This window comes from Aegilops tauschii, chromosome 2 (assembly GCF_002575655.3).
Source record: "Aegilops tauschii subsp. strangulata cultivar AL8/78 chromosome 2, Aet v6.0, whole genome shotgun sequence".
Classification (NCBI taxonomy): Eukaryota; Viridiplantae; Streptophyta; class Magnoliopsida; order Poales; family Poaceae; genus Aegilops; species Aegilops tauschii.
Window position 1 is genome coordinate 314,834,486 of NC_053036.3, and position 72,089 is coordinate 314,906,574.

General features: G+C 45.3%; 1 protein-coding gene across 1 annotated transcript; it reads left to right on the plus strand.

Moving 5' to 3' along the window:
- The first annotated feature begins 29,143 nt into the window (after positions 1-29,143).
- On the plus strand, positions 29,144-29,584 carry LOC109785272 (uncharacterized). Its single transcript, XM_020343868.1, has one exon. It carries the CDS (start codon positions 29,144-29,146, stop codon positions 29,582-29,584), a length of 441 nt encoding a protein of 146 aa, XP_020199457.1.
- The last annotated feature ends 42,505 nt before the right edge of the window (positions 29,585-72,089 follow it).

The window sequence follows — 72,089 nt, forward strand, 5'->3', positions numbered from 1 at the left end:
CATGGCAGATGAGAGGAAGAAGCAGAAGTAGGAGGAGATAGAAGATAGAAGAGTGCGGAGTGCCATTCCCCCTTCCTTCTCCTTATAAAGGGGCGGGGTCGGGGCTCGGCCGCCCCGCTCAGCCAATCCAGCCACCGGGGGCGCAGGGAATCGGGACCGACCCGCTGCCCCAACCAGCGACAGCCCGGTTTCCCGCCTCCACAGCTCGCCACTTGCATGAAGGGCGCGTGGCGAGCGCGCAGGGTCGAAAGGACGGGTGAGGCGACCGTTCCCCGCCCCGTGATCAGGGGGCGTGGTTAAAGACTGCGACCGGGTCCATCCAGTAAATGAGCCGCACCTCCACGCCTCCCTCTTTTTACGGGGAAGGCGCGAGCTGCCTCTTTACCACGATGTGACGCATGCATGCGGAAACCGCCCCACACATGTCGCCCACGTCATGCGCACCCCTCCACGTCGCGCGTTCAACGCGGGTCGTGGGGAAGCGCAGCAGACGGAAAATTACCGCGGTAAAAACCACCCCTCCTGCCCGCGCACCATTTTGTGCCTGGCCCAACAACGTGTCGCGCTTATGTGTGGCCCAGGCCCGGGGGCCCCTGTCGGTGTAAAAAAGTAGGGGCGCACCTTTGTAGCCCTTTACCTGTGCACGGACAGTCGGAGCCGCACCCACGGCCGCACCAAGCAGAGCAGGGGAAGGAACCGGAGAGAAGCCGAAGCACAAGATGCCCAAGGCAACGCCAGGGCCAAGAACACAAAGAAGCAGGGAGGCGGAGCAGGTTCCCTCGGCAAGATCCTTGCCGGGGGCAGCCTCAGCGGCCCCGGCAAGACCCTTGCCGGGGCGGCTCGTCCTCGCCTACAGAGTGAGCACCCTTGAGCCCACGGGTTCCAACTCAACCAACCATGTTGGAACTAGGGCTCGGCAGGCACCTCCGTGGTAGCATGCAGATCTTTGTGAAGACAAGGAATATTCAAGATCAGATGAGGATTAAAAGACAACGATCCTCGCTAAGATCCTTGCCGAGGAGAGCCATAAGACCCCCAGCAAGATCCTTGCTGGGGACAACAGCACGCCACGGCAAGGCCCTTGCCGGGCCACCCGGCATGGCCCTCACCAAGGACGCCAGCAGGGCCACTTCCAGGCCCGCACCAGCCAAGTCTCCACTGCCGTTCGCATGCAGCTGCTAGCCCAACCAGCTGGGCAGGCACCTGCGTGGCAACATGCAGCTTCCAGGCCAACTCAGCGAGCGCTTGCGTGGCGGCATGCAGATCTTCATGAAGACCCTACCGCCGCGCCACCTCAGCTGCTTGCCTGCCTACATGGCGCCGCATGCATCGCTAGCCAGGGCGCGTGTCGAAGCGACGGGGAGCGGCGACGGACGGGACGGGCCTCGCCCCCGTCCCCGATAAATCTAGGGGACACATAAGCAACACATAAAATGTGTCTTGTCCTGTAATACGAGTGATAAGCTGATAGTACTGTATGCATTTCCACCTCCTGTGTGCCACTGTGGCAGCCCCTTTCGACTATAAAAGGAGGCCCATGGCGTACTGGAGGGGGATTCGGCTCTTTGGAACTACTCATCCACCGTAGCTAGTTCGAGGGCTCAAGAACACTAAATACAGCGACCAAAGCAGGACTAGGGTATTACGCATCCTCGCGGCCCAAACCTGGGTAAACGAACCTTGTGCCGACTGCTAATCCTGCTCTTCTTGCAACCCTGCGCCCCGGCAACCGTAGTAGGGATTCTTGTGATCCCATAGGTGTCATTTCCCACCGACACTCTTACAATCCACATGGCCTCTTGTACGTGGCTTCAAATGTCTTCACAAAATCTTGGGCCAGGTCACCCCAACAATAGATGCTGCCGGGGGGAGCTGATTGAGCCAGACTTTTGCTGACCCTTCAAGCATCAGTAGGAGATGCTTCATAGCCACATTGTCATTGCCGCCACCAATTTGGATAGCCACTCGATAGTCCTCCAACCAAGTATCTAGCTATGACTCGCTAGTGAATTTGCCAATTCCAGTCGCCAACCTGAAGTTGGCCGGAATATCTTCAGCGCGGATATACTTGTTGAAACACTCGGGTCCTGACGATGTGGATCGACTCAGGATATCTCTGTCAAGGTCGTCTCTCTGGGCTCGAGCCCTATCGACCAGGCTCTGAGCGAGAATCGATCCCGGATTGAACTGCGGGCCCCAGAAACCACTCGGACGGTGCGAAGGGCTTGGCCTTCGATCATCCTCGTACCATCGCCTGTCTTCATTGGCCTGGCGCCCGTATACGATGTACGGTGGAGGGGGCGTCCGAGTGCGATGATAATCGCCGGGTTGTCGAGGAGTGACATGGTCACGTATCCGGTCTCTGTACCGATCTCTGTGCAAAGAGTTCGCTACATCCCTCAGATGGGGCCAAGGTTGTCAGAATCGCGATCCTGTTATATGATTCTACGACTTTACAATCCAAATTAACCCCTATGATTCTACGATTTTAGTTCATAGAATCTACGTTTCTATGATCCTGATAGTGAAGATTCTACGATTTGCGATCCTACCATCGGAGCTCCGATCTGATTCAAAATCGCGATTCTGACAACCTTGGATGGGGCGATGGCCTATGCCTTCTAGATGCGATCGAATTGTGAGCCGAATGGACTGTCTCGGTGCGGACTGACGCACTATGGATACGATCGCCTGCGACACAGCCGCGTTCTATGACATGTCTGTCTTCAAAAGGGCTCAACTCTATCGAATCACTTCTCCGGCCGCCGAGCCAGAGGGCTGGATAGATTCGGCGATTTGGGTTGCTGCTACCAAGTTCTTCAACGGAGTGTTGAGGCCCAATAATTCTGAGATTGATCGTTCGGGAAGAACCGCTGCTGGTTCCGAGTGGAGCTTGGCTGTTGATGGGCGTAGTTGTCTAGCTCCTTATACAACCGCTCGAGACGGTCGCGCTCGGCCAGAGCGGCCAAACATGTCGACTCAATGGCCAAAGCCTTGAGAGTCGTCCTTGTGATGGGGGTGCACAGAGCTTGCTCATTCTCTGCTAGAGCTCCTCCCTCTACTCCCAAGTGAGGGGTTGTGGAATGTACTGTTCGTGGCCCGGAGAGGGGTCTGCTACTTGTGAATTGCGTTGGGATTTCCCTGAAGAGGAGAGGATGATGCTGTACAGTAGAGTTAAGTATTTTCCTCAGTTAAGAACCAAGGTTATCAATCCTGTAGGAGAACCACGCAACACCTCATTAGCAGCACCTGCACACAAACAACAAATCCTTGCAACCCAACGCGAACATGGGGTTGTCGATCCCTCGTCGGTTACGTGCAAGATTAAAGTGTGTAATAATTGATAGATAGAATGAACAAAAATACATAATAAAATAAATAAAGTAAAAGTGCATCAAGGTATTTTTTAGGATTTTTAGTATATGATAGAAGTAGACCCGGGGACCATAGTTTTCACAAGAGGCTTCTCTCTTGAAAATAGCATACGGTGGGTAAACAAATTACTGTTGGGCAATTGATAGAAAAGCAAATAATCATGGCGATATCCAAGACAATGATCATGTATATAGGAATCATGTACGAGACAAGTATGTCACATGTATTCCAATTAACAACCACTATGTTGTTTTCCAGACTCTTATGAGTTAACTCTGACATATAATCTCACAACACAATGTTCCTGACATCATGCACAACACTTGTTGTATGTTTGATTGCATTGTATGGTTGTTTATGATTGCTCTTTACTTACATTAGATTGTACGGAGAGCGAAAAGTAACTCTATCAAGATTGTGAGATCGAGGAATCGTCAATACCAGGAAAGTAGCACTTTGATCATATCACCCAGTATTTTTTGCATAGTAGTTTTGCCATGTTAAGTGTGTGAGTTTAGGATGCTAAATTTCATACAACCTAGTAGTTGAAAACTTAGGTCCGAACTTACCCTGACCTTGTAACCATCGAGTAGATGCTTAGCTACTATGACGTGGATTGGGAAATATCAATTAATTTCCACCATACCACCTTATGGTTGACTAATTAATTACAACTTAATTAATGAACCGATCTGGGTGGACTGGCTTTGATTGGGTCATCGTAGTGTAGTCTTTGGTGGGGAAGCCACCCAGGTATAAAGGGATTGTACGAGTTCAATGTTGAGTAGCTTCCGTGTGGAATCGTGATACAATATCGGCTCTGTCTTGACCTAGTAAATTGTGGGGACCCTCCTGGGTAGACCAGCAGATGTATGTGTGTAGGTTGGATTGGGTCTGCCATTCCTGAGGGGTGACTACTTCCCAAAAGTCTTGTCTTGGTCTACCTGCCTACTTATTTAGTGGCTTGAAGCTATGATCAGGAATCACTGGTAAAGTACACAAACCTCTACGAAGTATATACAAAACTAATCATGATTAGCCGTGTCCGCGGTTATGGACAACCTGAGCAACTCACCTGAGAGCTGTCAGTTTGATATCATCATCTCTTCCATCTAAAAGGCATGGGCTAAACCCCAGGGGAGTGTGGACTAACCCAGGTTCCTGGCGTGATGTCGGCAGCTTCATCTGGGAAGGTTGGGGCTACCGCGTGATACGGTAACCCACATACTCAAATTGCATTATGGGTGATCGCGTGATATGATCTGCCCAAGGCTACTATGTGATACAGTATGTCTAGCTATTAGAGTAGTCTACCACCTAAATAATAGGATAAAACTATTTTATGCAAAGAGCCTTGAACTCCACCAGCCAAAGTGCATGTACGTGAATATGATTCCATTGAACTGTGGACTTGCCAATACATTCAATGTATTTACCCTAGTGGCCGCAACGTATCATGTTGCAGGTTTACCATATCGAAGAGGAGGTACGAAGTAGGGTTACGACACTATACTCAACACTTGCCTGTTGGTGATTGGACACCACAGAACTAGAATATTATCTCCGCTGCATGTTTTTATTGTAATCTAGCTCATGAGCTAAGTAGGTTTGTATTATAAAACATTGGATCCATGATGTAATACTATGACATGTGATGTATTCTTTGTATTTTATCATCGACTATGCGTCCCAGCTATTGACACAGTAAGCGCAGAGATTCGGGGCCCTATCAGGGACCAGGTCATGACAGCACCTCACATGTCAAGTATGTCTAGTAGTGGGCTCATAAAATTGGGGTTCTACTAGATTTCCTCGAATTGGAAGGTTTCTGTCAGACACGAACATGCACGACATCAGGTTTGTATGACAAGGCTATCAAAACGGTTTTGGGCCTTGTGGCAAAGCAGGTCGGAAGCCGGGTATAAGATACCTACCCGAATGAGAGGAGTAGTATGGAGATATGATTAGGAAGGAGTTGCTTACCGGATAGGCAAGTCGTCTAGCAGTGATGCTAAAGTTTACTAGCCAGATTGCACTAGTCAGATCCAGGATCACTAAGAGTTTTCAGAGGGATGCTAATGTTAGTGGGAGTATTTATATTAAGGCTTGAATTACTCTACATAAACACATTGCTTAGTCTTTGCATAATTTCTATTGAAGATCAATGGCACCACCTGCTCAACCCAACATTGTATTGGAATCAATTTTGGAAAAAGGATAAACTGAATGGAACAAACTTTACCACATGGTATAGAAATTTGAGAACTGTTCTCAAGCACGATAAGAAGGAACATGTTCTAGAGGATCCACTTCCAAAGGAACCTATCAAGAACGGTAATGCCACAACCATGAATGCCTACCAGAAACTGATTGATGAATCAAGGGAGATTAATTGTCTCATGTTGGCTTGTATGGAGCTGGATCTGCAACAACAGTTCAAAACATTGAGGTCTATGATATGATCGAGAACCTCAAAAGCATGTTTCAAATGCAGGCTAGGACCGAAAAGTTCAACATCTAGTGATCCTTGATGGATTGTAAGCTGGAGGAAGGTGATTCACTGAGCCTGCATGTGATCAGGATGATTGGATACATGCAAGCTTTTGATCAGTTAGGTTTTCCCCTTGGAGTTGTCCACGGATACAATTCTGGGTTCTCATCCGCATAGCTATGTGATGTCATCGCAAACTATCGTATGCACGTCATGGAAAAGAAGCTCACTGAATTGCATGGGATGCTTAAGGTGGTAGAGCAGGATATAAAGAAAGGCACACATCAAGTGTTGATGGTGTAGAACTCGGCTAAGTTCAAGAAGAGTTGGTCCAAGAAAATGGCTATGGCAAAGAGCAAGGAGAAGGAAGTTGTTCTGAGCTCCGCTACTGCGCTAAAGTTTGGACTAGACTCAGGGACTATTTGCAATCATTGCAAGGAAACCGATCACTAGAAGAGGAACTATAGCTAGTGGCTTGCCGAGCATGGCCAGAAGGCCGAAAGTGCGACTTCGGGCAAAGCTACACTTGTTGCATATGTTATAGACATTTACTTAGCTGACATACATAGTAGCTCTAGGGTATTTGATACTGAATCGGTTGTTCATATTTGCAACTCGATGCATGGGTGGTACGAACTAGGTGTGTGGCACAAGAGAGGATTGACATCAAGGTCGACAACAAAGCAAGATTTGCTGCGTTGGAGGTCGGCATGATGCAAGTCTCTTCCTTATGGATTCATATTGGATTGAATAGTTTTTATTATATTCCAGCACTTAGTTGAAACATTATATCGTCCTCGTGTTTGATGAGTCAGGATTATGTTCCACGCTGTGCACCCATAGTAGAAGGGCTATTTATTTTGAATCTAGAAATGGAACAGGTCTATCATGTGAACGTCAAGAGGCATAAGCCTAATAAGATAAATCCGACATACCTATGGCATTACCGGCTTGGACACATTAGTTGAAATGGTGAAGAAGCTCCGTTATGATGGACTCCTAACTTTGTCGACTTCGAGTCGTTTGAGACATGCGAATCATGCCTCCTTGGCAAGATGACTAAGTCTCCTTTTGCAGAGAGTTGCAAGAGGGCACCCGGGCTATTGGAACTCATCCACAATGATGTATGTGGTCCGATGAGCACAACATCTAGAGGTGGCTGTCAGTACTTCGTGAGTTTTACCTACGACTTGTGTAGATATGGATATATTTATTTGATGAGGCACAAGTTGGAAACTTTTGAATAGTTCAGAGCATTCCAAAACAAGGTGGAAAATTAGCTCGGCAAGAAAATAAAGCTTCTATGATCTGATCATGGAGGTGAGTACATGAGCTAGGAGTTAGATGATAATATGAAAAGTCAAGGTATAGTACCTCAGCTCACACCTCCGGGTACGGCACAGAGAAATGGCATCTCAGAATAGAGAAATCAGACCTTGTTGGACATGGTTCAGTCGATGATGAACAAATCGGATTTACCCTGTCATTTTGAGGATACGCTCTAGAAACTACAGCTTTTACACTCAGTAGAGTACCATCTAAATCCGTAGAGAAGACACCACATGAGATGTGGATAGGGAAGAGTCCCAAGTTGTGTTTTCTAAAGATTTGGGGTTGTGAAACATTTGTCATGTGACTCATGTGGGAAAAGCCTTACACCCAAGTCGATTAAATGCATATTTGTGGGATATCTGTGGGAGATCTAGGGATATAGTTTCTACAACCGGGAAGAGAACAAAGTTTTTGTTGCTCAGAATAGGGTTTTCCTTGAAAGAGAGTATCTTAGTCGAGAAGCTAGTGGGAGGACGGTGCACCTCGAAGAAGTTCGAGAACCACTCAGGGATAACTCTGCTAGTGATGTGATCATACTAGAGTTGTTCAGGGAACCTGTTGTGGAAGCGGCGCGGGAACCATGGAGGTTGGCAATATTGTGCATAGTGCACAATGCATTCCTGCTGAAAAGCGATGAGCCAACTACATATGCGGAAGCGGTGGTGAGCCCGGATTTTGAGGAATGGTTGGAGGCCATGAGATTTGAGTTAGAGTCCATGGATCACAATCAAGTCTGGGACTTGGTTGATCTGCCTCTGGCGTTACTGCCATTGGGTGCAAATTGGTCTTTAAGAATAAAATTGATGTGGATGGAAATGTTCAGATCCACAAAGCTTGGCTAATTGCAAAAGGATATGGACAAGTTCAAGGAATTGAGTACGATGAGACTTACTTGCTTGTAGTGATGCTGAAGTCGGTTAGGATAGTACTAGCAATAGCTGCATATTTCGATTACAAGATATGGCAGATGGTGTCAAAACAACTTTCCTTCATGAAATTTAACTGAGGATATATACATGATCCAGCCTAAGGGTTTTGCCAATCCGACTAGTGTTGGTAAGGTATGCTAGCTAAAGAGATCCATTTATGGGTTGAGCAAGCATCTAGGAGTTGGAATATTTGCTTTCATGAGGTTGTTAGAGACCTCGGATTCATCAAAAGCAAAGAGGACACTTGTTTATACAAGCAGTTGAGTGGGAGCTCAATAGTGTTTTTATCCTATATGTGGATGACATACTAACTGATCGAAAAGAATGTTTCGATGGTAAACTCATTCAAGAAATCATGGAATGGCAAATTTTTGATGAAAGACCTCAGTGAAGCATTTTACATATTGGGTGTCAAAATCTATAGAGAAAAAAATCAAAGAGGTTGCTCGGGTTAAGCCAGAGCACATACACAGATAAGGTATTGAAGCGGTTCAAAATGAGTGAGGCCAAGGAAGGGTTCTTGCCAGTATCACATGGTATACGGCTAAGCCAAACTCAGAGTCCTTTGGCTTTTGACGAGCGAAGCCATGAGTTTGATTCCATATGCCTTGGCAATTAGATTCAGCATTTATGCCATGGCATGTACTCAACCTGATGTTGCATATGCTATAAGCTTAACTAGAAGATACCAGGCCAACCCGGTGAGAGTCACTAAGTGGCGGTGAAGAATATTCTAAAGTACTTGAAAAGGATTAAGGGATTGTTTCTATTTTATGGAGGTGAGGAGGAGCTCTGCGTAAAGGGTTACACTAATCCTAGCTTCCAAACCGACCGAAATGATTATTGATCATAGTCCGGATTCATCTACGTCATGAGCGGAGGAGCAGTGACTTGGACAAGTTTCAAGCAAGATACGGTGGGTGATTCCATAATAGAAGCTGAATACATTGCAACTTGTGAAGTCGGAAGGTGTTTGGATCTAGAATTTTCTAGATCATCTTGGTGTTTTCCCAGGCTCGCAAAACCGTTGGACCTTTGTTGCGATAATTCTGGTGTCATCGCATAGGCCAAGGAGCCGTGGAACCACCACAAGACCAGGCACGTATCGGAAATATCACTTGAAGATCGTAAAGAGTGGTGTTGTTAGTTTATGCAAGGTACACACAGATGGAAATATTGCAAATCTATTGACTAAGTCGCTTCCACAACCCAAGCATGAGGGGGACGTTAGAGCTATGGGCATCAGATGTATATTTGATTGACTCTAGTACAAGTCGGAGACTATTGGAAGTTTGCCCTAGAGGCAATCATGTGCAATGATATTACCGATGTATTTATGAATCAATATAGTCCTCGAACGTTATCAATGATGCACAACGAGAATTACCTGACTTTTCTATGAGATCTTACATTGTATGATACATTCTAAAAGGTCCGTGGTCGGAAAAAGCGATGTGTGGACACATTGGACTAGACCAACATGCAATACGGTGGATAGCTCGATCTCACTAGCCATGGTAGCATTGGATGCTAACCAGTATGGATCATATCGGATCCGAGGTCGGATACGAGAGACCAGATCTGAGCTTGGATAGATATCAGATTGAACAAACCCAACTATGAGACGCAGTGATAGGTCATCTGTGAGTCTGTAGTAGAACTTGTTATGTCTCCTCGAGATGGTGACCGGCCTGCTTTGAGTGTATCAAACACTACTACGTAACTGGGTAGTTATAAAGTTAGGTTTCGGGCTTGTCCAGACCCATGCTATGAGACATGGTCAAGCATGATGGGATTTGCCCCTCTGATTTGAAGAGATATACTATGGGCCCTTTATGAGATATTTCTTGGATAAGAATGGCCATGCAACGAGGATTATGAGATAATCCAAGGTGTTGGTCGGATTCACTGAAACGAGAAAGAGGTCGGGCTGCATCAAAGACGACCAGCTCGCCTTGAGCCCGACAAGCTATATCATGTGGCAAAGGGAACATAAGTGTGATATATACATTGCAGAAGTTCGCCAAACCGGTTCTTGTCTTCTTGGTGGTCATCACACTTTGCTAGAGGTCGCTACCAATCAAGTAGGTCGAATATGATCCGATCTGCGACCAAGCTAACTTGAACCTAAGGGATCGCACGATTAAGGGAAGGAACCTACGTGGTCGGTTGAGTATACTGTGGGCTTTAGGATCCATGTGGGGCCCATGTGTTGATCCCTCGACCGATGCCTATATATAGTGGAGGAGCGACACACGTATTCATTTGTTCGTTTTGGCTTTTGTCGTTAGTGCTTTGCTTGTGTTGCAACTAGCCACCTCCACTCCCCGACGACTGTGTGATCGAATATTGCAATCTGCAACATGGTGCTCCTTCCAAAACACGCGGATACCATTAGATGCAATACACTTGTGCTGCTCCGGTGAACCTGTTCATCAAATCTGGCGATCGTGGTACGAGGAGGTGATGACTCCGGAGATGCGCTAACTCAAGTCTACTTCTGCTGCATGACACTATGTGTCTAGTGGTAATGATCTGTGGTCCACCTCCCTTAGAATGTTCCTGATTGTACAATGGGTAGGAATATTTTATATTGCAGTCGATGCACCTAGCTTAGCCCGACAAAGACTTGCCTCATGTTACCATCCAACCTGCTCACCTCTTCGGGATACACTATCGAGGGATATGTCGGAATCTTCTCCATCATAGGGCGAGGTACTTACAGATAAAGTCATAAGAATGTATGGCTAGGGATGATCTTGGCAAGGTATCCCCGCAAAGGATCCTCAATCGTGTGGTATAGTGTACGTCCTACGCAAAGTCTACAACTATTTGAGTAGGTGTGCCCACGGTCATGTGTTGGCAATAAGCCATGTGTGTGTGCATGGCGTGTAGGTGCGCGTGTGTGTATCGCGTATGTGTGTCCAGGCTCAAGCCGGAGGCTGGTGTGTGGCCGCGTCCAGCTGAGCGGGAGTAGCGGGGAGCCAGGCAATCTGTTGGAGCTTGGCCGTGTAGTGTGCGTAGTGGCGAGCACTAAGGGCGCGGCCGGATGAGCAGATCATGCAGATTATGCATGCGCAATGGAGCGCATGGTGGGCGTGCGTAGTGGGCATGCGTGGGTTCATGGCCGGTGTGGCTGGCCGTTGAGTGCATGCGTGCTCCCCTATATAACCTTCCCTTGTACTGCTTATATGATTGAGCCAGCTGGAAAAGAGAAAATATTGGGGCATTCGTGCGCCCGTGGCGGCGTTCGTCGCCGGGAAAACTCTGTGCTGTCTCCTCCGGTTCATCTTCTACATCCGTCCGTGTGAGAGATAGAGGCATGTGGCAACTACAATTAGCATCAGAGTGACTAGGTTCGGGGGTGCCGTGGCGTGCGGTGGCGTCCGTGGCGAGCACGGCGCGCGCGGCGGACATGGAGGCCATGGTTGCGGCGCGCGTGCGGCACTGAGATGCAGCACGGCGGCGCACGGAGCTGCGGGCTGCCGTGGCGGCAGCGAGTGGCGCTTGACTGGGCGCAATGCGGTGGAGTGTGGCGGTAGCCGCATCGGCGGCGGGCGCGACAACGGCCGGCGAGGTGGCCGCGTTGCATGGCGTATGCGGTGACTCGTGCTGGAGGCACACCATGGCGCCAGGCGGCAGCAGCCACAGCGAGACACGTCAGGCGCGTGCGCGGGCGTATCAGGCGCGGTTCAGGCTGCGTCGTGGTCGTGGCGTGCGTGTGTGCCATAGTCCGGGCATGTTCTGACTAGTGTATGGGCACTGTCCGACTTGTGTCCAGGCTTGGTATGACTTGTGTGTGTAGCTAGTCTGTTGGCGTACGTGGGGGTGCGTGAGTGGGTTTGTTGCGGGCTTGACGCGACCGGGACATGTGCGTGCGCGTCGGGGCCGCAGACTGAGCGGGCTAGACCGAGTGCTCCGCGTGGATGGGGACGTGGGTTCGTGCCCTGGATGTGTCCATGGTATAAAGTCTCCCGTGTGCGTTGTAACTGGTGTCGATGGAGAAGGAGCTCGGCGTGTGTCGCCGAGGAAGAAGACGGAGGCTGCGTCAAGCTCGGGCCGTGTGTCGGTCTTGCCGGGCATGATGCGCTCAGTGGCGTGTGTCGCCGGAGACGTGACAGAGCGCGGTGCGACCGGCATCGGTGCGCCAAGTCGGGTCCATGGGCTGGGTCACGGTCGTGGCGACGACATCGACATGAGCTACTCCGGCAACGGCGAGGTCATGGCTTAGGGGGAGAGTGTTGCAATAAGCCATGTGTGTGTGCATGGCGTGTAGGTGCGCGTGTGTGTATCGCGTATGTGTGTCCAGGCTCAAGCCGGAGGCTGGTGTGTGGCCGCGTCCAGCTGAGCGGGAGTAGCGGGGAGCCAGGCAATCTGTTGGAGCTTGGCCGTGTAGTGTGCCTAGTGGCGCGCACTATGGGCGTGGCCGGATGAGCAGATCATGCAGATCATGCATGCGCAGTGGAGCGCATGGTGGGCGTGCGTGGGTTCATACCCGGTGTGGCTGGCCGTTGAGTGCGTGCGTGCTCCCCTATATAACCTTCCCTTGTACTGCTTATATGATTGAGCCAGCTGGAAAAGAGAAAATATTGGGGCGTTCGTGCGCCCGTGGCGGCGTTCGTCGCCGGGAAAACTCTGTGCTGTCTCCTCCGGTTCATCTTCTAGCTCCGTCCGTGTGAGAGATAGAGGCATGTGGAAACTACATCATGCACGTGCTAGGATAAGTGTAAGTGCATCTAGTGCCCCTTAGTGATTTTGGTGTATTGAAGACTTATAGGTTAAGGGACTAATGCATTTGTGAGTGTACACAAGTCAATAAGTCTATGAGGAGTTTGATATTTGCGATGAAAGTGGACCCCTAAAAATGAACGTCTTCAGCTGAATACTTTGGTTTTCTTGAAGACTTTGAAAGTGAAGAAATTGGTGTGACCGTGAAGACTTGATATTCATGCGAGGATTATGAAGCGTGAATACTTTTGTTTTCATAGTTTCATTTTCTCTTTCTTGAGTCATAGGAAACACCGTACTGTTAAAGGGGGTCGAGGTGAAACTAAGGAAAAGTTTCCAAGTGATGCTCATCTCAAAATCCTACACCTACCCAATTCTTTCGAGTGAAGCCATTGGAAATCTCATACAGTTCAGTCAATTTCTTCAGTGACAGAGACGGAGATCTTCTTGTCTCTGAGGAATTTGTCCTGACTAAGGAGTTAGGAATTCGCCAGTGCAGATTGCCTACAAGTGAGGAACATGATAGCCCTGAGGAATTTGATACTCAGATTTCCGACCGTTGCTGTGCTACGCGCCAGCTGTCCCAAAATATCTTCCCACCTAATGGTCATATAATTGAAGGGCATTTATGTCTTATCATGTTGGGCTGCTCCCTAGGCTATAAATAGCCACCCCCTACAACCACTAGTTGGTTGGCTGCTCCGAGAGAAACTGGCACTTGTCATTGAGAGCATCCCATCCTTTGAGGACTTTGAGAGAAAATCATCAAGTGAGGAAAACCCAAACCCAAACACCTATAAACCCAAAGTGATTGAGCATCATTGAAGAGACTATTCCTGTGTGGAACCGACGCTTGTTACCTTTGAGAACTGTGCATCCTCCAGACGGTTAGGCGTCATGTTCTAGAGCATCCAAGAGGAAATTGTGTATCGCCGAGTGACCGAGTCTGTTAAGGTTTGGAAGTCACCTGAAGACTTACCACAAGTGATTGGGCGAGGTCTGTGTGATCTTAGCTCAAGGAGAATACGGTGAGGACTGTGTGTGCGGGACTGTGTGTCCTCAGGTTTGAATACCTAGCCACTCCAACCAGGCGTACGACTGTCACAGCAGTTGGTACTGGTCTACCAAATCATCGTCTTCACCAAGCTACTGGTTCTATTTCCTCAACCCTTTCATTTCTTCATTCATGTGTTGAAGTACTTGATTGTTACTGCTTGAAGACTTTGACTGAAGACTTTCTCAATTTCCTCAATCTTATTTCTTCAGTCAGTTTGTCTTCAGCCTACTTATCCTGGTTATACGCTACTTGTACTCTGTGCCTGTTTTCATTTCATCATGATGACTGTGCTACTGCTCTGTTATGCTTGCATCTGAGTACTTATTCCACTGCTAAGTAGTCCGTTGCTTAGGAATTTCCTCACCTTGAAATTCCTCAGTGACGAATTTGTAAAAATCACCTATTCACCCCCCTCTAGTCGATATAACGCACTTTCAATTGGTATCAGAGCAAGGTACTCCCTTGTTCTGTGTGGTTTTGGTCTAACTACCTGGATTTTAGTTTTGTCGACTGCAGGCATGATCAAGGTCTCGGCTGGGTGTCCTACCTTCTATGGGACGGACTACCCCTACTGGAAGAATAAGATGTGAATGCATCTTGAGGCAATTGACAATGATCTCTGGTACGTCGTGGAAAATGGCGTTCCCTCCGACACTCCTACCATTAACGCTGCTGATGTGAAGAGATTCAAGCAACTTGACTCTCAAGCAAAGAATATCATTTGTGGCCATCTGAGAAAAGGGCAGTATGGCAAAGTGAGTGCTTTGGAGACAACTAAGCTTATCTGGGATAGGCTGTCCAAGGTCAACGAAGGAGTCTCAACAAAGTGTGACTCTCGAGTTGACGCTCTTCGCAATCTCTTCAACCGCTTCAAAAGACTCGACAATGAAAATGTTCAGCAAACCTTCAATCGCCTCACTGACATCTCAAATGAGCTTCAAGCAATTGGTGCCACTGACATCACCGACCATGAGGTGGTGAAGAAATTGCTGAGATCGCTTGATTCCTCATTTGACACTCTTGCACTGATGATACAAGAACGTGGAGACTACAAGTCACTTGATCCTGCCGATATCCTCAAGAGGCTAAACACTCAGGAGTTCCAACTTGCTGAGAAGAGAGATCTCTATGGACCGAGCTATGGCAGATCACGCGCACCGAAGGCCAAGGCAGTCTCTGAATCTGAAGGTGAGGATTCTGGTAGCAGCCTTGGTGATCCTGAAGAACTGAGTCAAGAGCTAGCAATGCTCGTGTGGAAATTCCAGAAGTTCTCAAGGCATGGTCGCTTTGGTAAATCCTCAAGAGGTGATGACATGAGGTCAGATTCCTCATCCTGTGACTACAAGAAGAGAACTTGCCACAAATGCAAGAAACCTGGTCACTACATTACTGATTGTCCTCAGTGGAAGAAGGAATCAAAGAAGAAGAAATACAAGGATTACAATTCTGATGACTCAAAGAAGAAGAGAAATCTTCAAAGTCATCATCGTCAAAATCTTCAAAGTCTTCATCTCACAAGAAGAGCAGCTCCAGAAAGGCTCGGGCATTCATTGGCAAGGAAATTGACTCTGAAGCTGAATCTGAGGAAAATGAGGAAGAGGAGGCATCTAAGAAGTCAGACTCTAGTGTGGCGAGCCTAGCCCTCGCTACGGCTTTCATCAGCAAGTCCATCTTCAACTCTGAGGAAAATGACTTCCCCAACACTGCTGACGACTGCGATGATGACTACGCTCCCACCTATTGCTTCATGGCAAAAGGTGCCAAGGTACTCAAATACCCCTCCTCTGAATCAAGTGAGAATGAATCTGATGAAAACCTCAAGCCCAGCTATTCTAAACATGCTAAGATTGCTGTAAAGCAACAAAAGGCTTTTGAAAAGGTTCAAAACACGCTAGACGAAATCGATGACCTGTTGGGTGAAGAAATGGATCAAACTCAGACTCTCACTGATAATCTTCAGAGACTTCAGTCTAAGTTTGACAACCTTCAAAGTCATCATAACACTCTCTTATCTGATCATGAGAAGCTTTCTTATGAATTTCTTCAAAGAAAGCAAGATCTTAAGAAGCTAAGGGTGAGTTATGAAGATCTTCAGAAGGAGCGTGATTCATTACTTGCTCAACAGATCAGTGCCGCTCAGGATGAATTCATTCCACCATGTTTGAAATGAATTGAACGTGAATCTGCTAATTCTTCGCCTGAAAGTTCAAATGCTTCTATTACTGCAAATTCTTCAACGGCCTCTATTATCACAAATTCCTCATCTGAGGATGCTACTAGTATCACTGATAATGTAGGGCTGAAGGAATTGTATGTGACAGGCATGTACAAAAGCCTCAAAGGGCATCAGGCTCTTTGTGATGTGCTTAAAAAGAAGATCCTCAACAGAAACCCTAGGAAAGAGGGTATTGCCTTTGAGAGGAAACTCAATGCTGATGGGACCTACTGGAAACCTGAGCAATATCCCAAAACCTCATGGGTTGCTGCAAAGGGACCTTCCATAGATCCATCCACTTTATCTGGCTTTACATGTGAATCTTCATATTCTTCTGATGAGTCATTTGACTCCAACTATAAACTGCTCAAAAATCAGAATGGTGAAGTATTTGCTAGATATGTTGGCACTAACTATAGGAATGGTCCCCCTATGAAGAAAATCTAGGTTCGCAAAAGGTGCCTTGAAAGTCTTCAGGTGAATGTCATCATGACACCACCTGTGAAGAATAGGAACCCAGATCAAATTCTTCATATGGACCAAAGTCTTCATATGGATCCAAGTCCTCATATGAACCAAATTTCTCACGTGGATCAAATTCCTCATATGGAGCAAAATCCTCATATGAGCATCATCGTGCTAACACTCCTGTTTCGCAGGGAAATCCTAAGGGCTATGAACATGGGCATTATTCTTCAAATCATTAGGTTCATAAGTCCTCGAAGAATTTCTCTGCTTATTCATATGCTTACTCTAACCCCTCTTATGTGAAACGAAGTGGATTGGCTTCTATGCCACCTTTCTCTTATGGAGCTCGCAGAATGATGAACTCTTTGCCACCCCTCCAGATGTGGGTGGTGAAGAAAAAGAACTAATCTATTATACAGGGTCAGGTCTCTAGACAAACTTGAACGTCTGAAGAATTTGCTGGAGACCTGAATATGCTTGAAAGGACGCAAGCTAATCATGAGGAAATGAATATTTATTTCTCATGTCCTCATACTGCTATATCTATTGTACTGCTTGATGAAATTCAAATCTGATGAATTTGATGTCATATTCTTAACTGATGAAGTATATGAGTTCGTAAAACGCACTAATTCATCTGCAGGATGATCAACCCAAAGCCACTGAGTGGGTCCTCGACAGTGGATGTACAAATCACATGACTGGTGACAGGAACTTATTGATGGACACTGCTTTATCTCCATCGCATCTGAAGCATATCACCTACGCTGACAAAGGCAAAAGCAAGGTATTTGGTCTAGGTAGGGTTGCGATCTAAAAGATTGACACATGGACAAAGTCATGCTTGTCGAGTCCTTAGGATTCAACCTCATGTCTGTCTCAATGCTTTTTTGATCTTGATATGGTTGTTGTCTTTGGCAAGTATCGTTGTGTTGTGATCATGGAAGCTGACCATTCCAAAGTCTTCGAAGGCTTTAGGAGAGGAGACTTGTACATTGTTGATTTCTCTACAGGACCACAACCTGCCACATGTCTACTTGCAAAAGCTTCAGAAGGCTGGTTATGGCATCGACGATTTGGTCATGCTAGCATGAGGAACTTGCACACACTCGCGAAGAAGAAGCATGTCATTAGCATCGAGGGTGTCAAATTCCTCAAGGATCGCCTGTGTGGAGCTTGTGAAGCTGGAAAGATGACCAAGGCCAAGCATCCCTCAAAGACCATCATGACTACCACTCGTCCATTTGAATTGCTTCACATGGATCTCTTCGGCCCTACTCACTATGCCACATTCACTAATGCTGCATCTTTATATGGCTTTGTTATTGTTGATGACTATTCACGTTATACATGGGTGCATATAATCACTTACAAAACTGAAGTGCATGAAGTCTTCAAACAATTTTCCTCGAGGGTTTCAACAAACTTCGGTGTGAAGATCAAGCACATTAGAAGTGACAATGGGACCGAGTTCAAGAATACTGGTCTTGATGACTATCTTGATGAACTTGGTATTACTCACGAGTTATTTGCTCCTTATACTCCTCAGCAGAACGGCGTCGAGGAGCGCAAGAACATGACTCTTGTTGAGATGGCTTGCACTATGCTTGATGAATACAAGACGCCTTGTCACTTTTGGCCTGAGGTAATTGATACTGCGTGCCACATCATCAACAGGGTATATCTTCACAAATTCTTCAAAAAGACCTCATATGAACTCCTCACTAACAAGAAACACAATGTGAGTTATTTCAAAGTCTTCGGTGCTAAATGTTGGATTAGAGATCCTCATCACAATTCTAAATTTGCACCGAAAGCACATGAAGGTTTTATGCTTGGTTACGGAAAGGACTCGCACACCTATAGAGTCTTCAACACTATTCACCACAAGGTTGTTGAAACTGTAGATGTGCGGTTCGATGAAATTAATGGCTCGCAAAGAGAGCACCTACCTCTAGAGATGGCAATGGGGCCCCATACCCGCCAAACCCGTGGGGATTTCATCTATTAGGGGGTGGGGATGGGCAAAAAACATCCCCATGGGGATATTTACCAAACTATTTTATTCCCCATAGGGTACAACGGGGATGGGGACGATATCCTATTCCCCAGACCCAATACCCATCGGGGACCCGGTTAGTAACTGTGATACTATAGTCAACCTTAAAATATTCACAAACAAACTTGCTAAAACAAAAAAAAGCTCTGAAAAAAACCGTAAACCTATCTCAAATCCTCACCTCAGTTGCCACCATGACCAAGAAGTCAATACGACCTAGATAGGCATTAGCAGGACAAGGACAACACCATGTATGTATGTTGATTATAGGGTGTCCTATTATGTATATGAGTATTTGTTTATGGGGATGGGGAACCTAATGGGGCCCCGTTCCCCAGTGGGGCATGGGTATGGGGAAATTTCATCCCCAGTCATGTAAATGGGGATGGGGATGGGATGATAGGGAATAGATGGGGATGGGGATGTTGTAGGTATCCCCATAGGGGATTGTCCCCATTGCCATCCCTACCTACCTCCTATGCTAGATGAAATGTCACCTGAGGAATCCATTAAGTTCAAGGCTACTGAGGATGTCATTCCTACGGAAGAATCTGCTGAAGAAGTCATTCCAGAACGTGAAGAACATCATGCTGGTGCACCTGAGGAAAATGGCTCTGAAGAAAATGTTGAGCCCACTCAACGTTGTCAACCCGCTCATCCTCGCGTCGCAAATGAAGTGCAGATTGAGAGAATCATCAACGACATCAAAGCACCAGGTCCTCTCACATGCTCAAAGGCTTCACATTTGTCTAACTTTTGTGGGCACTTTGCTTTTGTCTCTATCACAGAGCCCACCAAAGTAGATGAGGCATTTCTGGAACCTGGGTGGATTCAAGCGATGCAAGAGGAACTTCATCAATTCTAGCTCAAAAATGTCTGGGAACTTGTCAAGCGACCAGACCCACACAAGCACAATATCATCGGTACCAAATGGATCTACCGCAACAAGCAAGATGGAAATGGCCTTGTTGTGAGGAATAAGGCTCGTCTTGTAGCTCAAGGCTACACACAGGTTGAAGGAAATGATTTCGATGAAACTTTTGCACCTGTTGCTAGACTTGAGGCTATTCACATATTGCTTGCTTATGGTAACCATCATAATATCATCTTATATCAAATGGATGTGAAAAGTGTATTCCTCAATGGTAAGCTTGAGGAAGAAGTATATGTTGCTCAACCCCCAGGTTTTGAAGATCCTAAGCATCCTGACAAAGTCTTCAGACTCAACAAGGCCCTCTATGGCCTCAAGCAGGTCCCTCGGGCGTGGTATGATACTTTGAAGGAATTCCTCATGAAGAAAGGCTTCAAACCCGGTTCACTTGACCCAACTCTTTTCACCAAAACTTATGATGATGAATTATTCGTGTGCCAAATATATGTTGATGATATTATCTTTGGCTGTACTGACCAACGTTGCAGTGACGAATTTGCCTATATGATGAGTGAGGAATATCAAATGTCTATGATGGGAGAATTGAAATTCTTCTTAGGTCTTCAAATTCGTCAACAGCACAACGGCATATTCATATCTCAGGAGAAATACCTCAAGGATGTGTTGAGGAAATTCGGCATGCAAGATTGCAAAGGCGTCAAAATCCCTATGCCCACAAATGGCCATCTATGCACTCATGAAAATGGTATTGACTTTGATTAAAAGGTATACCGCTCCATGATTGGCTCTTTATTGTATCTATGTGCATCTAGGCCAGATATTATGCTTAGTGTTTGCATGTGTGCCCGTTTTCAAACTACACCGAAGAAATCACACCATAAGGCTGTGAAGCATATTCTTCTATATCTAGCTCACACTCCAACACTTGGATTATGGTATCCCAAGGGCTCGGCTTTTGATATCATCTGATATTCTAAATCTAACTATGCTGGTGATCGTGTGGACCGCAAGTCAACATCCGACACATGCCATTTCTTCGGACGATCCCTTGTATGTTGGTCCTCGAAGAAGCAGAATGCGTACTCTCTACTGCTGAAGCTGAGTACATTGCTGCTGGTTCATGCTGTGCTCAATTGCTATGGATGAAGCAAACCCTCAAGGACTATGGCATCAATGTGAAGAATGTGCCGCTCTTCTGTGACAATGAGAGTGCCATCAAGATTGCTCATAACCTAGTTCAGCACTCAAAGACAAAGCACATCCAGATTCGTCATCATTTTCTTCGTGATCATGTGTTGAAGGGCGACATCTCTATTGAGGACGTGAAGACTGAAGAACAGCTAGCCGACATCTTCACAAAGCCCTTGGATGAGAAGAGATTTAGCAAGTTGTGGTGTGAGCTAAATTTCTTAGAATCTTCGAATGTTCTTTGAAAAGGACACACATCCTAACACTTACGCAAAATTCATGACTTAGATGTGCAACACACGAAGTAACGTTTTTCTTTATAAAATAAAGACTAACCCTCTAAGTGTGAAGAAATTAATGAAGAATTTGATTCTCAGAGCCCTATGACAATTATACGCGGCGTCTGAAATCATCATTCTTAAACGGTGGGTCACGCCACCAACAAAAGTTGAAAATATTAAATTTGAGTTTTTCTTCAGTTTTTGAAATTCCTCAGTTGTTAAAATTCTTCAACTTTGCAAGTCTTCACTCTTTCCGGCTGTGTTCTTCATTAACTATATATATATATATGAGTTTTCTGTCCTCTACGACATTCACTTATTGCTAATTCTTCAAGTTGACTTTTCTGCTAAGTGAATGTGATCGGACCCTTCCCCCCTCTATGCTAAACTCAACCCAGTCTGTTCACAAATTCTTCATGTGCGTTCTATTTGAAACCCGTTCACTACGTCCTTGTCAGCTGAAGAATTTGCGAACGAAACTTTAAAATATCCTTATCTGAATTTTCGGCTTTTGCCGCTCAAACCGTTCCACATCCCACGATATGATTAAAATACTCACCCATGATCTAACACGATCTCCACTTCTCAGTACGTGGGTGGCACATGTCGCTAGGATGAGAAGGGTCAGGGGCACGTTCGTCCATTTTCCTCGGACGAGCGGTTTTTCACCTTGGCTATAAATACCCCTCACCCTCCTCAAACCTCATTTACCATCCTTGGCATCCCTCCCCTCGCTCGAGCTCTCAGACCTAGCGCCGCTTCTACCTTCCATCATCGCCGGTGAGGAAGAGTTTCACTGCCTCGACCTCGTCACCGGCGTACTCGCGCCGGCCGCGGAAATCTTCACTCCGCCACCGTCATAGCTGTCTTCCATCGCCAAGTTAGGGCGTGGAAGATCTGAACGGACGAACTTCCCATCTTCAACTCCCAGTTCATCATGTTCTTCGTCAAGGGTAAATAAAATCTATTTTTACCGACCTTATTGATTCTGATGATTTCCACAAAATCTTCAAAAGGTGTTAGGAATTCGCCAGTGTGGATTGCCTACAAGTGAGGAACATGATAGCCTTGAGGAATTTGATACTCTGATTTCAGACCGTTGTTGTGCTACGTGCCAGCTGTCCCAAAATATCTTCCCACCTAACTGTCATATCATTGAAGGGCATTTATGTCTTATCATGTCGGGCTGCTCCCTAGGCTATAATAGCCGCCCCCTACAACCACTAGTTGGTTGGCTGCTCCGAGAGAAACTGACACTTGTCATTGAGAGCATCCCATCCTCCGAGGACTTTGAGCGAAAATCATCAAGTGAGGAAAACCCAGACCCAAACACCTATAAACCCAAAGTGATTGAGCGTCACTGAAGAGATTGTTCCTGTGTGGAACCGACGCTTGTTACCTTTGAGGACTGTGCATCCTCCAGACGGTTAAGTGTCATGGTCTAGAGCGTCCAAGAGGAAACTGTGGATCGCCGAGTGACCAAGTCTGTGAAGGTTTGGAAGTCACCTGAAGATTACCACGAGTGATGGGGCGAGGTCTGTGTGATCTTAGATCAAGGAGGATATGGTGAGGACTGTGTGTCCAGGACTATGTGTCATCAGGTTTGAATACCTAGCCACTCCAACCAGACGTACGAATGTCACAGTAGTTGGAACTGGTCTACCAAATCATCGTCTTCACCAAGCTACTGGTTCTATTTCCTCAACCCTTTCATTTCTTCATTTATGTGTTGAAGTACTTTATTGTTACTGCTTGAAGACTTTGACTGAAGACTTTCTCAATTTCCTCAAATCTTATTTCTTCAGTCAGTTTGTCTTCAGCCTGCTTATCCTGGTTATACGCTACTTGTACTCTGTGCCTGTTTTCATTTCATCATGATGACTGTGCTACTGCTCTGTTATGCTTGCATCTAAGTACTTATTCCACTGCTAAGTAGTCCGTTGCTTAGGAATTTCCTCACCTTGAAATTCCTCACTGACGAATTTGTAAAAATCGCCTATTCACCCCCCTCTAGTCGATATAACGCACTTTCAATAAGTCACACTATTCGGGTGTTGTTAGACTTACAGGTTAAATCCGAAGAAAAGTGTAGATAAATAAACTATTTATTCGGTGGAGCGGAGAAGAATTGTGTTGTTAAGAAACACATGTGTTGTACTATTGTGATAGTTGGACTATCATTCTTGGACGCCATGCGAGTTTTGTTATGATCTTGCAATGATCATGAGAAGTACTTGAGATGATATACACTTATATCTGAATGCATAATCTTCATTATACCTGTTAGATGAAGTTTGTCAAAATTTCTATGCCATGGTAGTTAGAATTACTCTGATGATGTGATATGCCATGGATTGCTTTGCCTAATGTTAGATGTTATTTGGTTATCTGGCGAGTATTCTCAAAGTACTGACTGACTCGTTGTTTTAGCCAGATCTAGCTAAGGAGTTGTCTTCCACCAGCGTGGAGTTGGAGCATTTGTTTGTTAGTCGAGTTTCCTAGCCAATTCCATGTGGAGTGGTCTCGCTTCAAGACTGGACTACCCCTTGTGTTATCCTCTGATGTCATTAACTCTGTTATAGTGCCACCTATGGCATCGCTGTAATAAACAAGCAACAATTACTTTGTAAAACTTCTTCTAATAAAGTTTGTGTTGCGATTACCATGTATGTCATGCGGCGGTCGTGTGATTCCTAGGTTGTTGTGCACGATGCTCCAATTTGTGAATTGTTGTGTGACAGAAGCCTCTGTCAACTGTGCTCATGCGCACCTTGTATCTTTATTTTGTTGTTGTTCCTACATGTATTTTTATGTTAAGGGATTCATTAATGTAAAGCCGGGTGTAGGCCTTCTTTGTATAAGAAAGAAAATTAACAACTACTTGGGCTAGGCCCACTCATATACTTTGCAAGATGCATATGACAACGCCTTTGCTAGATACACCGGAGGAGTAGGTAGTGTGTACATGCCTCCTCGATGCCTCTCTACATACCTGGGGCGGAGCCCCTAGATTTTTGGGCCTGGGGCAGCCGCCCCCTATGCCCCTCACAAGGGTCGGCCATATCTGTGGTTAGATCCGACGACGGCGGCTCTTACGCATCATTTCCTTTTTGAAGGTGTTTCTTTCGAAGAACCTTCCTTCTAGTCCTTGTGTTGGAAAGGATGATGAGTAGTGTTGCTACTTGTTTGCTACGTGTGGTTGGTCGAGTCAGATTTCTTTATCTTTCTTATCCTTCTTTTTTTCCTACCAGTGTAAAGGAATTGGGCCAACACGCCACAAAGCTCAATGCACTCCTTAGCCAGGCTCAGTGGGAACGCTCGAATCGGCTCAGATGATGGCTCGTTGTAATGCAATTTACACCGCAGGAGAGGATGTGGGCTGGGGTAAATATAGTTCGCATGAAAGCAACATCCAGAAGGAGGAAGAATATTATTCCTAGTCTGTGCGTTGATGGTGTTGACATTGCTGATCAAACTAAGAAGGAGGAATGTATCTGGTCTCATTTCAACAGTCTGCTTGGTACCTACCAACCGAGATCTGCTGCCTTGAACTTCAATGCTCTAGGTTTTCAGCCTTGCGACCTTTCTCACCTGGACAACAACTTTACTGAGAAGGAAATAAAGAGTGCTATTTTTGATCTTCACCCAGAAAAAGCTCCCGGGCCTGATGGATTTACTGGGCACTTCTTTTGAAGTTGCTGGGACACCGTGAAGCCGGATCTATTGGCCGCTTTCTCCCACTTCCAGAACGTCAACTCGCAAAAATTGTTCCTTCTTAACAGTGCCATCATCACTCTATTGCCCAAGCATGCTGGTGCTAGCAGACCACAAGACTTTAGGCCTATAAGCCTTATACATTTCTTTGCCAAGCTCGTTGCCAAGATTCTTGCGACTAGGTTGCAACCTCAGATGGATAAGCTTGTTTCCCAATGCCAAAATGCTTTCATAAAGGGTCGAAGCATCCATGACAACTTCGTGTATGTGCAATCCATGGCAAAGGTGCTCAGACAAAAAAAATCCATCGATTATGTTCAAGTTGGATCTGGCCAAGGCTTTCGATTCTGTGTCTTGGGAGTTCCTTCTCAGCCTACTGGAATTTAGCGGGTTTGGGCCGAAGTGGAGGGAGTGGATTTCTGCTCTTTTCCTTACCTCCTCTACCAAGGTCTTGGTTAATTGGGCACTTACCGATCAGATTCTGCATCGCAAGGGACATAGACAAGGGGACCCCCTATCCCCCCTTCTTTTTGTCTTGGTGGTTGATTGTCTTGGTAGATTGATGAATACAGCACAAGCTCATGGTGTCCTAGCCCCGCTTGGTACACAGACTATTAGACACCGGGCTTCCATTTATGCCGATGATGTGATTATCTTCAGCAAACCGCTACTCTCTGAGATTAATGCCGTCTCTCAAATTTTGAACCTCTTTGGCAATGCCACTGGTCTGAAGACTAATATGGTTAAGAGCAAAATCATTCCCATCCAGTGCGAGCACATCGACCTCTCGGACATTCAGACTGCACTGGGATGTCAGCTTGGTAGTTTCCCTTGTACTTACCTTGGGATGCCACTGTCTGATAGGAGGCTCAAATGGCAAGATCTGCAGCTTCTCATTGAAAAAATTATGAAGAAAATCGCTGGGTGGAAGGCTCGATGGATTTCTACTCCTGGGCGTGTCACTCTTGTAAGATTTGTGCTCTCTGCCATGCCCATCTTCCAGTTGCTGGCAGTGGAACAACCCAAATGGGTTATCAAGCAGATTGATAAATTGCGAAGGGCTTTCTTATGGGCTGGTTCAGACTCGGTCAGTGGAGGCAAATGTTTAGTGAAGTGGTCTCTGGTTTGCTCTCCCCTGGAACTTGGTGGTCTGGGAATTCATGACTTATACAGACAAAGCAAGGCTTTGAAAGTGAGATGGCTTTGGCAGAATGCTTCCTGTCCTGACAAACCTTGGCATGGGCTACCCCTACCTATCGACAAGGAGACCAAGAATCTTTTCTGTGCATCTACGTCCTAGGAGATCGGCAGCGGCACTGGCATATCTTTTTGGCATGATCACTGGCTTGATGTGATCTCCCCTTCCTTGGCTTACCCCAAACTTTTCAAACATAGTAAAAGGAGGAACATCACTCTTTCTCAGGGTATAAACAACATATTTTGGGTCACCTTGATTAAGCCAAACCCATGCTTTGAAGTGATTGCTGAGTATTTGGACTTTTGGCATCGTGCTGACCAGGTGGTGCTCTCCCAAGCCGACGACAAAATCATTTGGAAATGGACCTCCAACAAGATTTACACTGCTAATTCTGCATACCATTGCCAGTTCATTGGCCGGATTTACACCCCTCTCTCACAACTTATTTGGAAGATCAAGATACCACAAAAGGTGAAGTTCTTTGTGTGGCTCGCCATTCAAGGTAAATGCCTAACTGCAGATAACCTCGCAAAAAGAAATTGGCCACACAACCCTGTGTGTCCACTGTGCTGCATTGGTTTGGAGTCTGCTATTCACCTTTTTGGAACTTGCCCGTTCACTGCTGCTGTATGGGGTTTCTTTCTGACCAAATTCAGATATCGATTTGACCTCCGACCAAGCTATGATACTAACTCTTTGATCCAATGGTGGCTTCACACTCTGGACAATATTCCTTTGCATCGACAGAAAGAATTCTCATCTCTTTGCATGATCATCTGGTGGCAGGTTTGGAAAGAGAGAAATAACAGAATTTTCAATGGCAAAGACACCGACTTCATGGGAACCTGTAACGTGATAACTGACGAGTTGCACACTTGGTTTCGGGCTGGTGTCAAAGGCGTACAGTGGCTGGCACAGTAGCCTAGTTTTTTTTCCTTTTTTTTTTCTATTTTCTACATATGTAAAGTTCCTGGTTGAGGGTGCCAACAACTCTGGTACACCTTGCTCTCATGTATTTTCCGGATGGATTATTCCTCTTAATGAATGAAAAACAGCATCTGGCTGTATTTCGTCAAAAAAAAAAAACTACACAGAAAACGCAACCGAGAACGTACAAATCCTCAAGCAGGCTGCACTGGGCAGGCTCCCGGGAAACACGAAAACCGTACAAACAACCAAATAGGCCCTTTGCACATGCTCCTTGAGTGGGCGATGTGTGCATCTTCTTTTCACAGCATATGTGCATACCCATTGTTTTGACCACTCATACAATTAGAGCCCCTTCCCATTGCCTTCAGTGCAACTAGAGCCCCTTCCCATTGACCATTTGACTTTTGTAAAAAAAATCTGAAAAATCCGCCAAAGAATGTAAGAGAAATTGAATTTGGAAAAAAGTTCATAGATTTGCCAAAAGAATTGCAAAAAATGAATTTTTTTTGAGAAGTTTCATGAAATTTGAAAAAGGTTTACTAATAAAGTTAGAAAAACTGAAAAATTCTCGGATTTGAAAAAATATCAAGAAATTTGAAAAGAGTTCATTAAAAAATGTTACTCCCTCCAATCCATATTAATTGTCGTTGCTTTTGTACAACTTTGTACTAAGTCGGCGACAATTAATATGTATCGGGTAGCAAAAACTGGAAAAAGTTTCCATATTTGAAAAAAGTGCATGATTTTTTTTTAAGTTCACAAGTTGAAAAGGCCCACAAGTTTGGAAAAGTATTTTGTTTTTAAAAAACTCATGCAATTGAAAAAAGATGAAAAGGGAAAAAGAAAACAAGAAATACCAGAATAAAACAAAACAAACCCCGGTTCAGAAAAAAAAAACAGAAGCAAAAAATACGGTCAAGAAGCTTCCAGAAACTTCTCAAAACCGATCTGGAAGCTTCTAGCAGCTTCCCAAAACAGGGGAGGAATCTTCCGTGCGCTATTTTGCCAAATAGCCTTAACCGGGCGTCAGCTCATACAACGGTCGGATGTTTAAAGGAAACGTAATGTACATGGAATTGATTAGTTCAGCTAAACAAAGCTCGTTTGTACCTGATATAGTTTTTTTTGACAATGTGGGCATAATTAATGGTGCGATCAGCTTAATTAGCACGGAAGATTCGCGTCAAATCTCCACGATTTGAACGCAAACTCCTGTGCTCATGTTTTTGATCGTACTAACTCCTGTGGATTCTTAATTAAATCAATATTCGTTGATCACATTGCATGAACCATTCATTCGTGTACGAGCTATTGTTGTTATTAAGTTGATGACAAGGCCTAACCCTAGTAGCTATTTATTAATTTAAAGGTATCGGTACGTACGTGTCGGCATCCTAGTCTTGTTCTCGCCATAGACTTGTTTTTCTTTTCTTTTTGTTTAGAGAACACTCACCAGGGACTTGTGGTCTAATAGGACCCGTTGGCTGATTAATTGTCTACTCATTTTTTTGGGGACAATGTCTACTCCTCATTTGGTGTTGATTGAACGGAATGGGCTATCTGTTAGAGTTGTATTTTGTGTTACATGTATATTAGAGTTGTGGCCTATCTTTTAATTTTGTATAGTTGAGGTAGATGCCTTCCCTTGTAATTATATATACGTGCATCAGCACCTTATCAATACAACGGTTATTGTATTGCAATCTTTCCCGTCTATATGGTATTATCTTTGTTGTTCCCCTCCTAGGGTTAGCCGCCGCCGCCGCGCCTCCCTGCGCCGCTGCCGCCGCCGCCCTCCCACCAACGCACCGTGCTGCCGCCGCGCCCCTTCCTTCCCCAACCCGCGTCGCCGCTGCCTGTGCTCGCTTCCGCCCGTGCCCATCACAGTCGCCACCGCGCCTCCACTTCACCTGCGCCGCCGCCGCTGTCCCGCCGCGGCCCTCCCTGACCCGCAGCCGCGCCCCCTCGCGCCACTCCCTCCCGTTACAGCCGCCGCCGCACCTCCTGCTGCTGCGGTTCTCCGTCTCCTCTCTCCACTAAAGCAAAAAAAAAACTAGCCGCACCGCCATGTCTTCCCCGAGATCCTCCACCACCCGCTCGTCAAACCAGTTTGCCGGCCCCGAGCCCTCCGCCGCTGCCATCCGTGACCTCAACATTGAGGCCCGGGTCCCTATCCGTCTCGATAGCTCCAGCACGTCTTACTACGCGTGGAAGACCTACTTCAACCTCATCTTCCGCGAGTACTATCTCACCGAGCACATCGACGGTCCCGTGGACAACGCGTAGATGCACGGCGATCCGGAGTGGTCCACTATCGAGGCCACGATCATCCGTTGGTTCTACCAGACGGTCTCGAAGGACATCTTCCAGACGGTCGTCGCCGAGGACGACGACGCCTGCGTGTGGGCCAAGATCAACGCGCTCTTCACCGACAACAAACTTCAGCGCCTTGTTTTCTTGCAGCAGGAATCCTTCGGCTGTCACCAGGACAACTCCACCATCGACAAGTACTGCATGAGGCTCAAGATGCTCGTCGACGAGCTTCGCGACATCGGCGCCAAGGTCTCCGACAACCTCATGCTGAGCACCCTCACCGCCGGTCTTAATGAGGACTTCGGCAACGCGGCGTCCAACCTCACCCTGCTGTCGCAGCCCACTTTTCAACGTGTCGTCACGTACCTCAAACTTGAGGAGCGCCGGATGACGAAGCTGAAGCAGCGGGTCTAATACGTCTCCAACGTATCTATAATTTATGAAGTATTCATGCTGTTATTTCATCATTCTTGGATGTTTTACAATCATTTTATAGCAACTTTTATATCATTTTTTGAGACTAACCTATTGACCCAGTGCCAAGTGCCAGTTACTGTTTTTTGCTTGTTTTTTACATCACAGGAAATCAATACCAAACAGAGTCTAAACGGAGCCTATGATATATCTAGCTTGGAAAGTGTTGGGAGCTCTAAGTCATTTTCGTTGGTGGGAAAAGTATGCCTCTCAAAATGTTTTTATCTCTCAATTTTCGGTTTGAGCTCTGGCACCTCTATAAATCCCTACTTCCCTCTGCGAAGGGCCTATCTTTAACTTTATGTATTTACTTTTATGCAAGAGTCAAAGTTTTCTCTCTATTCCTTTTTATTTTTCTCCTTTGGCAAGCATCATGTGGTGAGGAAAGATCTAGGCACATATGTCCAGTTGAATATGGGTAGCATGAGTTATTATTGTTGACATCACCCTTGAGGTGAATGCTTCGGGAGGCGAAACAATAAGCCCTATCTTTCTATGTGTCCGGTTGAAACGTTTTGCTCATGTGTATGCAGTGAGTGTTAGCAATCATAGAAGACTATATGATGGTTGAGTATGTGGAGCTCTTACTTAAACTCTATTGAATAAGTTGAATTGCAATTGCTTGGTGACTAAGAACATAGGTTGTTGAGTTTCAAGAGAATTCATTGTTTGAACCTTAACATGTGAATTGGTTGTCATTATGACATGAAAAGTTTTATGAGAAAGAATTGTTGTTATGATGCAAGGAAAAGTTATTGAAATTATCATTGATCAAACTTATGCACTTTGCTAGAATTCACACTTCAAAAATAATTTCTTTTATCATTTACCTACTCGAGGACGAGTAGGAACTAAGCTTGGGGATGCTGATACGCCTCCAACGTATCTATAAATTATGAAGTATTCATGCTGTTATTTCATCATTCTGGGATGTTTTACAATCATTTTATAGCAACTTTATATCTTTTTTGGGACTAACCTATTGACCCAGTGCCAAGTGTTAGTTGTTGTTTTTTGCTTGTTTTTTACATCGCAGGAAATCAATACCAAACAGAGTCCAAACGCACCAAAACTCCACGGGGATTTTTTATGGGCCAGAAGACATCCATCGGGCCAGAGCAGCACCTGGGGGTGCCCCGAGGGGGGCACAACCCACCAGGAAGCACCAGGCCCCCCTGGCGCACTCAGGTGGGTTGTGCCCACCTCGGTGGCCTCCTGCACCCCCTCTTTGCACTATAAATTCCCAAATATTTCGAAACCCTACGGGGTTAACCTGGATCAGAAGTCCCGCCGCTGCAGGGCTCCGTAGCCACCGAAAACCAATCTAGACCCATTTCGGCACCCCGCCGGAGCGGGAATCATCTCCGGTGGCCATCTTCATCATCCCGGCGGCCACCACGATGAGGAGTGAGTAGTCCACCCTCGGGGCTGAGGGTTTGTACCAGTAGCTATGTGTTTAATCTCTCTCTCTCGTGATCTATATCATGGGCTTTGTTAATATAGTCGGATCATATGATGGTTCTCCCTTCTATACTCTTGTTGTGATGGATTGAATCTTTACCCTTTGAAGTTTTGTCATGTCGGATTGAATATTCAGAGATGAGAACACATGATATATGTCTTGCGGTATGAATACTTGAGGTGACAATTGGGGTATCTTATTGATTCACTTGATATATGTTATGGCATTCAACTCGCGGATTCCCGCGGTGATATTGGGGTAATCTATGCATAGGGGTTGATGCACGTTTTTCTCCGGTAGAAACCTTGGTGTCTCTTTGTAGTTCCTTATGTGGATTGAGTATTAAGAATATGAATATGCTTTGGTGTTATTCTAGTACGAACTCTAGGATAGATTGAACGAAAACATTAGCTTTGTGTTATTTTAGTACGAACTCTCGAATAGATCAATCGGAAAGAATAGCTTTGAGGTGGCTTCATACCATACAAACAATTCCTATCTTTTGTTCTCCGCTACTAGGAACTCGGGAGTGATTCTGTATTGTGCTTTGAGGGATAATCATATGATCCAACTATGTTTGCACTGTTGAGAGATTGCACTAGTGAAAGTACGGACCCTAGGCCTTATTTTAAAGCATTGCAATATCGTTTCTGTGCCCATTTACTATTTGCTACCTTGCTGTTTTTATTTATTCAGATTATAAAAATATATTTCTACCATCCATATTACACTTTTATCACCATCTCTTCGCCGAACTAGTGCACCTATACAATTTGCAATTGTATTGGGTGTGTTGGGGAGACAAGAGATTTCTTGTATTTGGTTGCAGGGTTGTTTGAGAGAGACCATCTTCATCCTACACCTCCCACGGACTCATAAATCTTAGGTCATCCACTTGAGGGAAAATTGCTACTGTCCTACAAAACTCTGCGCTTGGAGGCCCGACAACGTGTCTACAAGAATAAAGTTGCGTAGTAGACATCAAGCTCTTTTCTGGCGCCGTTGCCGGGGAGGTGAGTGCATGGAGGTATATCTTTAAATCTTGTAATTGAATCTTTTAGTTTCTTGTTTTATCACTAGTTTGGTTTTATAATAGAAAATCACAAAAAATGGAATTGAGGTTTAATCATATTATTGATCATCTTTATCATGTCTTTGTTGAAAATGATGGAAAGGAAAATTGTGCTCAATTGTTAGAAGAAGAAGTCAATAAATTTTTTGGCACGAAATATTTGAATGATGAGCATGATTGCAATGTTGTTAGTATGAATTATTTGAATATCCATGATGCTAATGATATGCAAAGCCATAAGTTGGGGATGCTATGTTTGATGAAGATGATATTTTTAGTCCCCCAAGTTTTGATGAGAAAAAATATTATGATGATAGCATGCCTCCTATTTATGATGATTATATTGATGAAAGTGGATTTGGAGAGGTCATGACTTTATTTCATGATGAATCCACTATTTTGGAAGAGGTTGCAATTGATTATGACAACAAAGTTCCTATATATGATGATTATGGTGATGACATGTATGCTATATTGAATAATGATAACCATGAAACTTGCCATCATGATTTTATTTTTCAATCCCATGATAGTTATTTTGTTGAGTTTGCTCCCACTACTATTGATGAGAATAAATTTGCTTATGTGGAGAGTAACAAAATTTCTATGATTATGCATCATGAAAAGAGTGCCTTATGTGATGGTTATATTGTTGAATTTCTTCATGATGCTCTGAAAATTATTATGAGGGAGGAACTTATGATTGTAGGAATTGCAATAATATCAAGTTTCCTCTCTATGTGTTGAAAGTTTTGAAGTTATGCTTGTTTTGCCTTCCTATGCTAGTTGATTCTTGTTCCCATAAGTTGTTTGCTCACAAAATCCCTATGCATAGGAAGTGGGTTAGACTTAAATGTTCTAGCATATGCTTCATGATGCTCCCTTTGTGTTTCAATTCTTATCTTCTATGTGAGCATCATTGAAATCATCATGCCTAGCTAAAAGGCATTAAAGAACAACGCTTGTTGAGAGACAACCCAACACTTTTACCTACTGTTTTTGTGTGTTCACATGATTACACTACTGTAGTAATCATGTTTTATAACTTTTTTTCAATAAAGTGCCAAGTAAAGCCTTTGGGATCATGTTGGGTGATAGTTGATTTGATCTTGCTGAAAAACAGAAACTTTTGCGCTCACGAAAATAATTCTAGTTTTTAACAGAAGAGTGCTTTTGAGTTGATTCTTTTTGCAGTTTAATATACAAATTGCTCACGTGTTCCATTTTGTTAATATTTGGAGTAGAAGAAGTATGGTAGTTATCCAGATCATTACAGACTGCTCTGTTTTTGACAGATTCTGTTTTCAATGCATAGTTTGCTTGTTTTCTAGTTTCAATGGCTTATATTGCTCAATATAAATTGTGGAAATGATATGCTACAGTAGGCACTGCGTGAGAACAACTATGAATCTTGTCTTTGACATTACCAAAAGTGAAATGGTTTGCTCTTTATCATACTAACTTATCTCACAAAGTTTCGTTAAGTTTTGCGTGATTGAAGTTTTCATGTTTTGGGTGAGATATCGATATGAGGAGAATAAGGAGTGACAAGACCCTAAGCATGGGGATGCCCCAGGGCACCCCAAGATAATATTCAAGGAATATCCAAGCAACTAAGCTTGGGGATGCTCCGGAAGGCATCCCCTCTTTAGTCTCCAACATTATCGCTAACCTCACTTGGAGCTATGTTTTCATTCGTCACATGATATGTGTTTTGCTTGCAGCGTCAATTTATTTTGTTAGAATTTTCTTGCTGTTATTTAGAATAATGTTTTGCATCTTTTATTTCAATAAAAGTGTCATTGATAGCCTTTGTCATGCTTATTTTACAAGTATACATGTTGCTGTTTGAAAACAGAAAGTTTATCGATGTTGCAAAAATTCCCGAGGAGAGTCAGAATGTGATAAATGGTGAAACTTTTTGAATAATGAGCTCTGATAAATTTTCTACAGTGTGGTAGAATATCATAATGTTTGGAGTTGAATAAGTATTGATACTCTTGCATTCTTTACAAACTATACTGTTTTGGCAGATTGCTGTTATGTTTGCATATGTTTGCTTGTTTAATGATTCTATTTGAGGATAGGAGTATTAAATATGCAGAGGCATTTAGTATGCAATGTTGAATAATAATTTTTGTGATTTGATACAGTAGAGTATGATAAGGTTTTTGCATTGGTTTATACTAACTTATCTCACGAGTTCTTGTTGAGTTTTGTGTGGATGAAGCTTTTGAGATTTAGGAAAACCGTGATATGAGAAGAACTAAGGAGACACAAAAGCTCAGGCATCCCAAGTTAATATTCCAATAAGTTTCAAGCATCTAAGCTTGCGGATGCCCCGGTAGGCATCCCACCTTTTTTCTTCAACGATTATCGGTTAGTATCGGTTGAGCCTAAGTTTTTGTTTCTTCACATGATGTATGCTATCCTTGGAATGTAATTTTGTTTTGTTTTGCTAGCTATTTTAATAAAATACTTAGATCTGAAATTTTCAAATAAGAGAGAGTCCTCAATTAGCTACCCCTTTACTCAACTACTCGCATGATCTTCACTTATATCTTTTTGGAGTAGCTTTTCATTTACTCTTGTGCTTCACTTATACCCTATGGGTAAAATGTTGAATAAACTGAATGTCATGAAGTTGAAATCATATCATGCCTAGTGGTCGCTTCACATTGGGTTTACAAAGTGAATCTTTTGAGGCTTGACAATCACAATATTGGTCATACAAGCAATTCACGAATAATTAGTATAAGGAAGAGAACTTTCACATGCAAATATACTATCTTGGAAATCTTTTGTGATTGTGAGCCCCCATCAAAATATTATATGCCAAAATTGTTGACGTTGGACAAGGAAGACAACGTAATAATTTGTGTTTGTTCATATTCACATAGAAGTTATATTGTCATAGATCCTTCAAAATGTGGTGCTTGCTCCCCATCTTTGCTAGCCAAAAATTCCGTACCAAGTAGAGATATTACTTGTGCATCCCAAAAACCCTTAAACCCAAATCTTATTTTCAAGAGTCCACCATACCTACCTATATGCGGTATTTCCGTGCCGTTCTAAGCAAATTTGTATGTGCCATCTCTAATTTTCAAAAATAAATTTCTCTTTTGGGTCCTCGTACCGCTCGCGAGGCGGTGAGGGGTGGCCAATATTTTCCATGCTAGATGTGTTATTCTCATGATGAGTGTTTATTCACTTGTCATTGCACGAGAGTAAGGCAAAGGTATTAGGCATGCCCAGTCCCGAAATGAAAAATGAATTTACTTTATGTTGTGAAATAATAAATTCCTAGGAAAGTGTTGGTATGGAGGGCACCCGTGGATACGGTTAGCCATGGAAAGTGAAAGTATGGTGGAAAAAGGAATAAACTTTATTTTCTGTTTGGGAACCGCCTATGATATATCTAGCATGGAAAGTGTTGGGAGCTCTAAGTCGTTTTCGTTGGTGGAAAAGTATGCCTCTCAAAATGTTTTTATCTCTCAATTTTCGCCTTGAGCTCTGGCACCTCTACAAATCCCTACTTCCCTCTGCGAAGGGCCTATCTTTTACTTTATGTATTTACTTTTATGCAAGAGTCAAAGTTTTCTCTCTATTCCTTTTTATTTTTCTCCTTTGGGAAGCATCATGTGGTGAGGAAAGATCTAGGCACATATGTCCAGTTGAATATGGGTAGCATGAGTTATTATTGTTGATATCACCCTTGAGGTGAATGTGTCAGGAGGCGAAACAATAAGCCCCTATCTTTCTATGTGTCTGGTTGAAACGTTTTTCTCATGTGTATGCGGTGAGTGTTAGCAATCATAGAAGACTATACGATGGTTGAGTATGTGGAGCTCTTACTTAAACTCTGTTGAATAAGTTGAATTGCAATTGCTTGGTGACTAAGAACATAGGTTGTTGGGTTTCAAGAGAATTCATTGTTTGAACCTTAACATGTGAATTGGTTGTCATTATGACATGAAAAGTTTTATGAGAAAGAATTGTTGTTATGATGCTAGGAAATGTGATTGAAATTATCATTGATCAAACTTATGCACTTTGCTAGCATTCACACTTCAAAAATAATTTCTTTTATCATTTACCTACTCGAGGACGAGTAGGAACTAAGCTTGGGGATGCTGATACGTCTCCAACATATCTATAATTTGTGAAGTATTCATGCTGTTATTTCATCATTCTTGGATGTTCTGCAATCATTTTATAGCAACTTTATATCATTTTTTGGGACTAACCTATTGACCCAGTGCCAAGTGCCAGTTGCTGTTTTTTGCTTGTTTTTTACATCGCAGGAAATTAATACCAAACGGAGTCCAAACGTAATGAAACTTGATAATCCCCAAGTGCAGGGAATCATCGTAGCAATTTCCAAAGGTGGAAGTGATAAGTATGGAGTGTCGAACCCACAAGGAGCTAAAGGTAAGATCAATATTCTCTCAAGCCCTATCTGCCACTGATACGACTCTACGTACACCGAACGTTTGCTTCCAACTAGCAACGAGAAATAAAACTACGTTGTGGGCATGAAGAGGATAACTTTGTATGGTATCGGAGAGCTAAAACATAAAAGTAGGTGCTGTTATCATAAAGTTAGAATATATTACTAAATATTATATATAGCGAGTGTGGAATAATGATGGATCGGTGTGCGGAATTGTCCTAGGCAATTGTTAACAAGACCGGTAATCACTATTGCAGTTTCATATGAGGGAGAGGCATAAGCTAACATACTTTCTCTACTTGGATCATATGCACTTATGATTGGAACTCTAGCAAGCATCCGCAACTACTAAAGATCATTAATGTAAAACCCAACCATAGCAATAAAGCATCAAGTCCTCTTTATTCCCATACGAAACAACCCCCTTACTCGGGTTTGTGTTTCAGTCACTCACCAACCCACTATAAGTGAATCATGAACGTATTGCAACACCCTACAGCGGGAATCCCTCACGCTTGCGCGACACGGAGGGCACCATAGGACAGCACCAAAGTAAAACATACAACTCATACCAATCTAGATCATCAATCAACCCAAAGACAAAAGATATCTACTCAAAACATCATAGGACGGCAACACATCATTGGATCATAATATGTGGCATAAAGCGCCATGTTCAAGTAGGGATTACAGCGGGGTGCGGGAGAGTGGACCGCGTAAAAGAGATGAGGATGGTGATGATGATGGTGATGTTGATGAAGACGATCACCGCGGCGATGATTCCCCTCTCAATGGCACTCCGGTGCCACCAAGAGAGAGGAGGAGAGGTTCTCCCCCTTGTGCTTCCTCCTCCATGGACTCCCCCCTAGATGGGGAAAGGTTCTCCCTCTGGTCCTTGGCCTTCATGGCGATGATGGCCTCTCCGGGACAGTCCTCCATGGCCACCGGTGATGATGGCCCCCTCCGGCAGGGTGCCAGAGAGGGCCTAGATTGATTTTTCATGGCTACAGAGGCTTGCGGCGGCGGAACTTCTGATCTGGGTTTCTTTATGGAAGTTTGGGTATATATAGGAGAAGTTGGCGTTGATTTCACGTCAGGGGGGTCACCGAGGCGTCCACGAGGCAGGGGGCGCGCCCTACCCCCCGGGCACGCCCCCACCCTCGTGGGTTCTCGGGACGCCCCTGGTCCATCTCCGGTGCTCCGTGGGCTTCTTCTGGTCCAAAAATAGGCTCCATGAAATTTCAGGTCAATTGGACTCCGTTTGGTTTCCTTTTCTGCGATACTCAAAAACAAGGAAAAAACAGGAACTGGCACTGGGCTCTGGGTTAATAGGTTAGTCCCAAAAATCATATAAAACAACATATAAAATCCCATTAAAGATCCAAGATAGATAATATAATAGCATGAATACTTCATAAATGATAGATACGTTGGAGACGTATCAGCATCCCCAAGCTTAATTCCTGCTCGTCCTCGAGTAGGTAAATGATAAAATAAATAATTTATGAAGTGTGAATGCTAGCGAGTGCACAAGTTTGATCAATCATAATTTCAATCACCTTTTCTAGCATCATTATATGTCATAACAATAGCTCATCTCGTAAAACTTCTCATGATAAAGTAACAAGCTATTCACATGTTAAAGTATAGATCATAAACTTTCTTGAAAACTAACAAACCGTGTTATTAGTCATCAAACAATTACAATTCATCTTATTTTCAGGAAGAGTCTATGTCAGAGCTTTGATTTAGCAAACTCCACATACTCAACTATCAATAAGTCTTTCACAATTGCTAACACTCACGCGATATTTATGGGTTCAAAGTTTTAATCAGACATAGAGAAAGATAGGGGCTTATAGATTCGCCTCCCAACCTTTTACCTCAAGGGTAATGTCAACAATAATAGTTCATGATGCCTTACATCCAATTGGATATATATATATATATATCAGAATCTTTCCAACACAATGTGCTTGCCAAAGGATAAAATGTAAAAAGGAAAGGTGAAGATCACCATGACTCTTACATAAGGGAAAAGACAAGAATAAAAGATAGGCCCTTCGCAGAGGGAAGCAGAGGTGGCCATGCACTTTTATAGTTGGATGCACAAAATCTTAATGCGAGGGAACGTAACTTTATATTGCCACTTGTGATAGGGACCTTTATTATGCAGTCCGTCGCTCTTATTGCTTCCATATCACAAGATCGTATAAAGCTCATTTTCTCCACACTAAAAGATCATACATATTTAGATAGAAATTTTTATTGCATGCACCGATGACAACTTACTTGAAGGATCTTACTCAATCCATAGGTAGGTATGGTGGACTCTCATGGCAATACTGGTTTAAGGGATGTTTGGAAGCACAAGTAGTATATCTACTTGGTGCAAAGAATTTGGCTAGCATGAGGGGGAAAGGCAAGCTCAACGTGTTGGGCGATCCATGACAATATACTTTAAACATAACCCATTACGTTGTCTTCCTTGCCCAACATCAACCTTTTAGAATGTCATATTTTAATGAGTGCTCACAATTACAAAAGATGTCCAAGATATTATATTTATATGTGAAATCCCTCTTCCTTCAATATTCTTTCATGAATTGTTCAAGTGACCAATTCTACGTTTGCTAACTTTCAATAAGTTTACTACCTATACTTATTATGTGTGAAGTCATTACTCCCCATGGTATAAGCATATGAAGCATATATAAATTCAGATTTATGATATTCAATTATTCAACCATTTGCTCATAGGATATACGTGAAGCACGTGAGTAAATGACAAACTACTCCAAAAGATAATAGTGAAGGACAATGAGTAGTCAAATAATTAACTAGCCATGGGAGGATTCTTTTTTATTTAATAATTCAGATCCAATGATTTTATTCAAACAACAAGTAAAATTGAAAATACGCTCCAAGCAAAACACATATCATGTGACGAATAAAAATATAGCTCCTAGTAAGGTATACCGATAGTTTTGAAGACGAAAGAGGGGATGCCTTCCGGGGCATCCCCAAGCTTAGGCGCTTGAGTCTTCCTTGAATATTACCTTGGGGTGCCTCGGGCATCCCCAAGCTTAGGGTCTTTCCACTCTTTATTCTCCTCATATCGATATCTCACCCAAAGCTTGAAAACTTAAATCACACAAAACTTAACATAACTTCGTGAGATAGGCGCGGGAGCGAAGGAGTCACAGGTCGATGATACTGGACGAGAGTTGTCCAAGGGACCAGGGTCCGTGTCTATGACGACCGGGGATGGGGCGGTTCCACCCTCCTCGGTGCCTACGACCTCGCTGAGATTTGGGTCTTTCGAGCTTGCTTCTGCACCCGCGAGGCTTTGGAGTGATCGGGTGGAGTCTGACGAGGCTTTTGAGCTCGCGCTGCCTGCTTTGGTTTTTGAGGATGCTCTGAGCCCCGCTCCCGGGGCCTCGATGGTGTCGGTCAGGGGAGAGGAGGAGGTTGTCTCTCCTCAGGATGAGGTTCCGGTGATGGAGGTTTTGTCTTCGGGAGGGGACCAGGGGCAGGCGGCCTCGGCTCTCTCTTCTCTTGCCGAGGTGCAAGTGCTGCAGGGGGCGGCGCCGCCTTCTGAAGGGGACTCGGGGCAGGTGGCACCCGTGTCCTTTTCCCCTCCTGTGGTGGACGAGGTCTCGGCGGAGGCGGTCTTACCGCTAGGAGGGGGCCCGGGGCAGGTGGCCCCGGAATCCTCTTCTCCCATCGCGTTGTCAGCTCTGCAGGTGGCGGCATCGCCGTCGGGAGGGGGCTCGGGGCAGGTGGCCTCGGAGTCTTCTTCACCTGGGGCACCTATGGTGACCGTCCCTCCGGTGCTGGGTGGGGAGTTCGGGCAGGTGGCCTATGCACTCCCTTCCCCCGGTGCGCCGGCGTCTCCGTGCGGTGGGGCGCGACCGTCGTCTGCAGCACTGGCGAGTGCCTCACTGCTTCCTGGCGTTAACGCTGGGGTGTCCGTGGAGGCTGACCGGCTTCGTGTTTGGGGTGTGGCTGGAGGACCCACCTCGGGCAGGATCTCTCGGGAGGAGGTTATAGCTTTTGGAGGGATTCCGGATCCGGTTTCTGAGGGATGACGGTTGAGCTGCCATCTCCAGAATCAGCCAGAGGTTGACGACATTCAGCAGCGGTGCGCCATGAGGGCGGCCAAGCTTCGTGACATTGAGGTCACTACGGGTATGTCCGTCAATACTTCTAATTTCATTTTGCATTTTTCTAATATCGATATTATTAATAATGCAAATCAATTAGGAGTTTCACTAGGTAGTAATGATAGTGAAATTTCAAATTCTATTAATGATCTCCTGGATTTAGAGGCTGAGCGGGCATTAGAGATGATTCGTAACTTAGCAGCGGTTAAGCCCATGAGTGACTCCGAGGTTGATGCTTTGGGGGTCAAGGTGCTCAATAATTTTTGTGCGGATCTTATACCTCCCCTACCTAAATCGGAGGAGGAGGATGATACATCTGAGAATGCTGTGGTTTGACCTTCTGAGACTGGTTGTGAGGACCGGTTGCAGAGTCAGAACATTACTAAACGCAAGTGGAAGCGGAAGGTGTACCCGGTGTCCGCGGTGCGTAGGAGTGCTAGAATCCGTACGGCAAAAAAATTCCATGATGAATTATGAAAGGGATCTTTTGGAATAGCAGAGGTCTAAAAGACTCGGCTAAAAGAAGGTTTCTTGCAGAGGCGTCTATCGAGCATATGTTAGATTTTATCGCTTTTGTCCGAAACTGGTAGAGATAATTTTGCGCCTCAATTTCTAAATACTTTCTCGGGAGGTATTGATTTTGACTGGCACTGTCTGCCACCGAGTGGGAGATCGGGTGGGATCTTGCTCAGAGTTCGATGCGATTCGCTGGAGGTTCGAAGTGTGGTGATGGGAGATTTTGCAGTTAAGTTTCGGGTGCGGTCGAAGGCCGATGGGTTCAATTGGGCTTTGGTGGCGGTATATGGTGCCGCACAACCCGAACTCAAACCCGAGTTCTTGGCTGATCTGGTTAGGATTTGCGGCTCTGAGCAGCTTCCTATTCTGGTGGGGGTGATTCAATATCATTAGAAGGCGTGAGGAGAAGAACAAAGATAACTTTGACGGCAGATGGTCGTTCATGTTTAATACTATCATTGAAAGCTTGGATCTAAGAGAGATTGAGCTTTCGGGAAGAAAATTCACTTGGGCTAACGCGATGCCAAATCCGACGTTTGAAAAGTTGGATCGAGTGTTGGCTAGCGTCGAATGGGAACAGAAGTTTCCCTTTGTAACAGTTCAGGCTCTTTCCCGTGGAATTTCTGATCACACGCCTTTATTTCTGGACTCTGGTGAGGCCACCCACGTGGGAAACAAAAACTCGTTCTCTTTCGAGCTTGCTTGGTTTGAACGAGACGGTTTCTTTGATCTCGTAGCCAGAGAGTGGGCTAAGGATACAGGAGGTAGGACTGCGCTTGAGCGCTGGCAGAATAAGATCCGTCATTTGAGAAGTTTCCTGCGTGGGTGGGCTAAGCATCTTAGCGGGATTTATAAGGTCGAAAAGGAACGGCTCCTTACCCTTATTCAGTCCTTAGATGTAAAAGCAGAAACCACAGTTCTGCCAGCCTCGGAACTTCATGCCAAGCTTGACGCGGAGATGAGGCTGAAAGAGCTTCTTCGTGAAGAGGAGTTGAAGTGAGCGTTGTGGGCCAAGGTCCGACGAGTAGTCCAGGGGGACGCGAACACTCAATTCTTTCACATGATCGCTAATGGTAAACATAGAAAGAAGAGGATCTTTCAGCTTGAACAAGATGAAGGAACGATTTTAGGATAGGAGAACCTAAAGTTATACATTACCGAGTATTACAAGCAACTGTTTTGACCTCCAGAGGATAACTGCGTGTCTCTGGATGAGTCCAGGATTGAGGATATTCCTCAACTAACTGCAATGGAGAATGATATTTTGGCTGCTCCTTTTACGGAGAAAGAAGTGTTTGAGGCCATATCCCAGATGAAAAATAATAAGGCTCCCGGCCCGGATGGATTTCCGGCTGAATTTTATAAGAAGTGTTGGCATATTATTAAGGGGGGATCTGTTGCCTTTGTTTAATGATCTATTCTCTGGACAGCTTCAGCTTTTTCGACTGAATTTTGGAACGATAACCCTTCTTCCTAAGAAAACTGAGGCTGTGAGAATTGAGCAATTCAGGCCCATCTGTCTTCTTAATGTTAGTTTCAAAAATTTTACCAAGGTCGGGACTAATAGGCTCACACAGATCGCGCATGCTGTGGTGCAGCCTACCCAAACTGCTTTCATGCCGGACAGGAACATCCTCGAAGGGGTTGTGGTCCTTCATGAAACGCTCCATGAGATTCACACGAAAAAACTAGATGGAGTTGTTTTCAAGGTGGATTTTGAAAAAGCGTACGATAAAGTCAAATGGCCTTTCCTTCAGCAGGCCTTACGCATGAAGGGTTTTGATGAAGCTTGGCGACGCCAGGTAGAATTTTTCACGCAAAAAGGGAGTGTTGGAATTAAAGTGAATGACGACATAGGTCATTATTTCCAGACACACAAGGGCCTGAGACAAGGAGATCCAATGTCTCCTATTCTGTTCAACATTGTGGTTGACATGTTGGCAATTATGATAGGAAGGGCAAAGGAGGCCGGTCAGGTGGGTGGTTTGGTGCCTCATCTAGTTGATGGTGGTGTGTCCATCCTGCAGTACGTTGATGATACAATCATCTTTATGGAGCACGACTTGGCTAAAGCGAGAAATATGAAGCTGGTGTTATGCTTATTTGAACAATTGACAGGATTGAAGATTAATTTTAATAAAAGCGAGTTGTTCTGCTTTGGTAGAGCCAAGGAGGAACAAGAGGCTTATAGGCAATTGTTTGGATGCGAATTGGGGGCATTACCTTTCACGTACTTAGGTATACCCATTCACCATCGTAAGCTGACAAATAGAGAGTGGAAGTGCATCGAGGACCGGTTCGAGAAGAAACTGAGCTGCTGGAAGGGCAAACTCATGTCATATGGAGGCCGACTGATTCTTATTAATTCGGTGCTCACAAGTATGCCTATGTTTCTCTTATCTTTCTTCGAAGTCCCAGTTGGTGTTAGGAAAAGGCTGGACTTCTATCGATCACGGTTCTTCTGGCAGAGTGATGAACTTAAGAGAAAATACCGACTTGCCAAATGGGATGTCATCTGTCGACCAAAGGACCAGGGGGGCCTTGGTATTGAGAACCTTGAAGTGAAGAACAGATGTCTTCTCAGCAAGTGGCTGTATAAACTTTCAATTGAGACAGAGGCCATGTGGACGCAGATTCTCCGTAGTAAGTATCTGCAGTCCAAGACGTTGTCCCAGGTCACTGTGAGACCGACAGATTCGCCGTTTTCGAAGGGGCTTATGAGAGTCAAAGCCGCCTTCTTTAATAGAACAAAATTTATAGTCGGTAATGGAAACACCACTCGCTTCTGGGAGGATACTTGGCTTGGGGAAACGCCGTTAGCACTTCAGTATCCGTCCCTGTATCGTATTGTTCAACGACGTGATGCTCTTGTGGCCACGATTTTCCAGTCCATTCCCCTTAATATTCAATTTAGGAGGGCGCTTGTGGGCGACCAGTGGGAAGCATGGATTCATTTGGTGAGTAGACTGATGGAGGTTCAGCTATCTCATCAGCCCGATCAGTTGTGTTGGAAGCTTACTAGGTCTGGACAGTTCACAGTTAAGTCGATGTATATCGATGTCATTAACTCTAGTGTTATTCCTAGTTCCAAAGAGGTTTGGAAAGTCAAAGTTCCTTTGAAAATTAAAGTATTTATGTGGTTTGTACATAAACAAGTCATCTTAACAAAGGATAATTTGGTTAAGCGCAACTGGACAGGATCTACTAGGTGTAGTTTTTGTGATCGGGACGAATCTATCAAGCACCTCTTCTTTGACTGCCCGTTGGCAAGGGTTTTGTGGCACACGGTGCATATTGCCTTTAACATTACTCCTCCGAATTCGGTCAGTACGTTATTTGGAACATGGCTGGTTGGGATAGAGTCCGAAACAGCTAGACACATTCGTGTAGGAGTATGTGCTTTGTTGTGGGCAATTTGGAATTGCAGAAATGATTTGGCTTTTAACAGAACAACAAACATTCATTTTTTGCAGGTTTTATTCTGAGCTACTGCGCTGATCCGTATGTGGTCGTTACTCACTCCGACGGAGGCCAGGGAGCGTTTGGTTACTGGATCCGTCCAGTGGGAGATGGTAGCGCGGGATATCTTCAACCGGTTTGGATGGCGGTCATGTAATAGGATAGGCAATTAGTTTACCTATCTCTGTTTTGCCAGCCGGTTGTGGCTTTTGGCCATATTTTTTTTGGCATTGTGGCTCTTTGTGAGCTTGCCGATTTTTTGTTTTCAGACTATAAGACCTTGTTGAACTCCTTTATTTATTTATAAATGTGGCTGTATGCATCGTTCTGATGCAGAGGCCGGGGAGTCCCCCCTTTTCGAAAAAAGGTTAGTATGACAAAGAGTAAACCATTCACTTTGGTAATGTCAAAGACAAGGTTCATAATTGTTCTCACACAATGCCTATTGTACCATATCATTTCTACAATTTATATTGAGAGATATAAGCCATAGAAACTAGAAAACAAGCAAACTATGCAATGAAAACAGAATCTGTTAGAAACAGAACAGTCTGTAATGATCTGAACACTAACCATACTTATGCTACTCAAAAAATTATGAAATAAATTGGTGGACGTGAGGAATTTGTCTATTAATCTTCTGCAAAAAGAATCAACTCAAAAGCACCCTTCTGTAAAAAATGGTAGCTAATCTCGTGAGTGCAAAGTTTCTGTTTTTTACAGCAAGATCACATTAACTTTCACCCAAGTCTTCCCAAAGGTCTTACTTGGCACTTTATTGAAACAAAAGCTATAAAACATGATTAATACAGTATCTTAATCATGTAAACACACAAAAACAGTAAGGGTAAATATTGGGTTGTCTCCCAACAAGCGCTTTTCTTTAATGCCTTTTAGCTAGGCATGATGATTTCAATTATGCTCACATAAAAGATAGGAATTAAAGCACAAAGAGAGCATCTTGAAGAATATGACTAGCACATTTAAATATAACCCACTTCCTATGCCTAGGAATTTTCTGAGCACACAGTTTATAAGAACAATAATCAACTAGCATAGGAAGGCAAAACAAGTATAACTTCAAAACTTTAAGCACTTAGAGAGGAAACTTGATATTATTGCAACTCCTACAAGCATGTATTCCTCCCTCATAATAATTTTCAGTAGCATCATGGATGGAAAATTTGTTCTCATACTCAATTGGAACCTCTTCCGAAATAGTGGAATCATTACTAGCTAAAGTTGACACTCTTCCAAATCCACTTTCATAAATATCACACTAAGATTCAACACCCTCCGAAATAGTGGGATCACTAATTCCTAAAGTTGACACTCTTCCAAACCCACTTTAAATGATAGTATTATTCATACTCCAAAAGATATAAGTGAATTTCATGGAGCATTCTACAATTAATATAGTCTAACCAATATCCAAGCTCAAAATATATAAGTGAAGCACACGAAACATTCTATAAAACCATACTCAAAAGATTTAAGTGAAGCGCAAAGAGCATGCTATAAGGTCATACTCAAAAGATATAAGTGAAGCACCTATAAATCAATGACGGGCTATCTCATACTAGCATGGTTCTTAAAGGAAAAAAACAAAAACACAAAGGACACAAATCATGTGAACAAAACAAAAACCTAGGTATACCGATAATTGTTGAAGAAGAAAGATGGGATGCCAACCGGGGCATCCACAAGCTTAGATGCTTGAGTATCCTTTAAATATTTACTTGGGGTGCCTCGGGCATCCCCAAACTTGAACTCTTGCCTCTCTTTATTCTTCTCATATTGATAGCTCCTCGATCTTCGAACACTTCATCCACACAAAACTTTAACAAAAACTTTGTGAGATCTGTTAGTATACTAAAGCAAATCACTACCTTTAGGTACTGTAATGAACTAATTATTTATTTATATTGGTGTTAAATCTGCTGTATTCCAACTTCTCTATGGTTCATACCCCCCAATACTAGCCACAGATTCATCAAAATAAGCAAACAACACTCGAAAAACAGAATCTGTCGAAAACAGGACAGTCTGTAGTAATCTGGAAGTTTAGTAAACTTCTGTAACTCCAAAAATTATGAAATAAATTTTAAAATTTGAAAAATTTCTACATAAGTAATGTGCAAAAAGTTTCAGACCCATTTTACTTTCCAGTAAAAAATGTAAAATCACGCGCTACAGCCAAAGTTTCTGTTTTTGTTCTGCACATAGTAAACAAGCAATCTAATCATCCTAAAACCAAAACTTGGCACATTATTTTTATAATACAATGGATATACACAAGGGGATAATTATTTACAGAGAAACTTCCATGAAAAATTCTACATTGTTTCCGTGAGCATGAACACAAGTGCTCAAGGTCGACCCTCACTTCTTCAATGCATAACTTTCCAATCACTTCTCTTTTTGAAAAACTTTTTAGGCAAGGAAGGCAAGTAAATTTTTTTGTATTTTCATTCTTAATTTTTTTTGTATGTTTCACCCACAAATAAACAGAAACAAAAAAGAAAAACAAAATCTACTTAGTGAAGAAAGCAAACAAGCACACACGAGAATATCAACCCCACGCTATGGCTCCCCGGCAGCGGCGCCAGAAAAGAGCTTGATAATCCCCAAGTGCAGGGAATCATCGTAGCAATTTCCAAAGGTGGAAGTGATAAGTATGGAGTGTCGAACCCACAAGGAGCTAAATGTAAGATCAATATTACCTCAAGCCCTATCTGCCACTGATACGACTCTACATACACCGAACGTTTGCTTCCAACTAGCAACGAGAAATGAAACTACATTGTGGGTATGAAGAGGATAACTTTGTATGGTATCGGAGAGCTAAAACATAAAAGTAGGTGCTGTTATCATAACGTTAGAATATATTACTAAATATTATAAATAGTGAGTGTGGAATAATGATGGATCGGTGTGCGGAATTGTCCTAGGCAATTGTTAACAAGACCGGTAATCACTATTGCAGTTTCATATGAGGGAGAGGCATAAGCTAACATACTTTATCTACTTGGATCATATGCACTTATGATTGGAACTCTAGCAAGCATCCGCAACTACTAAAGATCATTAAGGTAAAACCCAACCATAGCATTAAAGCATCAAGTCCTCTTTATTCCCATACGCAACAACCCCCTTACTCGGGTTTGTGTTTCAGTCACTCACCAACCCACTATAAGTGAATCATGAACGTATTGCAAACACCCTACAGCGGGAATCCCTCACGCTTGCGTGACACGGAGGGCACCATAGGACAGCACCAAAGTAAAACATACAACTCATACCAATCTAGATCATCAATCAACCCAAAGACAAAAGATATCTACTCAAAACATCATAGGATGGCAACACATCATTGGATCATAATATGTGGCATAAAGCACCATGTTCAAGTAGGGATTACAGCGGGGTGCGGGAGAGTGGACCGCGTAAAAGAGATGAGGATGGTGATGATGATGGTGATGTTGATGAAGACGATCACCACGGCGATGATTCCCCTCTCAATGGCACTCCGGTGCCACCAAGAGAGAGGAGGAGAGGTTCTCCCCCTTGTGCTTCCTCCTCCATGGCCTCCCCCCTAGATGGGGAAAGGTTCTCCCTCTGGTCCTTGGCCTTCATGGCGATGATGGCCTCTCCGGGATACTCCTCCATGGCCACCGGTGATGATGGCCCCCTCCGGTAGGGTGCCAGAGAGGGCCTAGATTGATTTCTCATGGCTACAGAGGCTTGCGGCGGCGGAACTTTTGATCTGGGTTTCTTTCTGGAAGTTTGGGTATATATCGGAGAAGTTGGCGTTGATTTCATGTCCGGGGGGTCACCGAGGCGTCCATGAGGCAGGGGGCGTGCCCTACCCCCTGGGCGCGCCCCCACCCTCGCGGGTGCCTCGGGACTCCCCTGGTCCATCTTCGGTGCTCCGTGGGCTTCTTCTGGTCCAAAAATAGGCTCCGTGAAATTTCAGGTCAATTGGACTCCGTTTGGTTTTCCTTTTCTGCGATACCCAAAAACAAGGAAAAAACAGGAACTGGCACTGGGCTCTGGGTTAATAGGTTAGTCCCGAAAATCATATAAAACAACATATAAAAGCCCATTAAACATCCAAGATAGATAATATAACAACATGAATACTTCATAAATTATAGATACGTTGGAGACGTATCAAAACTCCACGGGGATTTTTTATGGGCCAGAAGACATCCATTGGGCCAGAGCAGCACCTGAGGGTGCTCCGAGGGGCGCACAACCCACCAGGGCGCGCCAGGCCCCCTGGCACGCCCAGGTGGGTTGTGCCCACCTCGGTGGCCTCCCGCACCCCCTCTTTGCACTATAAGTCCCAAATATTCCGAAACCCTACGGGGTTAACCTAGATCAGAAGTTCCGCCGCTGCAGGGCTCCGTAGCCACCAAAAACCAATCTAGACCCATTTCGGCACCCCGCCGGAGGGGGGAATCATCTCCGGTGGCCATCTTCATCATCCCGGCGGCCACCATGATGAGGAGTGAGTAGTCCACCCTTGGGGCTGAGGGTTTGTACCAGTAGCTATGTGTTTAATCTCTCTCTCTCTCTCGTGATCTATATCATGGGCTTTGTTAATATAGTCGGATCATATGATGGTTCTACCCTCTATACTCTTGTTGTGATGGATTGAATCTTTACCCTTTGAAGTTTTGTCATGTCGGATTGAATATTCAGAGATGAGAACACATGATATATGTCTTGCGGTGTGAATACTTGAGGTGACAATTGTGGTATCTTATTGATTCACTTGATATATGTTATGGCATTCAACTCGCGGATTCCCGCGGTGATATTGGGGTAATCTATGCATATGGGTTGATGCATGTTTTTCTCCGGTAGAAACCTTGGGGTCTCTTTGTAGTTCCTTGTGTGGATTGAGTATTAAGAATGTGAATATCCTTTGGTGTTATTCTAGTACGAACTCTAGGATAGATCGAACGGAAACAATAGCTTTGTGTTATTTTAGTACGAACTCTTGAATAGATCGATCGGAAAGAATAGCTTTGAGGTGGCTTCGTACCCTACAAACAATTCCTATCTTTTGTTCTTCGCTAATAGGAACTCGGGAGTGATTCTTTATTGTACTTTGAAGGACAATTATATGATCCAACTATGTTAGCCCTGTCGAGAGATTGCACTAGTGAAAGTACGAACCCTAGGCCTTGTTTTTAAGCATTGCAATACCGTTTTTGTGCCCGTTTACTATTTGCTACCTTGCTGTTTTTATTTATCCAGATTATAAAAATATATTTCTACCATGCATATTACACTTTTATCACCATCTCTTTGCCGAACTAGTGCACATATACAATTTGCCATTGTATTGGGTGTGTTGGGGACACAAGAGATTTCTTGTATTTGGTTGCAGGGTTGTTTGAGAGAGACCATCTTCATCCTACACCTCCCACCGATTGATAAACCTTAGGTCATCCACTTGAGGGAAAATTGCTACTGTCCTACAAAACTCTGCGCTTGGAGGCCAACAACGTGTCTACAAGAATAAAGTTGCATAGTAGACATCAGGGTCCAGCATACCGCCCTCGCCGCCGGCACCACCCGCGGTGGCCCTGCTCCTCCGGCCGCGCCTCGTCAGCCCGTGTCGGCCGGCTGCTACCCGCTGCCACCCGCACCGCCCGCGCCCCCTGCGCCTCCCCAGCAGCCGCAAGGTGGCGGGGGCCGGCGCAATCAGAGGGGCGGCGGGGGCCGCCGCCAGCAGCGGCCGGCACAGCAGCAGGCGCCGGGCACAGGGGTGGTGCCCCGCTACCAGCAGCCGCCCTCACCGTCGGCCGCCAGGTAGGACCCGTGGACGGGCGTTGTCCATGCCTATCACATGCCCGTCCCGCAGGCCCCCGCACCGGGTCTTCTTGGTCCCCGCCCCGCGGGCCACCAGGCGTTCCTCGGCGCCCCCTACCAGCCCTACGGTCCCCCGCTCGCTCCGCCACCCCTCGGTGGCTACGGCGCGCCCACTCCGGTGCCACCCTATGGAGGCCAGCCGCCGCCGCCGGTTCCTGCACCATGGGACCCCACCCTCCTGGCCGCCCTACACTTGGCGCCCTCGCCGAGTAACTACGGCAGTGGAGGCGACTGGTACATGGACTCGGGTGCTACTGCGCACATGACAGTTCATGCCGCTAACCTATCTTCTTCCACTCCAGTTAACACCCCCACTCATATCACCGTTGGCAACGGTTCTTCTTTACCTATCACCCATGTCGATAGCACTAGTTTTCCTTCAAATTCCACACCTATCACTATGTCTAATGTCCTTGTCTCACCTGACTTAGTCACTAGTTTAGTTTCCGTTCGTCGTCTTATTCGTGAGAATCCTCTTACTGTTGAATTTGACGGTGTTGGTTTTTCTGTGAAGGACGCCCGTACTCGGATGGTGCTTCACCGATGTGATAGCCCTGATGAGATTTATCCCGTGCACGCCGGCGCCTCCACCTCCACACCCGTCGCTCTCGCCGCCGGCATCAATCTTTGGCATGCTCGCCTGGGCCACCCCAACCCCGCCGTTGTGCGTCAGATTCTTAGGAGTTTTTCTTTCTCATGTAATAAGCTCGAAGAGCATACTTGTGAGGCTTGTCGTTTGGGCAAGCACATTTGTCTTCCCTTTAGTGCATCTACTTCAGTGTACACTTTTCTGTTTCAATTACTTCATAGTGATGTTTGGCGTCTCCCGTTGCGAGTAACATGTGTTATCTATACTACTTGGTTATTTTAGAAGATTATTCTCATTATGTGTGGACTTTTCCTCTTCGTCGTAAATCCGATGCTTTAGCCACACTCACTGCTTTTTATTCCTATGTCACCACCCAGTTCGGTTGGCCCATCCCCGCACTCCAAACTGATAACGGAAAAGAGTTTGAAAACGTCACTCTTCGCACACTTCTCGCCTCTCATGGCACCACCTTTCGTCTAACTTGCCCTTACAGTCCACTGTAGAACGGCCGCGCCGAGCACATTCTCCGCACTCTTAACGACTGCGTTCGCACGTTACTCTTTCACTCTAACGTGCCCGCTCGGTTTTGCCCAATGATCTCGCCACCGCCACTCTTTTAGTTAACATCCGTCCGTCTCATCCTCGGTGGAACTACGCCCGTTACCACCTTCTCTTCGGTACACCACCGTCCTGTGATGGTCTCCGCATCTTTGGGTGTCTTAGTTATCCTAGCACCGCGTCCACCACACCACACAAACTCGCACCACGTTCCGACCCATGCGTCCTCCTTGGCTACCCTCCTAACACCAAAGGTTACCGGTGCTATGATCCTGTCACTCATCATGTGTAGACTTCGAGGCACGTGTACTTTGTCGAGATGGTGTTTCCTTTTTTTCAGGTCTCTCCATCTTCGGCCCCTTCGGCATCGGGCCCCGCACCCCCTTCCTAGAGCGATGCGCGACGGCGCCCCCCGGAGCCCCCCTAGCACGGCGCCTTCTGCCGTCGCCGCCTAGTTTTTTGACTCCCTCGCCTGAGGTCGAGTCTGACCGAGCCCTCAGGTCCCCGTCTCCCTCCTACGAGGTTGAGCCGATGGGTACCTCGCCCGCCACCCCGGCGACGGGCTCGACGTCATCCTCGCCCGTCGCCTCCTCGGCCGCCTCCTCGGCTGCCGCCACAACGGCCCCCATCGCCACTACCTCAGCTCCCGCCGCCGCGGCCCCTGACGCCGCCGCCGGTGCCTCCGCCGGCGCCGGCGTCCCCGTCGTCGCTGCAGCCCCCGCCGGCCTGGCTGCTCCACCTCTCGGCGTGATGACCCATGCCCGAGCAGGAGTACTTCGGCCGAGCACACGCTACTCCTTCGACGAGTATGTGTGTGCCGCCTCGACTTCGACTTCGACGCCATCACCCATCCCCACCTCCGCTCGCGCTGCCCTTCGGGATCCCCATTGGCTCGTTGTGATGCAGGAGGAGTTCGATGCCTTACAGCGCAACCACACATGGCAGCTTGTTCCTCGACACCCTCGTGCCAACATCATCACTTGCAAGTGAGTGTTTCAACACGAGACTCGCCCGGACGGTTCTCTTGAGAGCTACAAGGCTCGGTGGGTGGTTCATGATATTTCTGTTGGGGAACGTAGCAGAAATTCAAAATTTTCCTACGTGTCACCAAGATCAATCTAGGAGATGCTAGCAACGAGAGGGGAGGAGTGCATCTACATACCCTTGTAGATCGCGAGCGGAAGCGTTCAAGAGAACGGGGTTGATGGAGTCCTACTCGCCGTGATCCAAATCACCGATGATCCTAGCGCCGAACGGACGGCACCTCCGCGTTCAACACACGTACGGAGCGGGGACATCTCCTCCTTCTTGATCCAGCAAGGGGGGAGGAGAAGTTGATGGAGATCCAGCAGCACGACGGCGTGGTGGTGGAAGTAGCGGGATCCCGGCAGGGCTTCGCCAAGCGCAAGCGGGGATGAAGAGGTGTCACGGGAGGGAGGGAGGCGCCAGGGCTTGGGGTGCTGCTCCCATGCGCCTCCCCACTATATATAGGGGTAGAGGGGGCTGGTTTCTTGCCCTCCAAGTCCATTGGGGCATTGGCAAAGGTGGGGGAAAGAAATCCCATCATTTCCCTTCCCCACCGATTGTTATCCCCCCTTTTTAGGGATCTTGATCTTATCCCTTCGGGATATGATCTTATTCCTTCTAAGGTGGGATCTTGGTGTGCCTTGACCAGGGGTGTGGGGCCTTGCCCCCACTACCCACGTTCATGTGGGTCCCCCCATGCAGGTGGGCCCCACTTCGGAACCTTCTAGAACCTTCCCGGTACAATACCGAAAAATCCCGAACATTTTCCGGTGGCGAAAATAGGACTTCCCATATGTAAATCTTTACCTCCGGACCATTCCGGAACTCCTCGTGACGTCCGGGATCTCATCCGGGACTCGGAACAACTTTCAGTTAACCGCATACTAATATCTCTACAACCCTAGCGTCACCGAACCTTAAGAGTGTAGACCCTATGGGTTCGGGAGACATGCAGACATGACCGAGACGACTCTCCGGTCAATAACCAACAGCGGGATCTGGATACCCATGTTGGCTCCGACATGTTCCACGATGATCTCATCGGATGAACCACGATGTCGAGGATTCAATCAATCCCGTATACAATTCCTTTTGTCAATCGGTACGTTACTTGCCCGAGATTCGATCGTCGGTATCCCAATACCTTGTTCAATCTCGTTACCGGCAAGTTACTTTACTCGTACCGTAACGCATGATCCCGTGGCTAACTCCTTAGTCACATTGAGCTCATTATGATGATGCATTACCGAGTGGGCCCAGAGATACCTCTCCGTCATACGGAGTGACAAATCCCAGTCTCGATTCGTGCCAACCCAACAGACACTTTCGGAGATACCTGTAGTGCACCTTTATAGCCACCCAGTTACGTTGTGACGTTTGGTGCACCCAAAGCATTCCTACAGTATCCGGGAGTTGCACAATCTCATGGTCTAAGGAAATGATACTTGACATTAAAAAAGCTCTAGCAAATGAACTACACGATCTTGTGTTGTGCTTAGGATTGGGTCTTGTCCATCACATCATTCTCCTAATGATGTGATCCCGTTATCAATGACATCCAATGTCCATGGTCAGGAAACCATAACCATCTATTGATCAACGAGCTAGTCAACTAGAGGCTTACTAGGGACATGTTGTGGTCTATGTATTCACACATGTATTACGGTTTCCAATTAATAAAATTATAGCATGAACAACAGACAATTATCATGAACAAGGAAATACAATAATAACCATTTTATTATTGCCTCTAGGGCATATTTCCAACAGTCTCCCACTTGCACTAGAGTCAATAATCTAGTTCACATCACCATGTGATTAACACTCAAAGTTCAGTAGAGTCAATAATCTAGTCCACATCACCATGTGATTAACACTCAATGAGTTCTAGGGTTTGATCATGTTATGCTTACGAGAGAGGTTTTAGTCAACGGGTCTGCAACAATCAGATCCGTGTGTGCTTTACAAATCATAGGGGACGACCTTCGTCCTTTCTCTCTCTTCTGCCGTGGTCAGGTCTTGAGTCTTACTCAATACTCACACCTTGTAACACAGCCAAGAACTCCTTCTTTGCTGATCTATTTTGAACTCCTTCAAAATCTTGTCACGGTATGTATTCATTTGAAAGTACTATTAAGCGTTTTTGATCTATCCTTATAGATCTTGATGCTCAATGTTCAAGTAGCTTAATCCAGGTTCTCCATTAAAAACACTTTTCAAATAACCCTGGATGCTTTCCAAAAATTCTACATCATTTCTGATCAACAATATGTTAACAACATATACTCATCAAAAATTCTATAGTGCTCCCACTCACTTCTTTGGAAATACAAGTTTCTCATGAACTTTGTATAAACCCAAAATCTTTGATCATCTCATCAAAGCGTTCATTCCAACTCCGAGATGCTTACTCCAATCCTTAGAAGGATTGCTGGAGCTTTGCATACTTGTTAGCATCTTTCAGGATTGACAAAACCTTCTGGTTGTATCACATACAACCTTTCCTCAAGAAAATCGTCGAGGAAACAATGTTTTGACATCCTATCTGCAAGATTTCATAAATAATGCAGTAACTGCTAATATAATTCTAACAGACTCTTAGCATCGCTACGAGTGAGAAAGTCTCATCGCAGTCAACTCCTTGAACTTGCCGGAAAACATCTTAACGACAAGTCGAGCTTTCTTAATGGTGACACTTACCATCATTGTCTGTCTTCCCTTTAAAATCCATCTGTACCCAACAGCCTTACGACCATCAAGTAGTTCTTTCAAAGTCTATACTTTGTTTTCAACATGGATCCTCTCGGATTTTATGGCCTCAACCATTCGTCGGAATCCGGGCCCACCATCGCTTCTCCATAGCTCGTAGGTTCATTGTTGTCTAGCAACATGACTTCCAAGACAGGATTACGTACCACTCTAAAGTAGTACGCATCCTTGTCGTCCTATGAGGTTTGGTAGTGACTTGATCTGAAGTTTCATGATCACTATCATAAGCTTCCACTTCAATTGGTGTAGGTGCCACAGGAACAACTTCCTGTGCCCTGCTACACATTAGTTGAAGTGACGGTTCAATGACCTCATCAAGTCTCCACCATCCTCCCACTCAATTCTTTCGAGAGAAACTTTTCCTCGAGAAAGGACCCGTTTCTAGAAACAATCACTTTTGCTTCCAGATCTGAAATAGGAGGTATACCCAACTGTTTTGGGTATTCTATGAAGATGCATTTATCCGCTTTGGGTTCGAGCTTATCAGCCTGAAACTTTTTCACATAAGCGTCGCAGCCCCAAACTTTTAAGAGACGACAGCTTAGGTTTCTCTAAACCATAGTTCATACGGTGTCGTCTCAACGGAATTGCGTGGTGCCCTATTTAAAGTGAATGTGGTTGTCTCTAATGCCTAACCCATAAATGATAGTTGTAATTCGATAAGAGACATCATGGTATGCACCATATCCAATAGGGTGCAGTTATGATGTTCGGACACACCATCACAATATGGTGTTCCAGGCGGTATTAGTCGTGAAACAATTTCCACAATTTCTTAATTGTGTGCCAAACTCGTAACTCAGATATTCATCTCTATGATCATATCACAGACATTTTATCCTCTTGTCACGACGATCTTCAACTTCACTCTGAAATTACTTGAACCTTTCAATAATTCAGACTTGTGTTTCATCAAGTAAATATTCTCAGCATCTACTCAAATCATCCGTGAAGTAAGAACATAACGATATCCACTGCGTGCCTCAGCACTCATTGGACTGCACACATCAAATGTATTACTTCCAACAAGTTGCTCTCTTGTTCCATCTTACTGAAAACGAGGCCTTTCAGTCATCTTGCCCATGTGGTATGATTTGCATGTCTCAAGTGATTCAAAATCAAGTGAGTCCAATTGATCCATCTGTATGGACTTTCTTCATGCATATATACTAATAGACATGGTTCACATGTCTCAATCTTTTCAAAAACGAGTGAGTCCAAAGATCCATCAACATGGAGCTTCTTCATGCGTTTTATACCGATATGACTCAAGTGGCAGTGCCACAAGTACGTGGTACTATCATTACTATCTTATATCTTTTGGCATGAACATGTGTATCACTACGATCGAGATTCAGTAAACCATTCATTTTAGGTGCAAGACCATTGAAGGTATTATTCAAATAGACAGAGTAACCATTATTCTCCTTTAATGAATAACCGTATTGCGATAAACATAATCCAATCATGTCTATGCTTAACGCAAACACCAAATAACAATTATTCAGGTTTAACCCCAATCTCGATGGTAGAGGGAGCATGCGATGCTTGATCACATCAACCTTGGAAACACATATCGTCATCTCACCTTTAGCTAGTCTCCGTTTATTCCGCATCTTTTATTTCGAGTTACTAACACTCAGCAACCGAACCGGTATCTAATACCCTGGTGCTACTAGGAGTACTAGTAAAGTACACATTAATATAATGTATATCCAATATACTTCTGTCGACCTTGCCAGCCTTCTCATCTACGAAGTATCTAGGGTAGTTCTGCTTCAGTGACCGTTCCCCTCATTTCAGAAGCACTTAGTCTCGGGTTTGGGTTCAACCTTGGGTTTCTTCACTAGAGCAGCAACTGATTTGCCGTTTCATGAAGTATCCCTTCTTGCCCTTGCCCTTCTAGAAACTAGTGGTTTTACTAACCATCAACAATTGATGCTCCTACTTGATTTCTATTTTCGCGGTGTCAAACATCACGAGTTGCTCAAGGATCATCATGTCTATCCCTGATATGTTATAGTTCATCACGAAGCTCTAATAGCTTGGTGGCAGTGACTATGGAGAACCATCACTATCTCATCTGGAAGATTAACTCCCACTCGATTCAAGTGATTGTTGTACTCAGACAATCTGAGCACATGCTCAACGATTGAGCTTTTCTCCCTTAGTTTGCAGGCTTAAGAAACTTGTCAGAAGTCTCATACCTCTTGACGTGGGCACTAGTCTGAAATCCCAATTTCAGTCTTTGGAACATCTCATATGTTCTGTGACGTTTCAAAATGTCTTCGGTGCCTCAATTCTAAACCGTTCAACATTACGCACTGAACTATCACGTAGTCATCAAAACGTGTATGTCAGATGTTCGCAACATCCACAAACGACGCTCGAGGTTCAGCACACCGAGCGGTGCATTAAGGAAATAAGCCTTCTGTGCAGCAATGAGGACAATCCTCAGTTTACGGACCCAGTCCGCATAATTGCTACTATCAACTTTCAACTAAATTTTCTCTAGGAACATATCTTAAACAGTAGAACTAAAGCGTAAGCTACGACGTAATTTGCAAAGACCTTTTGACTATGTTCATGATAATTAAGTTCATCTAATCAAATTATTTAATGAACTCCCACTTAGATAGACATCCCTCTAGTCATCTAAGTGATACATGATCCGAATCGACTAGGCCGTGTCCGATCATCACGTGAGACGGACTAGTCATCATCGGTGAACATCTCCATGTTGATCATATCTACTATACGACTCATGTTCGACCTTTCGGTCTCTTGTGTTCCGAGGCCATGTCTGTACATGCTAGGCTCGTCAAGTCAACCTAAGTGTTTTGCTTGTGTTCCGAGGCCATGTCTGTACATGCTAGGCTCGTCAACACCCGTTGTATGCGAACGTTAGAATCTATCACACCCGATCATCACGTGGTGCTTCGAAACAACGAACCTTCACAATGGTGCACAGTTAGGGGGAACACATCTCTTGAAATTTTAGTGAGGGATCATCTTATTTATGCTACCGTCGTTCTAAGCAAATAAGATGTAAACATGACAAACATCACATGCAAATCATAAAGTGACATGATATGGCCAATATCATCTTGCGCCTTTGATCTCCATCTTCGAGGCGCGGCATGATCACCTTCGTCACCGGCATGACACCATGATCTCCATCATCATGATCTCCATCATCGTGTCTTCATGAAGTTGTCTCGCCAACTATTACTTCTACTACTATGGCTAACGGTTAGCAATAAAGTAAAGTAATTACATGGCGTTTTCATTAACACGCAGGTCATACAATAAATTAAGACAACTCCTGTGGCCCCTGCCGGTTGTCATACTCATCGACATGCAAGTTGTGATTCCTATTACAAGAACATGATCAATCTCATACATCACATATATAATTCATCACATCCTTTTGGCCATATCACATCACATAGCATACCCTGCAAAAACAAGTTAGACGTCTTCTAATTGTTGTTGCATGTTTTACGTGGCTGCTATGGGTTTCTAGCAAGAACGTTTCTTACCTACGCAAAAGCCACAACGGTGATATGCCAATTGCTATTTACCCTTCATAAGGACCCTTTTCATCGAATCTGATCCAACTAAAGTGGGAGAGACAGACACCCGCTAGCCACCTTATGCATCAAGTGCATGCAATCGGTGGAACCTGTCTCACGTAAGAGTACGTGTAAGGTCGGTCCGGGCCGCTTCATCCCACAATGCCGCCGAATCAAGATAAGACTAGTAACGGCAAGCAAATTGAACAAATCATCGCCCACAACTACTTTGTGTTCTACTCGTGCATAGAATCTACGCATAGACCTGGCTCATGATGCCACTGTTGGGGAACGTAGCAGAAATTCAAAATTTTCCTACGTGTCACCAAGATCAATCTAGGAGATGCTAGCAACGAGAGGGGAGGAGTGCATCTACATACCCTTGTAGATCGCGAGCGGAAGTGTTCAAGAGAACGGGGTTGATGGAGTCGTACTCGCCGTGATCCAAATCACCGATGATCCTAGCGCCGAACGGACGGCACCTCCGCGTTCAACACACGTACGGAGCGGGGACGTCTCCTCCTTCTTGATCCAGCAAGGGGGGGAAGTTGATGTAGATCCAGCAGCACGACGGCGTGGTGGTGGAAGTAGCGGGATCCCGGCAGGGCTTCGCCAAGCGCAAGCGGGGAGGAAGAGGTGTCACAGGAGGGAGGGAGGCGCCAGGGCTTGGGGTGCTGCTCCCATGCGCCTCCCCACTATATATAGGGGTGGAGGGGGCTGGTTTCTTGCCCTCCAAGTCCATTGGGGCGTTGGCAAAGGTGGGGGAAAGAAATCCCATCATTTCCCTTCCCCACCGATTGTTATCCCCCCCTTTTTAGGGATCTTGATCTTATCCCTTCGGGATATGATCTTATTCCTTCTAAGGTGGGATCTTGGTGCGCCTTGACCAGGGGTGTGGGGCCTTGCCCCCACTACCCACGTTCATGTGGGTCCCCCATGCAGGTGGGCCCCACTTTGGAACCTTCTAGAACCTTCCCGGTACAATACCGAAAAATCCTGAACATTTTCCGGTGGCCAAAATAGGACTTCCCATATATAAATCTTTACCTCCGAACCATTCCGGAACTCCTCGTGGCGTCCGGGATCTCATCCGGGACTCCGAACAACTTTCGGTTAACCGCATACTAATATCTCTACAACCCTAGCGTCATCGAATCTTAAGTGTGTAGACCCTACGGGTTCGCGAGACATGCAGACATGACCGAGACGACTCTCCGGTCAATAACCAATAGCGGGATCTGGATACCCATGTTGGCTCCCACATGTTCCACGATGATCTCATCGGATGAACCACGATGTCGAGGATTCAATCAATCCCGTATACAATTCCCTTTGTCAATCGGTACGTTACTTGCCCGAGATTCGATCGTCGGTATCCCAATACCTTGTTCAATCTCGTTACCGGCAAGTCACTTTACTCGTACCGTAACGCATGATCCCGTGGCTAACTCCTTAGTCACATTGAGCTCATTATGATGATGCATTACCGAGTGGGCCCAGAGATACCTCTCCGTCATACGGAGTGACAAATCCCAGTCTCGATTCATGCCAACCCAACAGACACTTTCGGAGATACCTGTAGTGCACCTTTATAGCCACCCAGTTACGTTGTGACGTTTGGTACACCCAAAGCGTTCCTACGGTATCCGGGAGTTGCACAATCTCATGGTCTAAGGAAATGATACTTGACATTAGAAAAGCTCTAGCAAACGAACTACACGATCTTGTGCTATGCTTAGGATTGGGTCTTGTCCATCACATCATTCTCCTAATGATGTGATCCCGTTATCAATGACATCCAATGTCCATGGTTAGGAAACCATAACCATCTATTGATCAACGAGCTAGTCAACTAGAGGCTTACCAGGGACATCTTGTGGTCTATGTATTCACACATGTATTACGGTTTCCAGTTAATACAATTATAGCATGAACAACAGACAATTATCATGAACAAGGAAATACAATAATAACCATTTTATTATTGCCTCTAGGGCATATTTCCAACAATTTCGGTAGCGCGCGGGCGTGGACTTCACCGACACCTTTGCCCCGGTTGTTAAACCGGGCACGATCCGCGCCGTGCTCCAGTTGGCGGTCTCGCATGCCTGGCCTGTGCACCAGTTGGATGTCTCCAACGCCTTCTTGCAAGACCATCTTGCCGAGCAGGTGTACTGAGAGCAGCCCACTGGCTTCGTCGACGCGGAGCACCCAGACTTTGTGTGCTTGCTCTCTCGTTCTCTTTATGGGTTGAAGCAGGCGCCTCGGGCTTGGTACCAGCGTATTGCAGCCTTCTTGCAGTCTCTGGGATTTCGGTCCACTCGCTCCGATGCCTCACTCTTCATGTATCATCAGGGAACTGACATTGCATATCTGCTGCTCTACGTTGACGACATCATCCTCACGGCGTCCACCCCCAATCTCCTTCAACGGTTGACTGCTCGTCTTCATGATGAGTTCGCCCTCAAGGACTTGGGGCCCGTGCACTACTTCCTCGGCATCGAGGTGGTCCGCCGGACTGACGGCTTCTTTCTACATCAGCAGAAGTACGCCCACGAGCTCCTGGAGCGTGCCTGTATGCTTAACTGCAAGCCGGCGCCCACCCCCATCGACACGAAGGGGAAGGTCTCTGCTTTGGAGGGGTCTCTCGTGTCCGATGGAGCGTTTTATGGCTCCATTGTTGGTGCTTTATAGTACCTGACGCTGACTCAACCCGACCCGCAGTACGCTGTTCAGCAGGTGTGCCTCCATATGCACGCTCCGCGTGACTCCCACTGGACCTTGGTGAAGCGTATACGTTATATACGCGGCACCATGTCTTTGGGACTCACCCTGACGGCCTCCGCCTCGACCAACCTCATGGCCTACTCGGATGCCGGCTGGCCCGGCTGCCCCGATACTCGACGCTCCATGTCAGGCTACTACGTCTACCTTGGGCCCTTGTTGATCTCTTGGTCATCGAAGCGGCAGCCCACAGTCTACCGCTCCAGCGCCGAGGCAGAGTATCGCGTCGTGGCTAATGTCGTGGCCGAGTACTCTTGGCTCCGAGCTACTCCAGGAGTTGCTTTGTGATGTTCATAAGGCCACTCTTGTCTACTGCGATAACATCAGCGTAGTCTACCTTTCCGCCAACCCGGTGCACCATCGCCACACGAAGCATATTGAGCTCAATATTCACTTCATGCGCGAGCAGGTTGCCCTTGGCCGTGTTCGGGTTCTTCACGTGCCAACGTCGCAACAGTTTGCTGATGTGATGATTAAGGGATTGCTTACTTCTGTCTTCGAGGAGTTTCGGTCCAGTCTCTGTGTCTCTAGCGAAGCTTCGAATGCGGGGGGTATTGAGTTGTATTTTGTGTTGCATGTATATTGGAGTTGTGGCTCACCTCCTAGTCTTGTATAGTTGAGGTAGAGGTCTTCCCTTGTAATTATATATACGTGCACCAGCACCCCATCAATACAATGTCTATTGTATTGCAATCTTTCCCGTCTACACTATCCACGCAGCCTGATTATAAGCTGTGAACGAAATAAAAGGCAAGATCCTATTCGGCGCCTTTAGTTTCCAATACAAATGTTTCCAAAAACGGGCGCACACCCCCTCCCCTTCATTCGCGACAAACGGGCCAGCCCATCTCCACTTTTCTGAAGGATATAAAAAGGGAAACGTTTCCCTCCGGACGATCGGTCGAGCGCTCGCGCTCGGCCGGTCTCCCCTGGCTCGCTCCCATTTGATGCTGGAAACAGGCTGGCCACATGCACTCGGTGGGCCTCAGTAAGACGCCCTTTCCTTATATCTTCCGCGCCGCACCTGTTTTCTTTCTTTTCTTTTGCTTCTTCTTCATATCGCTGCTTCTTCCTCTCACCTTATGCACTGCAGGGTGAGCTCGTCAGCACCAATGGCGTGACCTCTTGTTGCTTTTGCGAGTAGCTCCTCCGCCACCGCTGCAAGCATCTCCTCCCCATGCACTTCAAACTGCTCCCCCATCGATGCTACAACAGATCTTTTGCTAGAACTGATGGCATTTTTCCCCTGGGCACCATCCCCCTCTCCTCGCAGTGCCCTCCCCTGTAATGGTTACTGAACGACAGTGGTGAGCTGCATCTTACAAGATGGTGCACAATCGCGACACGTACTGGGGTGTTGGAACCAGCATGTTGTTTTGCTACAACCAGCAAATCCAGAGCTAGAATCAAAATGTAGTTTTTGCTTCTGTTTTATGCGGCGACGATGGAGGGTGTCCCCATTTGTTGCAACCAACTATGGCAAAAGCTTCTACCAGCGAGATTTTTTGCTACCACGGCGACTGGCGGAAGTAGCGATCAGGAGGCGGTTTGCAGCAAATGGTCTGTTCCGGGCGAAGCCCGAGCTGGAACCAGCTTTGCGTTTTGCTACAATCGGCAAATCCAGAGCTGGAACCCGCATCCGTTTTTGCTGCATCATCGCAGTGCAATTCTGCGATGACGACGACGAGTGCATGATTTGTTGCAACCAGCAAAGGCAAAAGCTTCTACGGGAGAGCTTTTTTCTACCATGACGATCACAGAAGTAGCGACCAGGAGGTTTTTCTTCGAGCAAAACAATTTGTTCTAGGCAAAGCCAGGGCTGGAACCAGCATCTGGGTTTGCTACAACTAGCAAATTCAGAGCTGGAACCAGCATTTGGGTTTGCTGCATTTGTTTGTAGTGTTTTCTGCGGTGGCGACGGCGGATGACCTCATTTGTTGCAACCGACAAAGCTTTTTTTTTGCTACGGTGGAAAGACCCTCGACGATGGTGACCATGAACGAGTTCTGACCATGGGGCGGCTGGATGCGTCGGCCACATACGCAGGGACTTCGCGGCCCGCACTGGAGCTGGTGGGACGAGCGCATGGTGTTTTGGCCGAGGGGACGATGATGCGCCGCGCTGCGATGTGTTGCCAGAGACACGCGCGCGGTGTTGCTCCGTAGAGGGCTGTCCAGTGGCGGGGGCGGCTGGGAGAGATGGAGTTTGTGAGAGGAGAGGGACGACCCCGAGGACCCGCTGTGGGGCGCAGGGGAGACGGGCGGCCACCATGGGGGACCATCTAGCGGAGAGGGGAAGGAAGAAGGCGACCTGGGTGGATGAGAGGATCTAACGGTTTGGGGTGGCCCAATTTGACGGCTGGGGCGCCTATATGTCGCCATATAAAAAGGTGCTGCAGGTGCGTGATTCGAACTCGCGATCTCGTCGCTCCATGGATACTGCACTAACCACTAGGCCACCTGCTCGTTGGTGCATAGTATTTCCGTTCTTTATTTCTATGTATAGGAAATGCCTTCTGTCCTTTTTATGTTTTCTTTTCTTCCATTTTCTTTTGTTTGTTTTCCTGTTTCTTATTTATTTTCCTTTAGTGCGTGAACTCGTTTCAAATCGATGGTTTATTTTTCAAAATTGACTAACTTTTTTCCAACACTGAACTTTCTTTCAATTTTGATGAACTATTTTCCAAATTGGAATGAACATTTTTTCAAATTCGGTGAACTTTTCGGAAATTCGATGTTTTTTCATTTCAATGAACTTCTAAAAATTCAATGAACTTTTTTCAAACGCGATGAACTTTTCCCAAATTTGATGAACTTTTTTTCAAATTCAATGAACTTTTTCAAATTCGATGAGATTTTTTCAAATTTGATGAACTTTTTCAAATGCGATGAACTTTTTTCAAATTCGATGAACTTTTTCCTAATCGATGAACTTTCTTTCAAATTTGATGAATTTTTTTCAATTTCGATGAAAATTTTACAATTTCGATGAACCTTTTTCGAATTCGATGAACATTTTTCAAATTTGATAAAATTTAAAAAAAATGATGATTTTTTTCAAATCCGCTATTTTTTCAAAAGCAATGAACCTTTTCTTCAGATCCGGTGAACATTTTCTAATTATGATGAAATTTTCTCAAATTCGATGAAAGTTTTCCAGATTCGATGAACTTTCTTCAACTTTGATGAAATTAAAAAAGAACCAATGAACTTTCATTCCATTTTCTTAAAAAACTCTTTTGATTTTTTTAGAAAAGTGCACGTATTCAGCAAAAAAGGAAATAAAAAAGGCGAAAAAGTCGTTACAGAAAAAGAGAGAAAAAATGGTTTGGAAAGCTACCCACACCGGGGACTTTGCGAGCTGGAGAAATAATAAAAGAAAGCAAACGAAGATTGTGAGCACAAGTCGTTGGATGGCGTAGTGGTTCTGCACTCCTATGTGAAGCGAGAGTTGCCGAGTTCGAATATCGCTCCTAGCACATCTTTTTTCAGATCGACTGGTTCGCTGAGAGGCGATCGAGCGAAGGTTTTCTGGGCCAGCCCACTAGAGGCCTCCTTCAGGCGCCAGGGAGCCATTCTGGCGCTTAACGCGCCGAATAGGAGCTCTCGAATAAAAGACTGTCACGGACTGTGCCACCAGGGTGGGCCGTGGTGGACTGTGGGCTGGTGTTGGGCCCAAGATGGCGTTAACTGCCTGCTACAAAAGACCAGGAGCTGGAACAGGGAAGGGAGACCGAATCATGAACGGCACGACGACATCCCTTCTCCTACCCATCTCCTACCTCTCTCCCTCAATTCCCTTCCTGTTGTTACTTGTATCCATGGTGAATCAACTACCTAAATCTCTGTAATCTTGTACTCTTGAGTGGTTAGTGAAGCGGGTACGTAACAATTTGCATCATAGCTAGCCACACCGCTCTCCGCTGATGGGATGATCTATCCAGCCATGGATCCCTTCGACCGAGCTATTTTTCTGTGCAAGCAGATGCTCACCATGTTGAGCGAACGCGTAGTGTAGCCGGAGGACGCAGAGAACGACCAGGAGCTCGCCGATGGCTGCGATAACACCATCGGCAGCCCAAACGGTGCAGTGCTCGTCAAGTGTTCGATGTTGGGTCGTAGCCCCAACGGCGGCGGGGCTGAGGTCCGGTTCTCGTATATGCAGCCAAAGGAATTAGATGCCGACCAGGAGCCGGCGACCGGCTGCGGCAACACCACCAACATGTCAGATGGTGCGGTGCCTGCCGAGTGTTCGACACTGGGTCTCGGCCCCAACATCGGTAGCGCTGAATTTGTGGACTCATCTCAGTAGCCGGGATCGTCGCCACAGTCAGTTTTGGACCCGTGGGAGCTCCGCCGCCCTCGACCATGCAGCAGTTCGACATCCTCAAGCCATGCAAGCATACACCCACCATCTGTGCCAAGCGAGACATTGACAACATACAGGAAGGCTTGGTGTCCACCCATACTATAGCGGCACTACTCCCTGCGACCACGCCACCACGCCCTCTAGACCAGCCCAGATTGCTTCTCGCTCGACTATCGCCATGGCCAGTTTGGATGGTATCGGCACCCTCGACAACATCACCAACCATCAGGTACATCCATGTCGTGGAACATGTCGTCACTACTAGTGGCAATGGCCTAGATGACCACATAGGATGGCTACTACATGGGCTGATTGATCTGACTGGGTCTCACGCCGTTGGGTTGGTCACCATGCCATGGGATCCCGGTGAGCAACTTCACTTTTAGCAATGGCTCGTAATGCGGCATCTCTTCCACTACGGTATACTAGAGACTAGGGTTTGTAGTCTTTCTGATATCTCCAACGAGTCATAAAGCAGCTTATAAAGATCTGATGAAGATAAGCACTCACTAATCTCCTCTCTTTTCGAATGGCGCGCTAAAAATCTAAGACCTACTTTATCATGTCTTCTGTACTCTTGCATCTCTTGTCGGTGAGCATATTGTTGGAAATATGCCCTAGAGGTAATAATATTGTATTATTATATTTCTTTGTTCATAATTAAGAGTTTATATTTCATGCTATAACTGTTATGATCCTGGAATATGTGATTCAGTGGAAACCCCATATACACGTGTGGAATGATAAACAGTAAAGAATAGGTTCCTAGTCTTGCCTCTAAGAATGGCTCAAGTTTTGTTGCTCATCATGTTTCCCGAATCATAGGATATTGTTAAGTGTAACGATAGTCCTAAACAATATTGAGAGTATGACGTTAGAAGGACGATCATATTGAATTGACCCAAACTTGTTTGTTATACTTTGAGATAATATCGTCTGAAATCAATTGTGATAACACATAGTGTTAAGATGTGTTTTTAGTTCCTCTGACCATGAGAGTATCCTAGTCACTTCCTATCATATGGTGGACTTTGGGGTTGCTCACACGTCATCTGTAACTAGGTGGTCATAACAACAACTTATAGGTTCATCGGAAAGTTTGGCAAGGGACTAGATAGTTCAAGAGTGGGATTTGCTCCTTCGATGGAGAGATATTCATAGGGACCTCTCGGTGTGACGTCATCCATTATTATCTGGCCAGACACATGTGACTATGTCACAGGGATGCCGGAACATATCAACGAGAAATAAGAACAAAACCGATAACGAGGATCAAAGTATAGTGAGCATGTGAATGACTCAGAAGGATACTGATGGATCTCAGGTTTTTTAAAGTATTGCGAAGCAAAGGGAACATCACATGATAACCAAAGGTTCACTCGAATACCATTCATGTAGTCAAAGGGATCGATATGGACGTCCACGGTTCCGCTATCGGTCATTGAACGAAGGGGTTTCGCTCATGTCTATGTTTTACCGAACCTACAGGTTCACAAGCTTAAGGTAATCATGATTTGTTGAGTCATAGTTGGACAAGAGTATCTAGGATTTATTTGTGGAATTGTTTCACTAATATTCAGAATAGTTTTGAGAGGAACTGGAAGCGTTTTGGGGTCACCGAAAGGGTTTCGGGGTTTATAGGACAATACCGGGTATTACCAATAAATAATATATAGGTGGAAAATGTTTCCAGAGATGTTAAATTAATAATAAAAGGCTTTAGTAATTGTTAGGAGGCTTCTATGTTTAATTTAATATCAATGGGCCTTAAAAGGCCAAGTGGTGGAGAGCTACTTGGGCCCAAATAGGTGGAGGCACCCTCTTCCTCCTTGTAGAAGGAAGGGGAGGTCTAATTGGAGGGAGATTCCCCCTCCTTAGCCGGCCAAAGGGGAGGCTTTCCTCCCCTTGTGGTGCCCCCTCTCCCCTTCCTCTAGACTATATATGCTTGAGGAATTTGGCCCTTTGGAGACACAAGTTTTGGAGCCTCATCTAGATCATGTAGTTCTAGTTCTAGTTAATCTTAGTTGACTTAATTAGATCTAGAGCTAGTTCCTCTAATCCTCATAATTAGAAGCCCAATGTGGTTCTAATCTCCTCCCTCTAATTCTCCAGCAATGATTAGCTTTGGACGGCAAAGCACTACCGTATTGTGAAGACCGTACATTTGCTACCAAGTAGAGAGGTCGTGCTTTCGGTCTTCCGTTCGTGGGATTGTTCGAGGGCCATTCGCGGGGTTTTCATCAATGGTTCAAGAGACTCCAAGTACGATCTACACTGACTCTTCTACTTCCGCTGCGCTCTGGAGTTGGTAACGATCATTAAGACAAACCTTATATGCATCTTTATACTGTTCCTAGGTGATCGTAGGGTAATTTTTTGTTTGTTTTATGCTACCTTTCCCAACACATATTTGAGTGGACTGGGCTACAACATATCAATGAGGCTACCATGGTTTCTTCTGTTTGTAGTGCACTTCCTTATGTTGTAGGGGAACCATTTGAGTGTCCAAACATGTTGTACTACCATGTCTCTATTGTTAGTGCAGTGGCACATGAAGGCATTTTCTCTTGTTGGCAACAATACTCTATGTGTGATCAAGTCCAGTCTATAATCGGCTTCTCTATGACCTTACCATGGGTTGGAAACCAGCTGAGTAGAGAAGAGTTGCAGTCCGAGTTATTGAAGCAACATACTAGTGGTGAGAACACTTCCATTTGGCAGCAAAGACAGTGGTATGTTAGTAAGAGGGCTCCATTTACATAAAACTTATCCACATTTACTCAAATGTTTACTTCGAGTGACATAAGTTGTGCAAATATTTTTTCACCACATAGCATGCTCTCCATGATTGTTCATGCTACCAATTCTAGTATAGAGACTCAGAGGACTTGAGTGCAGCTTGAGTCACTTGTGATAATTTCTTAGCAAGACCACCCCCTAATTATGTGGCATTCTATGATGATAGCAATGGAGATATGGTCATTTTGTCTATCACTTTACCTTGGGACCCAGGTGTTTGCAATGAGCTCATACAAATGAGTTGAGATATGGGTTGGCTGATCAACAGAGTGACGAGATATTGATTACTACTTCATCTTGGGATTCTTTTGCTTGTCACATGTGCGTGTGGATGGTATATTGGGATTGCCTTAGCATGTGTGGGGGAGCTCAACATCAGTACATTACCTATATTTCCCATGCAAGACATATATGCAGAATTGCCAACTGCCATTGGAGCTATTTGGATCTATATGAGCTGAGTACAACGGTGTTGCAGCCTGATTTGGTGGAAAGACTTACTAGTGGTGAGCAATTGATTACCTTTTATCATTGTGACGACTCTACTCATTGCCTTTTCACCTACGATGTGTGCTCCAACTTCAGACGATTATGCATGAAGGTGAACAGAGCATGAAAATCAAAAATTCCTATGAACACCCAGGATCTGATCTTAGAGATGTATTGCAAAGAGAGGGGAGTGTGTCTACGTACCCTTGTATACCGAAAGTATTAGCGTCGTAACGCGGTTGATGTAGTCGTACTCTTCATGATCCAATGGTGATCCAATCCGATCTAGTGCCGAACGGACGACACCTCCGATATTAGCACACGTTCAGCTCGACGGCATCCTCTTCTTCTTGATCCGGAAAGCGAGTGAGAGGAGGTAGATGAGATCGGAACTAGCATCGCGGTATGGTGGTGGTGGCAACAGTGGAATTCAGGCAGGGCTTCGCCAAGCGCGTACCAGAGGAAAGGTGGGAGGAGTTGGGAGCGATGGAGGGCAAGGGTGGAGGCGTGGCTGCTCTCTCACCTCCACTATATATAGAGGCAAGGGTGGAGGGGGTGCCGGCCCTATCCCCTCCTCCAAGGAGGAAGCGGTGGCACTAGGGGTGGCTTGCCCCCGAAGTCAAGGGGGCACCCCCATATAGGGTTTCCCCTTATCCCTAGGCGCACAGGCCTCTTGGGGGGCTAGTGAGCCTGGACCAACTATGACAGGACGCTACCCTACAGCCCATGTGGGTCCCCGGGCTGGTGGAACCCCCCCCCCCCCCGATGGACCCTCGGAACCCTTCGGTGCCTCCGGTACACTTGCCGGCATGCACCCGAACTTTTCTGGTAGCCAAAACAAGACTTCCCATATATAAATCTTTACCTCCGGACCATTCTGGAGCTCCTCGTGATTTCCCGGATCCCGTTCAGGACTTCGAACAACCTTCAGACTTTCCACTATTAATATCTCAATACTACCCTAGCGCTATCGACCATTAAGAGTGTGACCCTACGGGTTCGAAACATGCAGACATGACCGAGACTCATCTCCGGTCAATTACCAATAGCGGACATGGATGCCCATATTGATTTCTACATATTCAACGAAGATCTTTCTTGGTTGAATCACGATGTTAGGGGTCCAGTCAATCCCATATGCAATTCCCTTTGTCCAGTGATATATTACTTGCCCGAGATTCGATCGTCGGTATCTCCATACCTAGTTCAATCTCGTTATCGGCATGTCTCTTTACTCATTCAGTAATACAAGATCCCGTGACTAAACTGATTAGTCACATGAAGCTTCTTATGATGTTGTATTACCGAGAGGGCCCAGAGATATCTCTCCGTCACACAGAGTGACAAATCCCAGTCTCGATCCATGCAACTCAACAGACACCTTCGGAGATACCTATAGAGCACCTTTATGATTACCCAGTTACAAAGAGACATTTGATAGCACACAAAGTATTCCTCTGGTGTCCGGGGGAGGCATGATCTCATGGTCTAGGGAACTGATACTTAACATGAAGAAAGCTATAGCGAATAACTAAACGATCTGATGCTAAGCTTATGGTTGGGTCTGTCCATCACATCATTCTCCTAATGATGTGATCCCGTTATCAAATGAAAACTCATGTCTATGGTTAGGAAACCTTAACCATCTTTGATCAACGAGCTATTCTAGTAGAGGCTTACGAGGGACACAATGTAGTTTATGTATTCACACATGTACTTAAGTTTCCTATCAATACAATTCCAGCATGAATAATAAACATTTAACATGAACGGGAAACATGATAATAACCAATTATTATTGCCTCTAGGGCATATTTCTGACAATATCCCACTTGCACAAGAGTTAATAATCTAGATTACATCATAATGAATCTAACACCCATGGAGTCTTGGTGTTGATCTTGTTTTTCTCGTGGAAGAGGTTTAATCAATAGGTCTGCCACATTCAGATCCGTATGTAGTTCTATGTCTCCATCCTTAATGTAATTATGAATGGATTTGAAGCGGAGCTTGATGTGCTTGGTCTTCTTGTGAAACCTGGGCTCCTTGGTCATGGCAATTGCACCAGTGTTGTCACAAAAGTTAGTCATTGGATCCGATGCACTAGGTGATACGTCTCCAACGTATCTATAATTTATGAAGTATTCATGCCATGTTTACAACAATTTTATATGGTTTTGGTATGATTTGAATGGAACTAACCCAGACTGACATTGTTTTCTGCAGAACTACCATGGTGTTGTTTTTTGTGCAGAAATAAAAGTTCTCTAAATGCAATGATACTTTTTGACGATTTTTTATGGAACAAAAGAGACCCCCAAAGCTTCATGGGAGGACCAGAAGAGCCACAAGGTGGCCACAACACACCTAGAGCACCCAGGGGGTGGTCGTGGCAAGGTGGCTTGTGGCCCCCCTGTGGCCCATCTTAGCGTGAGACGGACGCCAAAAAATCATATATTTATAGAAACCACCAG

Bases quoted from the DNA above. Each gene is read 5' to 3' on its own strand.
- LOC109785272 (XM_020343868.1), top strand. From the start codon at position 29,144: ATGCACGGCGATCCGGAGTGGTCCACTATCGAGGCCACGATCATCCGT.